This window comes from Malania oleifera, chromosome 10 (assembly GCF_029873635.1).
Source record: "Malania oleifera isolate guangnan ecotype guangnan chromosome 10, ASM2987363v1, whole genome shotgun sequence".
Classification (NCBI taxonomy): Eukaryota; Viridiplantae; Streptophyta; class Magnoliopsida; order Santalales; family Ximeniaceae; genus Malania; species Malania oleifera.
Genome location: NC_080426.1, coordinates 40426907 through 40498995, shown reverse-complemented (window position 1 = coordinate 40498995; position 72089 = coordinate 40426907). Strand labels below are relative to the sequence as shown.

Sequence of the window (72089 nt, the reverse complement as noted above, 5' to 3'; positions counted from 1 at the left end):
TGCTTCTTTTTCTATACAACCATTTTGCTACAGTTGTTTGAGTTCATATTATCAATATTGGTTTCTCTTAGTTTTTGTGTTTCTTCATCTTGGCTACCTATGTCATAGGAGTTTTTCCTTTATCAACTCTTTCCTTGCTTGGTGCTTCTCTTTTCCCATTAATTTTCATAATAGAGCCATACAGAAGTTTCGCTTCTATTCCTTCATTTGGAGCTTCAATCCTTCCTTGAAACTATTGAGATATTCAAAATAATTTTCCTATTGAATTATTCTCAGCTCCTTCTTGCCTTCCACTCAAATTCTCTTCTCATTTTAACTATGCTTGTCTTGCATTTGTATAGATTATTAGTGTTACTATCCTCAATCTTTTCCTTTTCATCAACAAATTGTTTAACCATCCATTTCCCGATAGATCTAGAATCCCTTTTAGCTAACATTGCCCAAAAATCATACAATTATTGCACTTAATTGGTTTCCATGTATATTCAAGATCAATGATAGAGTTTCACCATTTGGAATTCGGAGTCTACAAAATTAGGCAATTATCGATTCGTATCAATTTCCATTTAAATGTTGGGAATAAAGAACAAATTCCCGAAACTTGTGAGAAACAAAATAGAGAAAGAATAATGCCAAAGAAAAAATCAATCACACGCACAAGACAATATTTACGTGGTTCGGCAATTTTGCCTACATCCAAGGAGTTGCAGGGATTTCAATATTATCAAGAAGAAAACATAGAGAGTGCGGCGATACAATACTCTCCCTCTCGCTCTCTCGCAGGTACAACCACACCAACCCTAATCACCCGAAAGCAATCCTTTTTATATGTTGCGCCTAGAGTTTCGTTCCGAATGGGCTCCAAAATTTTCGGCCCAAACCGCAGCTCTCATGGACTAAGCCTTAGGACAGAAATCTCTAATTAAATAGGGGTCGGGTCGTTATCCAAATTAAAACATAACTAGACTCCACAAAAGCCCAACAATAAATTGTACCATGCATATGTCAAATTCTTCATTATCTTCTTTTTAATAGTGTTTAGGTACAATAGCTCCAACTTAGATTAGTTGACGTTTAGTATACAAAAGGTATATATATTACAAAATTTTACCCATTTAGGTATTTATCCAACTTTAAACTACTCAATTTTGTCGATGGATTCCATTGTGAGAGAAATAAAGGGTTTTCTCAATGAGCCAGTGTTTAATTCATTTTCAAGGATTCAATTCTTATCATTCCAATTCTCAATTTTAAGAGAGAATATATAAGTTAGAGGATCTATTGAAATTTTACCATCAACAGTCTATGATTCGAAGTATTGTAGTTCATCATCACTGATTGCTTTCTATTTAACTAAATTCTTCCAGTTCAATGTCATTTGATTTTTATACATTCTATTATTTTGTTGATTACTCAAATTATCCACGGCTGATCTTCTTTTGATATAGCCATAAGTTCATCAAAATTGACACTCATAAAAATTGTGGTTTTATACTATTGACGGGAGATCTTTAACCATTTCATGAATCAAGAAATAATCTCAACTTAGAATTGTACACATCCAAAGATGACTTTTTCGTTTTGTTTTTTCATTTTATTTTTTATTTTTTATTTTTTTGCTAAACTTTTCCTTAGTCTCCTTTCATGCAAATTAAAGATAAAGTTGCCCTCTCACCGCACCCCCAACCCCCTCTATATTTTACCTGTTTTAATTTTGTAAAAATTGTTGTGATATAAACTTCATCTACCCAAATTAGAAATTGTGTCTTCCCCAATGCTTCTAAGCTCCTTTTGAAATTAAACCTAACGTCTTTAATATGAAAATCCCATGCTCCAATATGAATTACGTTGATAAATAAAAATCTTTAATTATCCTAATCAAATATGGGTTCATGGAGTAATTTTATCTTAAAAAGGAAAATAGGAAAAAATATTCAAAAATAAACTAATTTATATTTCTTTGAAAATTAATGTCTTATTTGTGACTTAGAAAACATTAGAAAAAAAATATATTAAGGACTCTACATTTTCATATTTGGTTATCAAGAAAAGTGAGAAAGAAAATAAAAAAAAAAAGACCAAATTGATGAACAAAAAATTAATTTTAATGTATTATTAACATTTGATTTTTCTTAACTTTTAATTATATTAAAACAAACTTTTCATTTGTAAATAATGTTTAATATTAAGGAAAAATGCAATAAGAAAAAAATTTTCTCTTTATCTTTCTTTCCTTTCATTTCTTCAACCAAAAAATCTTTGCTCCAAACGGAATGTAAAGATCCATTTGGAACTTAGAAAATGTTAGGGAAAGAAAAGAAAATATAAATGAATCTTTTTTTTTTTTTGTATTAGAAAAAAAAATTCAGTAATATTTAATATAGAGAGAGAGAAAATATGATGAAAAATGAATTTCTTTCTTATGTTTTCATTTTCTATTAAATATACTAAAAAAAATGAAAGTTTGTTTAATATGACTAAAAATTTTTTAAAAAGTATTAATAATGTATAAAATCAAATTTTTATTTATAGTTTTAATATATTTTTATTTTCTTTTTCTTTTTTGTTGATAATCAAACATAAAAATGAGGATTATTTTCCTTTTTCTTATATTTTTCTGAGTTCCAACAGGTCTAAATAAAACAACATCACGTGTCACATGGCCCAAAAATAAATAAAAAATAAATAAAAAGAGTGAAGCCTTCCTATTTCAGACTATTGCAAGAAAAAAATAGAGACACGTGTCACGACGTCCCGGAACCCAACCCAGAGTGTGGGTTCTCGGCTAGTGAACAGGGGGAAAATGGATGGAATGTGTGTGATTTTGAAAAAGATATTTTAGTGAAAAAGTAATGTGTGATGGAGTCGCCACTAATCTTTTGAAGTGCGGTTAGAACACTTGATTGCTATCCCATTGGGGGTAGAATCGGTCTGCGTTACCAGAGTCGGGCTCGGGAGTACAGTTACGCGAGGGGAAGGTATTAGCACCCCCTACACGCCTGTTCTTTACGAATGGTACCAGATTAATCGAAAATTATCCCAAAATAATTCGAATAAGCCTTTTAAAATTACTCCCTTTCAAAAATCAAAAGTATGAAAATACTATATAGGTATTCTCTTAAAATCGGGGCAAATCAATACTCCAAAGAGTCCATGCCCTTTGTTGCAATCATCAGGAAAGAAAATTGAAAATAGAGTGCAAAATACTCTCCCAGGGGTTTTTGAAATCCGTAGGTTTTTCTAAATAGGAAAATAGTATTCCGGGAGGTTTTAGAAATTTGTTCGGGATGAAAATGATTTTTTGTGCCTAAAATAATATTTTTGTGATTTTTCCTAAGTGTGAAAGTAATTTTGTGATTTTTCCCGAATTTCAAAAATAATACAAATAAAATCAATAGGAATCAAAGTATGAAAATGTTTGTGGGATTTTTGAAAATTTTGTGATTTTTATGAATTTTCTGAATGTCAATAATAAGGAGCAAATGAAATGGAGAAAACTGGCGTGAACCGATTCGAGAGAGGACGACTCGGTCAAACGTTGACTGGTTTGGGGAAAACCAGTTTAAGATTTTGGTCGAGACCATAGTGGATTTTTAGAATTTTTAAACATTTTTTCAAAGTAATTAAATGAAGAAATTAAAACCAAATCCGCAAAAATTAAAAAGAAAAATGAGAAATAAAATGGAAGACTGAACCGGTTTCATACCGATTCAGAAGACCCAACCGGTTCGATGAAGAACCGATCTAAGAAGGGTCAACCTGTTTTAGACCCGGTCAAGGCCAAGTCAACACGCGGTGGCAGAGGGCACACCAGTTAACGTGTGTTTTAGTGTGTGCATGGAGTGTGTGAAAAATGAGTGTGCATGGAATGTGAAACATGTGTGAAAGATGTGGAATATGAAAAATGTGTGCATGTGGGTGCACGGTACGTGTGAGTGGGATGGTAGATCAGTGTGCGTTTATGAGAGTGTGGAGCGTGTTAACTGTGTGCATTTTCGTGTGTGTGGCAGCGTGTAGTGAAACAATGTGTGTTTACGTGTGCGTGGCAGTTTGTGTATTAGCGGGTGTTTTAGTGTGTGTAACGGCATGTGTGTGAGTTAGTGCATGAAACAATGTGTGTGAAACTGTGTGTGTCTAGCAAAGAGTGTTGTGTGTAGTGCAGACCATGAGGTGAGAGTTGTGCGTGCATAAGAAATGTATACGTGAGCAGTGCATGTGAGAGGGTGTCTGAGTGTGTGTTTAGTGTAGCAGAAACCAATTTAAAAGCCACTCCACACAGCAAACAAATCCAGTTCACCATCAGTTATCAAAAAACAACTACCACCATAGCACTGAACCAAGATACCAAACTGCTGCAAACAAATAAACTGAACATGATGATGAAAACGCGCAAGGTGACCCAGTATAAACAAAATTCTATAACAATAAAGGAAATACAATACAAAGGTGGCTGGATGTGTGAATGCGCATGGGTGTTCGGCTCTGAGTGTGTGCAGCAGTATGATATAAGGGCTTTTTAACCGCAAGATTGGATCAAACCAGCAACTAGAACAGCCCTGCTGTGTATACTGCCCAACTTGCGGTCCTTGGCTGGCACCGAAGAAACAAAGGCAAACCCCGAGGACATAGATGCTCAATCAAAACAAGAGACCGGAAGACGGATAGTGAGGACACTGGTAATGGAGCAGAAGCATGGTCATTTCAGTGAAGCAGCCCCAAACTGAACTCAGAACACCGGATCTGTGAAATGTAGACAGAAGTTCGGGAGCCCAGAGAAAGGTATAGAGCAGGGCGAGGGCAGGGGATTCAGAGAGTTTGGGAGAGGGTGAGATGCCGAGGGTGATAGCGAGGTTGGGAGCTGGTTTGAGCAGCGGGGCGAGTGAGACTCGAGAACGAGGGTGGTGAGTTCACAGTGGGGCGGCTGGACATCTTCTGTGGGTGAGCTCGTGGCAAGTCTCCTCAGGTGTGGCTGGACTGTGTGGCCGGAGCTGGTGGAGGGCTGAGGGTGATCTGAGGAGATGGCCGAGGGATTAGAGGCTGCCGGGTGCTGGTGTGCTGGTGATGGTGATCGGAGCGGAGGGTGGTGAGAGTGAGGAGCAGTGCGAGAGAGGTCAGGGGTGTGGCTGTGCTTGCAGCCTGCAGGTGGGAACTGGTGGTGGGAAAGGTTGAGGAGGCTGCGAGGGTGGTGTTGCTGGGGCTCGGGATATGGGAGAGAGGTGCAGAGAGTTGGTGGTGGTTGTGAGGCAGAGGGGAGGTGCTGGAGATGGCCGAGATAAGGGAGTTGGGTGTTGAGTGTGGTGATGGATCTGTGAGAGAACCGAGAGGTGGGAGAGAGAGAAGGAGATGAGGGGAGCTGCTGGTATGGCTGGGGGTGGAACCGAGAGGTGTTGGGAGCTATGGAGGTTTGGGCGAGGATGGCTGCTGTGACTGTGTGTGAATGGGGATGGAGGAAAAGGATGGGTGATGGCCGGAGTTGCTGGTGGTTACTGGTGTTTGGTGGTCGCGATTGGCCATGGGACGGGATGAAGGAAAGGGTTGTGAGCCTCGGCTGGGAACTGCTGATCTGGCAGGTTATGGAGATGGGAGTGGAGCAGAGGATGGTGGTTGCGTGGGAGATGGTGGCTGGTTGCTGGGCAGTGGAGGTAGTGGAGTTGGTGAAGGGAGATAGTGGAGGATATGGAGGCTCGTGAATGAGGGTGGTTTCGGACCAGAGAATACCGTGAACAGTGGAAAAATGCTCCCCCCTTTGCGTGTGCCAGTGCACTGTTCCCCCCTGCCCCCCTTTGCTCTTGTGCTAGAGCCTCTCTTTATAGAGTCTGCAGGTGGACAATGACGCGCATACAGGCACGCGGGGGCCAAGGAAAATATCCCAACAGAAAATATTCCCCCCTTCCCTGCTGCGCTTGATTTGTTGGAACCATTTCTCGAACGTGTCATGCTCTTTTTTGTTTATTTTTTTCTTTTTCTTCGCACCTTTTCACTTAATTTCATATTTAAAATGAGAAATCCAAATTAATAACGCTTAATTCTTGGAAATTGGAAGGACCCGGACTCGGTAATACGACTCGATAAAAAAAAATTAAATGACTCGACTCCTTAAAATTTAATTTTTTTAAAAAAACTCAATTTAAAAATTGAAAAATGCTCAAATTGAAATATTCGATTTTAAAACCAAGAGAAACTTGTTTTTGGAAATAACAGGACTCGGTTTAAACAACGGGACTCAATTAAAGATATCAGGACTAAATCAAAGGTGTCGGGACTCGACTTAAAGACATCGGAACTCGACTAAAAGCACTAGGACTCATATAAAAATGCTGGGGCTCAAATGGAAACACCGATAAAATACTGTGACTCAAACTAAAATACTAGGACTTGGTTTTAAAATACCGAGACTCAATTAAAGACATCAGGACTTAAATAAAAATACTAAACTTTTCAAAAAGGGTCCTCCAATTTCTAGGATTCGAAATCAACTTTAATCACACCAGGTCTTCTCAGAGTAGCCTGGTTAAAATTGGCTTGTCGACAACGTGTACTTTGGGGCAGCAAGGGGGAGGTTAGGAACCGTTAATGACGGTTATCAAAATTTCAAAAAGAAGAAGTACAGAACCAAACTTAATAATTTGTGTTAACGTCTCAAAGTGATCCTTCTGCGAAGAAAACAGAAAGAGGAAAACAAAATTAATAATAGTGATCAGATCGAGAGAGAGAGAGGGAGGGAGAGACGATTGATAGTATAGATCAACAATGCGTGGAATCAAAGTGTCATCCTTCTTGAGAGCCGGATCTTGGACGTTGGATGTGATTGAGCAATTGTTCAGTCGGCCGGCGCTCCGCTCCTACTTGGTCGAGTTTATCTCCACCTTCGTCTTTGTCTTCGCCGGTGTCGGCTCTGCAACTTCCGCCGGTGAGTTTATTCATCATATAAATAATTAATATATAAATAAATAATGCTTGTGCATGAGCCATGCATTGAAATTAGTTATTTGTATATGGATCGAAATGGGGAGGCGAGTTTACATGCTGAATAAGAGGTAATTAAGAGACATATTTATTTATTTATTGACTATGATGAACCATGTGGAGGTTCTGTCACGTCAATTCAATATTAATTATAGTTTTTTTTATGAGCATACATGCCTTAATTAATTGTGCGAGTGATTAGTAAATTACAAACTGTCTTCCTTTTTATTTTCTAATTTTATTTTTTAAAAATTCACTAAAAATTGCATGTAATTAATATATATTCTTTTATCTATTTTATTTACTATATGATTAATTAATCTTTTATAATTTTATTTTCTTCCTATATACTCGTAAGTTAATTTTTTGCGTTCATCACAAAAATAAATAAATTATGGAGATACTTATCATTTAATTATAACGTACTTCAAATATTCATGTGAAAATTATATATATATATATATATATATATGGAGATAATAACTAAACACAACAAAAAAAACTTAAAATTATGCATTTTATATTATTATTTATTTTTTTATTATTTTATTTAAATTTAAAATTTATACTCTTGATAATGGTACAAATTCGGACGGTCTAGTTTCAAGAAGCTTTTTAATTTTATTATGATTGAGTAGGTAAATTGATGGCGTCGGATGCCACGTTAGCCGGAGCATCTCTCGTGGCAATAGCTTTGGCTCATGGATTCGCCCAGGCTGCGGCTGTGTACGTGGCTGGAGACGTCTCTGGCAGCCACATCAATCCAGCTGTCATATTCGGATTTGTCCTCGGAGGCCACATTGGTTTACTTACGGGGGTTTGTTATTGCAGAATTTAGTAGTTTGGATCCACAATGGCATGTGTCCTCCTGATGTTGGTCACAGCAAGGGAAGTAAGCGAAATCATTATTATCTGCTAAATAATACGATGCAACTTACATGACGTATTTATATAATTAATTTTATATATTTATAAAATATATGAATGAATGATCTAATTAAATATAGATACATAACCCAATATAAGGTAATAAATAAAATTATAATATTAAAATTTATTAATAATATAATTAATAAAATAATATTATTAAAATGCACTAAAAATTTGCACCAGCCAGAATAAACACAATAGACTCCATCCAAAATAATCATAGATCACCCCTACTAGTGATTCGGTCGGCCGGCCGGCCAGGCCACGGCACACCAGACCTCCCCCACGATGCAAGTGGAAATCGCCGGTCATATTTTTTCAGATATGAGAACAGTAAAACAGGACCCACTGGGAGTTATTATCAAGGAGCCATCTGATCAAAGCCCCATTTTCCTGTTGACGTGCAGGTAATTCCTCCGCACGGGTTGGATCCGGAAATGACGGGTCTGCGTGGCATGGTTACGGAATGCATTGCCACGTTTGCTCTCGTGTACTGCGAGGGGGAGGTTAGAACCGTTAATGACGGTTATCAAAATTTAAAAAGGAAGAAGTATAAAACCAAACTTAATAATTTGTGTTAACGTCTCAAACTAATCCTTCTGCGAAGAAACAGAAACAGGAAAACAAAATTATTAATAGTGATCAGATCGAGAGAGAAAAGGAGAGACAATTGATAGTATAGATCAACAATGCGTGGAATCAAAGTGTCATCCTTCTTGAGAGCCGGATCTTGGACGTTGGATGTGATTGAGCAAATGTTCAGCCGGCCGACGCTCCGCTCCTACTTGGCCGAGTTTATTTCCACCTTCGTCTTTGTTTTCGCCGGCGTCGGCTCTGCAACTTCCGCTGGTGAGTTTATTCATCATATTAATAATTAATATATAAATAAATAATGCTTGTGCATGAGCCATACATTGAAATTAGTTATTTGTATATGGATCGAAATGGAGAGGCGAGTTTACATGCTGAATAAGAGGTAATTAAGAGACATATTTATTTATTTATTGACTATGATGAACCATGTGGAGGCTCTGTCACGTCAATTCAATATTAATTATAGTTTTTTTATGAGCATACATGCCTTAATTAATTGTGCAGTGATTAGTATATTACAAACTGTCTTCCTTTTTATTTTCTAATTTTATTTTTTTAAAATTTACTAGAAATTGCATGTAATTAATAAATATTCTTTTATCTATTTTATTTACTATATAATTAATTAATCTTTTATAATTTTATTTTCTTCCTATATACTCGTAAGTTCATTTTTTGTGTTCATCACAAAAATAAATTAATTATGGAGATACTTATCATTTAATTATAACATACTTCAAATATTCATGTGAAAATTATACATATATATATATATGGAAATAATAACTAAACACAAAAAAAAAAAAACTTAAAATTATGCATTTTTATATTATTATTCTTTTTTTATTATTTTATTTAAATTTAAAATTCATACTCTCGATAATGGTACAAATTCGGACAGTCTGGTCTCAAGAAGCTTGTTAATTTTATTATTATTGAGTAGGTAAATTGATGGCGTCGGATGCCACGTTAGCCGGAGCATCTCTCGTGGCAATTGCTTTGGCTCATGGGTTCGCCTTGGCCGCGGCTGTGTACGTGGCTGGAGACGTCTCTGGCGGCCACATCAATCCAGCTGTCACATTCGGATTTGTCCTCGGAGGCCACATTGGTTTACTTACGGGGATTTGTTACTGCGGAGCTCAGTTGTTTGGATCCACAATGGCATGTGTCCTCCTAATGTTGGTCACAGCAGGGGAAGTAAGTGAAATCATTATTATCTGCTTAATCATACGATGCAAGTTACACTATCTAATCAAAGCCCCATTTTCCTGCTGACATGCAGGTAATTCCTCTGCACGGGTTGGATCCAGAAATGACGGGTCTGCGTGGCATGGTTACGGAATGTATTGCCACGTTTGCTCTCGTGTACTGTGTATATGGGGTATGGGACCCAAGAAATGGATCTCACAGAAGTATGGGGCCCATTGTGATCGGGTTTATATATGGGGCAAATAGTATAGTGTTGGATCCTTTCATGGGTGGGTCGATGAACCCGGCCCGGTCGTTTGGTCCTGCTATCGTCACGGGTAATTTTAGGGATCACTGGGTGTATTGGGTGGGGCCCCTGATGGGAGGAGGCCTCGCCGGGTTGGTGTATAAAAATTTCATGTCCCTGGCTCACGACCAATCTCCTGCCGATGATGTGGTAGTCTAGGTTGCTTGTATATTTATCTCTTTTCTTTTACTTTAGATTTGCTATGGTCTATGGAATTTCCTAACATGACAAAATAACAATGCCCCTATACCCTATTTCTATGGATGGATGAGGTAATGACTGTTCTGAAATTTTCACATAATTTGATATTATGTGAAAACACCAAAATATATTATTTAATAATATAAAGATATCACACTTGACTCAATTAGGTTAATTACAATTGAAAGTACAAAATTAAACTGTCGCAATGTCTTGAAAGATCTGAAATGGTGATTAATGATATTAATATTGGTTCGATAGAGTCGCCACTAATTTGTTATTTGTTTAGTTGCAGTTAGATTACCTATTTACTACTCATTGATTGACCTTTAAGCTAATCTTAAAATCAATGAATTAGTAGTCTCGATTTGTTTTTAGCAAAATTAAAATTGAAAGTTCAGTTATGTAAAAGTAAGGTATTAACACTCTCTATAGGTCCGTTCTATGAACGAGACCTAATTAATTATAAATTATTCCTAAATAAAAATCGAATGGTTCTTGATTAACTCTTTAATGAAAAAAACTAAATATTAAAATTTTAAAAACAAAATGTAAAATAATGTACGATTTAAAAATATCTAATCAAATCTCCAAGGAGGGGATTTTATGAGATAAATTCTCTCAAAATTGATATAAGTGAGGTATGAAACACCTCTTTATCATTTGTTTTATCATTGGGACACACAAATACAAAAATAAGATATATATATATATATATATATATATATATATATATATATATATACACTAATATAAAATAAATACACAAAATTAAGTAAAAGGAATATAAAAAACATTCTTAGATTTTCAAAAATTTTCATGAATTTTCTGGCATTTTTCAACATTTTTTTTACAATTTTCTAGGATTTTAAAAGAAATTTCCTCTATTTTATTTATTTTTGGTATTTTATTTGTTCATTTTTAATTTGAGTAAAAAATTATTCAAATAATTTTTATTTATTTTTCTATTTTCTATATAATTTTTTCTAAATTTTTCTTATTTTTTACTATTTCTCTCAAATTTAAAAAATTAAAATTTAATTTCTAAATTTAAAAATAAAAGGAGTGGTTTAGGACAAGTCAGGCAAGTTCAACCAATATGAACTGGTTAATGGGTCAATCTAAGTTGACTTTGATCAAATTAATATATATTATTTTTCCCATTTTTTCCCTTTTCTTTTCATTTTTCTTATTTTTTTTCTTCTTCCTACTTTTGTTTCCCAAAATTCTCTCCCAGCTCCCTTTTTTTTTTGCATAACTCTCTCCACCCCTCCTTAAACTCTCCTTCTCTCTCACAACTCTCTCTCTCTCATTCTCTCTATTTCTCTCCCTTTCTTCACCTCGCTCACTCTCTCTCATTTCAATCGTCCTCCTTCGATTTGTTTCTTTTTTATCTCTTTTATTTTTCATTCTCTTTCTTTTTAATCACTTTCTTTTTCAATTTATCCTTTATTTTGCATGTGAAAGCATGGAACTATGAAGGCAGAATATTTTGACTTCTCCTTTGAACCCTTCCAATAAAATCTCTACAAGTATATTTATGCTCTATGTATTTCTTTCTTTTTTTCTTATGTTTCTTTAGGATTATTTTGAAAATTGGCTAGCTATTCTTGTGGGTTTTTCTTAGAGTCCAAACGAGGAGATTAGGGCTTTGGTTAGGGTTAACTTCAAGCTTGAGTTAAGGTTAGGGTTGGGGTTTAGGTTGAGCTAGATTGGGCCAGGTTCAATTGGGCCCGGAGCTGAATAGAGTTGTGGGTCTTAGGTTAGGTTAATCAGGGCATGAGAAGTGGGCTAAATTAACTCAATGTTGACCTCATAGGTCACACCTGATTTTGATAATGACAAACACTCAAGTATTTGATGGCTATTTAATTTATGTGCAGATTTATATTCGCAAATACTTTGATGACACATGAAGTAGAGCATAAAGACCGTGAAGATCATTTTATGTTATAATTCATTATTATTCAATTTGGGTCTGTAGTAGTAATTAAGAAAAAATGTTTGTAATAATCAATGCATCATATGCATGATTATATAGATAAGCTCAAAAATACCTAAACCGACCTTAGGTCACTCATGCATGCATAAAAGAGTACCCTATTAAAATTAAGTTAATCGCCATATGAATAGGGATAACTTTTTAAAGAGAAAATGACTGAAATGCCCAAGGATGGCATGTTTGGTTGACCGAACTCAATTACACTGTGATATTCAGTCGACCAAACCCCTATCGGGTCAACAAGTTGACCGCTTGGTCGACCGACCAGAAGTATATAGGCAACGTCCTGGTCAACCGAACCCCCACATGGGAAATGTCAATCGCTTGGTTGACCGAACCTCCTAGTTCAAAATGACCTAGTCGACCGAACCATGTAGATTTGGAAAATCGCCTTTGAAACCTTAAGTACGATTGACCATCTTTCTAGTTCAAAATTCTCCCGGTCGATTGAACTTAAACACTCAGTCAACCGAACCTTAAATATGGTCGACCGATGCTCTCGGGTTGGTGAAATTTATCGAGGTTAAAAACGCTGTTATTTTTATTAACCTAACTTAAACTTTTTTCTAAAATGACTAATATGTCCTGAACGACTATAATTTTGGGAAATTCTATGTACACCTCATTATTTGCAAAAATTAGTCAATGATTAGTAAACTCAATTAGCAAAAATCCTCTGAAACTCGAAAATTCCTACTCTCATTTTTAAGCATCCTACACTCATTCTTACTCACTTTTATTGCTAAAATCACTTTGTAAGTATGCTTGAGTGTTCTTTCTCACTAGGCTTATACTCTCACTTGTTTGGTGTTGATTGAAATTTCTCATCTTGAGAGTAAGCCCTAAGTGCCACTAGGAGACTTTGTTAATAAGTCTTCCTTAGGAATTACTTCATTGAGCTTTTGGGTTTTGTATTGTCATTGTAATACTCAAGGAGTTCACATTGGATTTTGGTTGCTAAAAATAATTTACAAATCATTTTCAAAATATCTATTGTGCTTATCTTTGAGAAATACATTTTGAGATATTTGCTTGAATGCTGAAAAATCTTTGTTGCTATATCTTTTGATTAATATCATCATTTTGACACAAAGATTAAATAATTCTTACAAATCATTTTTGAATATCTCTTGTGATTTATTATTGAGAGAAATATTTGTTAAGATATTTGAAGTGTGTTTGTGATCTTTGTTGCTGCAACGTGATTGAGACTATTATTTTGACACAACGATCCTATCACTTACACTCTCACGTAGTGATTGCATTATTTGCACAAACCTTTGAGAGTAGATACTTAAACCACATTAAGCTTATCATATCATATCATTCGGTGATGTATTGATTACATTGGTACATAATCTGCTTAGTTGAGAATCATATTGATTGTATGCAAATTTTATTGTGAAATCTGTTGTATTCTAGACGTGGCCTGAGGGGGCGGTAATCTAACCCGGTAAGAATTGTTTATAAAGGTTGAGGTCAACCCTGTGTTAATTGACTTGGTTGTTTAGGTGCCGCTCCACCCGTTAAGTGAGTTTATAGTGGTAATCCTTATGCCAAGGCGGAGACGTAGGCACTTTGCCGAAGCTCGATAACATTTATGGGTGTCATCTCTGTTTACTGTTTTATTGTGCATGCTTAACTAAATTAATTGTGTAGTTTAATTTTCACTGTATATTTATATTGATTTACTTTATCTGCACTAAATTGACCTTATGCTTGCGTAATACTACTGTTAGTGGATTGACCTAGGAGATAAAATTTGAAAATACCAATTCATTCCCTTTTGGGATTACAGTAAAGCTAACACTCAAGCTCAATTGGGCCTAGTTAGGACAAAATAAAAATGGGCTTGGTTTTTATTTAGATTCGGTTGAGCCCAATTGGGCTTAGTTTGGTCTTGAACTTGGTTCCAGGATCTTAGGTTTAATGGGTTTGAGTCAAATGGCCAATGGACCCAAGTCAAGGGTGACCTGAGTCTTGGGGCTTCAAGATAGTTTACTTAGACCTAGGTCAAGTTGACTTAGGTCCCTGGGTCGGACCTAGGGTATGCAGATCTGGGCAATTAGATCTGAATCTGAATACACGTATTTGGGTTTTTAGGGCTAAAATTTTAGATTCACTCGAGTTTGATATCGAAAATTTCACAAAATTTCCATTCAAAATTTTCAAAATTCAATTTGAAGTTTTAATCTTGAAATCACAAATTCCTTTGAATTTTGAATTTTATTGAATCTATTTGACATACCCTTGAATTACTTATGAACAATTTAAACTCGAACTTAAAACAAATCTCACAACAGAGTTTAAGGCAAAGGGTACTTACCTTTTAAGCTTTTTGAAGCTAACTTTGTTGCCTCTATCCTCTGATTTGTCTCTCTCAACCTCTTTGGCCTCTGAATCATGAACGTCGTAGACTCCAATGTATTAGTTTCCAGCTTCTTTTGCCTTCAATTTCTCAGTTCCTACGTTATTCTTTAAATTTCAACCTCTCCACCTCTCAACCTTTTTCCCCTCACTATTTTTTAGTGAGCAATTTTTTTTCCATTTTGTTTCCCCCTCTTTTAACTTTCTGAAGCTCACTACTTATAGGCCTAGAGGAAAACAACCTAATCGATTCTAATTAATCAATTAGTTTAAAATAGATTTATTTATATTTTCTTGTTTTAATTTTGATTTTGATTTGCAATTATTAAATTGTAACTGAAACCTTTTTGTGTGTGCAAGCGTAAGCATAAAGGAGTTGTCCCACCGATTTTTTTGAACCATTTAGCCCATATTTGTCCCCTCCAAACTTATACGTTCTTTGCTTGTTTCATTTTAATTCTTTTGTCCTTGTTTGCTTCCATGGTATTTTTCAATCTTAATTATTTTCCCAAGAATCCATTAGGTATATTTTGCACTAGTTATCCTATATTTGTCCTCTCCAAGCATATACATTCACTACTGAGTTTGAAATTATATGGAATAGGAAAATGCTTGGTACAATGGTTTTTATCCTGTAGAAAACTTTAATAATTTTTTTTGTAGGTTTTAGTGGTTTCTAATCTTGCAAACACCAATGCTGTCATCTTGAAAGAATAGGCTCCTTCAATCCCAAAGAAAAACATAACCTGCCTCACGCGACTCAAATCACAATAGAACATTTAGCCAAATTGCCCAAAGGCTAAATGTTCATGTCGACGATGTGAAAAATGCCATCATATAGGGCAGTCATTCTTCAACTCAATATTCAGACGTTAACCATGCCACTGTCACAACCATTCTTCAATTTTTTTCACAAATGAGTTTCCACTTGTTAATATTTTCCTAGGCTACATGGTGAGTTCAAAGCAATAGTACAACAAAAAGGTGCAGCCATCATCAAAGCTCGAAAACTGCCAAGTGCACTATTTGCTGCTAGTGTTGTTTGATCACATACATGATTTGAGTTTTTGGTACTCCCAAGGTTGAACATCTTTGTCTAAAAGTAGTTGTCATTTTCTATGTACTTTGCACTATTGGTTCCAATATCCTTTAAGCCTTTGTTGTAGGGAACATAGGTAATCAATGAAAGTGTACTCTGATGGGTCTTATGGGATTGAACCTAGCATTGTGTACTCATTTCCTGTTACTGGTGGCAATGGAAAATGGAAAATTGTGCAGGGTAAGCTCTTTGTTTTTGTCCTATATGTTGAGACTAATGAAACCTGAGAAGGTTTTTATTCCTTCTGATTATATAAATGCATGATATATGATTCATAAATTGGTTTATTTGTATGCTAAACTTTCACATTGCAATGGCAGGGCTCAAGATTGATTAGTTTTCAAGGGCAAAGATGGATGCCGCTATGAAAGAGCTTAGTGAAGAAAAAGCATTGGCCTATTCATGCCTCGATTGACAATAAACCAAAGTTTTATAGACAAAAATGAAAAACAAAAGATTATAAAAAAGAATATTGGATTTATAACATTTGTGAGTTTAGGTTGTTGAAATAAAGTGGTGACTTGAAAACTATAAGAAGTAAATTGACTAATATTCATCATCCAAAACTTACAAAATAACATACAACACCAAACTACCTAAAAAAATGTAAATCTCCACAAGCTAATATCCAAAAATTACAAAACCGATCAAATAAGTAACTGAAAAGCTATCTTTTCATTTTTTTTTTCCAAAAAGTATGACAGAATTGTGTCCTAATGTTCCACAAATACAAATAAGAATACATCACGTTCATGCCCAATAACCAAACTTATAAGAAATCCAATCCCAAGAAATAAAAGTACACCTATTAATCTATTAATATTATTTGAAGTCCATGTGTTGAGAACTCATAATCAAAACTTAACATGTTTTGCTAGCATACTAGTCGTCTTTACTAAGTATATTATTCAAAAATATAACATTGAACAAAGTTAACCTAGACAATATGAAGCTTGTACCCATGATTAAAAAAAGGAAAAGAAATGAAAGGGAAAGAATGATAACATGAATCCATGCAAAAAAATTGGCACGATTTGAAAATTTACATCAGAATGTAGACACAACTCTTGTGACTAGTTTTTTTTTTTTTTAGTAAAAGCATGGATAATGTTGTTGGTGGTATAGGGTTCGAATTTTGTTCTTATTTAGTAGTTGGGAATTAATAGAATACTTCTTTGCCCTATTGACAAAGTTAGAAATACTTCATAATATAGTATGCCAACTAAAAATAACATTCAATTATTCAATTATAATAAAAGCATACAAGGGTAGAAATTAAATTTATGTAAAAAAAAACAAATGTTCAACCTACTAAAAGCATACCACGGTCGAAAAATAACGCACAAGAGTGTGGTAACCATTCAAAATAGATGACAAAATTATAGATCAAAAACCATTCAACTGTTAGGTTGAATACACATTTCATGTTAGAGGTCTCAAGTTTGAGGCTTAAGATGGATAAGACTGGGCATGGGAAGAATGTGCATGGGAAGGGTGATTCTATTAAGTAGCCTAGGCCCAATGTGAACCTCTAATTAACAGAAAAAAAAAAAAAAAAAACCATTCAATTGTACAATCAATACCAATTCAAAATAGAAGGAATTTACATAAATTTCAATTTTTGTTGAATTACATTTTATCCAGTATAAATACCTTATTTTGACAGGCTGATTTAAGGCACGTCATACCTTTGGTCTTGCTTGGATTGGTTTACTCATGACAATTGAATTAATTTCAACATAATTTAACAATGTTACAAAAGTAGTTGGACAAAAATAAAATACAAAATTAATTATTTATAAATAAGAATACATTCCAAGCGCATTTCTACTTAGTTACGACATACAAATGGAAGAATTCCCTGTCTAGTGTCCACTTTTCATAATCTAAAATACTCTTATGCAGATTATAAAAGGTAATTATAATATAATGTTGAAAAAAATACTAGGCATAGCAACCAAGAACTAACACAAAAATACATTACATATGTCTAATTCATGACTATACTTTTTTAAAAAATATTTTAATGACAATTTAATATTAACATAAATCTACTTGACCAAATTTTAGCAAACAACTTACAAATTTCCAGCAATTCATGAGACTATTTGGTTAAGCGATACTAAGTGCCTAATTGTAATTACATTCTGGTAAAATTAATTATTATTTTATGCAAACATTTTTATTGATCTGCTTATTACAATTCATATGAATATAAGATTATCACTTAATTGTTTAATTAAAAAATTATTATTTACGTTTCAAATTTAATCATAGAATAGTTAAACTATCTCTCATTTTTTTTTTTTGCGAGAAAATATAATAATTTGGAGGTTAGAAGATGTTTGTTTATGCTTATTGAGTTTTAAATAAACTTGCACAATAATTGATGGTTAAGCATGATATGAAATGGAATGTTTATTGAAATATTGATTTCCATAATATTCACAGATTCCCACTAATCAGTAGAACAGAGATGAAGGAGCCTCGGGCATAAGCTCAGGTGGTTAGAACAAAGTCTTGCAGGCCGCTTGACGGAAAGGTTGAAGGTTCGAGCCCTACCATTTAGAGTGCAGATCCGCGATTTACCCGTGTGTGGAGGGCATCGTGTGTGCAGGTATGTGATTAGTCTCTTTCGTCGTTCCATAAGTTGTGTACCCCAAACTCCAAGGAGTGTCTGCGGGTGGTGATAGGGAGGGATGGGAGGAAACCGATGTAATCCAAAAAAAAAAAAACAAAAAGAAAAGAAAAGATTAATTGAAGCGATTCAACAACTGATTTGTAGGGTTTTGGAACTCGGGAAGGGTTGGGGCTTTCTTCATAGAACGTTCTCTCGGCGGTGGTTTCTTCAGTTCAGTGGCATTTGGATGCTGCTAGTCGCGTGTGCTGATTTTCAGGTGACGTTTCCTTATCAATTATGATCTGTTCAGAATTTACTGAGATTTGGAAGGTGGGTCTGGGGTCACTTGCTCCACACTCAGAGATTGTAGAGTCATGACAGAATTGTAAGCCTTGCCGTTTCTCTTCTCTTTTTCTGTTGTTTGAAGCTCATTTTTAAATCTGTTAGTCATGGATTATGAAAGGCCCTTCTATGATTAGTCTTATTTTTTCAGATGCTAGTTGTGCATTTTGTTACTTTTTTGGTGTGTTAATATGCCATTTGTAAATCTTTTAGGGACTAATTTTTTGATTTCAAATCTAGAAATGATTGTTGATAACTGAGGTTTGGTGTATCATGTATTTACATTGGTTATTTGTTTATTTTTGGCAGGGAAGTCTATGCAGTATCAATTGTGGGGCCTTTTCCAACTGCTGTGACCAATCTGTTGGATCTTACTAGGCTGTAAGATATCTCAATTCTTATCATCATATGAGCTCAGCAGTGTAGCAAATTTCCATGCTAGAATATGTGATAATGTGAACATTTGTGGGAAGTAACTTCTGCTTTCAAAATTTTGGTTTTTTAAACGATAGAAAAGAAATGAAAGCACAGTTAACTCAATGGTGTATGCTTAAATGCACAAAAAAAAGTTAGTGGCATCTCCTTTCCTTCTTTGCATAAGTTTATGTTTTGTTGTGTCACTGCTGCTGTATTAATAACTTGTTTGTTAATGACTTTTGGTTGGTTTTTGTCCTGCATCCATCACAGTAAAATTAATACTGAATTTATGCTATGAAAGTAAGTTTTCTAACTTTGATCCATTGTTAGGTGGGAGTCATCTGTTCAATTTGTAGATACAGCCTCTCTACTTGGGGCAAGGCTTGTCTTTGTTTGGCACTCCCTAGTCACCACTTTTGTAAGAGCCTTATGCCCTAGGCTGCTTTATCATTGTTACTGTTATTTTTCTGAATCTGATGCTGTGACTGGGATGCATGGGTATGAATGTTTTTAGTTTTGATAATTTTTTGGGTCACTCTAAATTGTCATGTAGATTTCATTAATGTATGTTGTGGGACAGTTGTATAGGGGTATAAGCTTTTATAAAATGACTCTCTGTTGTTCATGGAGCTGAACAACTCAAGGATCATGATTTTGTATATGGTCATGTATAATGCTTTTTTAAGTTTATATGATAGCTACATTTTCAGATATCTATGAGGATATGCATTACTCATTCATTGTGTTTTGTCATATTTTGAAGTCCGTTGTGCAAGTAGAGGTCATTTTCCCATTAATTAGAAGCTGTTTCATAGTACAAAGTATTGTTTCTGGTTGTTTGCCAACATCCATATTCTTCATATAGTGAAAATATTAAGTTGGCACATATGATTGATGACAAGTTAAAGAAATGTTTGTTTTGGGTTGCACTTTTACGCGGCTAAGCTTTGCTACTATTTCTGAATTTGAATGATGGTTTTCGATGCTGATATTTAAAGTATTTAAACTTTGCAACATAGGGTAAGGTGAAGAATGGTCGAATGACACAACCTACTAATGTTAATTTTCCACTATCTTGTTTTCTTGCTTCAAATCTAAGAGTAGCAATGAACACTTGCTGGTAATTGGAAGGTACAAATTGCTCTTGTCAAGCTTGCTTCGTCTCATCCCCATGTTGTGATCTCATCGAATCTCCTTCTTCTAAAGATCTTTTGTTGTTTAATTAACCACATCTGAGCAATTCACTTCAATCTCAATTCAACCAAATATAACTTTCAGACTTTATTTGTGTCATACAATTGAAAATAGTTCTCCAAAGAATGCACCCAATCATCAAATTCATTAGAAGAACCATGACCAGACCAATAAAATTTTAGACTTCAAAATTAATTCCCTTATGCATATGATCATTACACACAAAATATATGGAGCAACAACAGCCATGCCACTTTCTTGTTTGGTAGGAAATCAATGAGCCTCTTACCTGAGGCTGAAACTTTAGTCGTTATACTCATAGTAGTCAGAGGCGCGAGGCGAGCCGAGGCGCAAAGGGTCTTTGAAGCCGAGGCGCGAGGCGAAGGCGCGCGCCTCACGAAGGTGAGGCGCACAATTATTAAAATGGTGTAAAATATCTATTTGGGGTAATTTATATATGAACATATGAATATCTAGTTATATTAGAATTTAAAATGTCAAAACATTCAATAAAAAAATTGGAAATTTAATAAAATTGCCAAGACAAAGCCCAAAAGCCTCAATAATTCAACATAGTTCAACATCAAAAGAAAAGAGTACAATAAAAGATTTCAAAATATAAAATCTAAAAATCCTCCTCAATCATCACTCATCACTCATCATCAACTAGGTCGGTGAAGATATCATCATCTTCCTCTTCATCATTAGAACTGTTTTCTCCAACATCTTTTTCCTCTTCCGTCTCCTCTACACTATCCACTTGGATTTCATCCTCATCTACAAGTTCCAACATTGTGGTCCGACCCCTAGCAGTGGTTGCACTACTAGATGAAGCCCTTCCTCTTCCTTTAGACGATGATGGCATATTTGTACTTATTCTTGATCTAGTGTGATGCGGGGGGTTATTTAGTCCAGCGGCTCTAGCAACAGAATCCCAAGTCAAATTATCATCTTCAAACACAAGTTCATCATCCTCATCAGAATCACCATCCATCCTACCAATCAACCACTCATTACTATCATCAATGTCCTTCAGGAGGATGGGATCAATGGTGTCACGTTTGTCGTATCGACGCCTCAAAGTTCGATTATATTTCACAAATACCAAATCATTCAAGCGTTGCTGGGACAGCCTATTTCTCCTTTTGCTATGAAGCTGCAAAAAGTTTAAAGTAATATGGTTAATAATGATTCTAAAAAGCAGTAGATTGGTAGTTCTTGTTCTTTAATAATTAATCCATGATATACTAATGGCTTACATGTTGGAATATGCTCCAATTTCTTTCGCAGCCGGTAGCACTACACGTGAGGCTAAGAATTTTCACAGCAAACTTTTGCAAGTTTGGAGTTGTTGATCCATATGCCATCCACCATTGCGCTGTTATAAAATAAATTTTAAATGAATACCTACTAGGTAAATAGCAAAAATAATTTTCAAAAATGAAGAGGTAGTACAAATGCCACTTTACCTGGTGCTTTTGTCGTCTTCCAGTCTTCTTTGGAATTAGTTTGGCAGTTGTCATAGATACTTGTCGCTGCCATAGATAGAATACATGGAAGATGATATCCATATTTTCAAAAAACACAGAGAAGCTTCTTCCATAAATTACAACCTAACTTAAGACATCAAGAAATATCTAAGAACATACAGTTAATCAAAATCTTCTACACCTAATTCCCAAAATCTGTCAAGTTTCAAGTGTGTGTGCCTTGAGCGCATGTATAGCTCAAATCCTAGCGATTTAATCTTTGGATGATTGGATCAAGTAGTTAATTTATTACTTCCGTCTGCCAAGTGGAAACATTACAGCTTGCAGCAACTGGATTAATTTAATGGTCATGGTTCTCCTAGTGAATTTGATGATTAAATGCAACCTTGTCTACAAAGCAAGTTCTGTCGTCGCATAAATAGTCCGCGAGTGTAATTGACAAGTAGTACCATTAGCCTAAACATTCCGTATCCTTTGCGGCCGCAAATAGTTCTAATTCCTTCGCTATTGGAATTATGACTCCCGCTCCGTAAACTTTGCTCACTGCCTCTCGTCTCAAACTGTGGTATAGGCGGGGTTTCCTGCTAGGATCTCTTGCTCTAACATTTCTCAAAAAGAGGTTTAGCGCTGTATGGCGCTCTTGAATTTCATTTTGAAGTTGCCCCATTTTGGCACCCCACTTATTTAACTATTGCTGATCTCAGTTAGTTATGCGTACTGTATACACTCATCTTGTGTGCAATAGGGCAGCCGAGAAGCTTCTTGCTGTGCTGTCTGGTGCCCACCAAAGCACAGACTCTACTCACCCACTACTGGACTATTCTACGGGCCGGTGAGACTATTCCACTACAGATTGATGGACTTACTTATTTGCTGATTGATTCAGATTGGAGAACTGTTTTCAATCGTATGACGCAGATAAGGTCCAAAAGTTATATTTGGTTGAATTGAAAGTGAAGTGAATTTCTTAGATGTGGTTAATTAAACAACAAAAGATCTTTAGAAGAAGGAGATCAATGAGATCACAACATGGGGATGAGATGAAGCAAGCTTGACAAGAGCAATTTGTACCTTCCAATTACCAGCAAGCGTTCATTGCTACTCTTAGATTTGAGCGTTCATTGCTACTCTTAGATTTGAGCGTTCATTGCTACTCTTAGATTTGAAGCAAGAAGACAAGATAGAGGCAAATTAACATTAGTAGGTTTTGTCATTCGACCATTCTGTGCTGAAGTAGAATGGCAGAAGGATGTCATGATTGCTTTTGTATAGAAAAGGGTTGAAGCCGGCTATTGCCTGCAAGCAGGTTGCCACTAGATGAGGATATGCTGTGTAATCCTCCTAGAGCTGCATCAGCCCTTCGGTTTGAGGAGACTACGAGTGAGCTGGCCAACTTGGTAGAGGAGTTTAGATTGCTACCCCTTGGAAGAATGACAACCTACTAATGTTAATTTGCCACTATCTTGGCTTCTTGCTTCAAATCTAAGAGTAGCAATGAACACTTGCTGGTAATTGGAAGGCACAAATTGCTCTTGTCAAGCTTGCTTCGTCTCCTCCCCATGTTGTGATCTCATTGAATCTACTTCTAAAGATCTTTTGTTGTTTAATTAACAGAATCTGAGCATTTCACTTCAATCTCAGTTCAACCAAATATAACTTTCGGACCTTATTTGTCTTATACATTTGAAAGTAGTTCTCCAAAGAATGCACCCATTCGTCAAATTCCACGAGCATTAAAATTTTAGACTTCGAAATTAATTCCCTCATGCATATGATCATTGCACCTTCACATAACTCAAAATATATGGAGCTACAGCCATGCTACTTTCTTGTTTGGTAGGAAATCAATGAGCCTCTTACCTGAGGCTGAAACTTTAGTTGTTATACTATTCAAACCATTAGTAATAGTCTCTAAAGTATCCCCATGTTTTGTACCCTGTCAGACATCGACTCCAGCTATTCATGCAAAAGCACAAACTTGATTCCCATTTTCTCAAGAACTATCTTCAATTTCACCTTTATTGTAGAGTATCCCTTGGTAGTTAAACAAACTCTCATAAACTGCTTACAAATTGCAGAAATATGGTCTATTGTGATGATTTCAGAACTGATGGAAACCTCAAAAATCAAAATGTGTGCTAAAATAAAAAAATCAAAGTGTGTACTAAACTCAAACAATCAACTCTCTCTCAAACAACTTGACAAATTGGCAGGCAAAAAGTTCAGAATATTGTGGCTGGAAGCAAATGTCTCAGTTCTGAAAATAGGGGGAAAATCTCCCACATCTGCATTACCAGTGTGTGACTGGATCGATGAAACATGGAATGAAGGTAGATCCGAGTTGGTGATTGCAGTGGTGCTGGTGTCCTTAGAAAATAATAGTAAAGTAGGGATTTTGGAGGGCTGATGGTTGAGGAATCCTTTGCTGGCGCATGAGACCATATGTGTGGTCGGATGGTAATTGGATGGCAATGAAATTTGGGGATGGGCTTGTTGGCAATATCTGTTCCCAATGGCAGTGGTAGTGCGACTGTATTTTTTTTTTTGGTTACTTTCTGGCAATGAACGTTGTTGGTGATATACAAAGTAATTATAGACTGGAGGAAGGAGAGAGGAGGAGAAAGAAGTGGAAAGCAAGAAGATGAAAGATGGAGAAGAGAAGTTGCTTCAAGGATTCTGAAAAATTGCTGGAATTTAATAGAAATCATAGGAAGAAGAATGAGGGAGAGGCGAAAATGGAGTATTGAAAGTAGAAGAATGGATTTGTGGTTGGGCTCTGGCATCCATCTGATACCAAGTTTTTTTTCAAGTGAGCATGTGCTTCCCCCACCCCCCCAAAAATTTTATTCCCTCTTCCTTCTCTCTTCTTCTTTTTCCGTTCCTTCTCCTTTTGCCGTCTTCCCCTCCCCTCTTAATTTCTCTCTTGATTTTCACAAAAACTAACTCTTGCATGGCTTTGACACCCTATTTATAAGAAAGCCTAAATTACAAGAAATGACACATTAACCCGTAAAGACACATAAAATTACAAATGAACCCATAAAAGACACATATATTACAAACAAACCCCCAAATACACATAAGCTTACTACAATTAAACGAAACACATTCGGGTTAGAACCCTACAATCCCTTGACCCTATTCTTTGAAATTGCTGACAACTTTTGGCCAATTGAGTTGTGTAATTACTTGCTTCTGATCCTACGGCAGGATCTTAACGTCTTATTTATTTATATGAGGTATGTTAGGTTTCGTAATCATTAGTAGGTTATCCAATTACTAGAATCTCTCATATGCTTTGTTTTCTTTTTCCCTTTTCTCTCTATGTTCTTCAACAATATTAAAAAAAAGGGGCTTTGTTGCTTTAATCTATCTTGCATGTACTATATAGTTACAAATTTTATCTATACGAACCTGTCTTGTTCCTCGTCCAAGCTCCCCTAATTTTTAATTTTTAAAAATTCTTTTCAATAAATATATTTTCTTTTTCTATAAAAAAGGAAAAGAAGTCTATATAAAGTAAATAGTTGAGGATGTTGAAACATGACTCACCTTTGTGCATTGAGTAGATTATGTTTGTGTTTTGGGTCACTATTTGGTGTGATACATTGCTTTCAAACATTGTACTGACATATCTTATTTAACATTGTCATACTTGTAATATTTGAGATTGATGTAAAATTTATGAATATTGAATAACAAGAAAAAATAAATACAATGGGAACTACACTTTATGACTTATCTATTGACAGTCTTACATGTTTACACTAGAGTACTACTAAACCTGGAGTAAACACTATAAAGTTGTGACCCTCAAGAGTGAGTCTTACTATAAGTCCACATTTATCTGAGAGATGAATGCTATTGAATAATTTCTATAATGGCTTCCTAGAACATGGCCCATGTCATCTTAATATAGCTATGTGGTACTCCTGTCCTGCCAAATACAGAAAAACATTTGACCAAACCCCCAATCCCCATTGATGCAGAATCTGGACAATAGGTGGATTATAGTTTGGGGCCAATTCAGAAGAATTAGATTGCAGAATTACCAGATCCTGACCCCAAAAAATCTGATAATTAATTAGGATTATGTTTATGCAGGGGATTTCTTAGGGGCAGGGATTTATTTTTGTAATTTTATTTGAAATTATGATGTATTTCCAAGAGGGGGGTGAATTGGGTAATTAAAAATTTATTTACGGAATTTTAATTTACCTTAGCCCATTATTTATTTTAAACTTTCACAATCACACAATCAGGATATCTTAGCAGTGACCATACTATACCAATCGGGAATCCTAGATGTGAATATGAAAATAAATATAAAATCTGAATTTACAATACAAAATCAAGCTTTGATTAATTCAGTTTAGCACTATATTAGAATCTGAATTTCAGTTAAAATCAATGATATTTTCTGATACAATTTCAGTAATGGAAGTTGGTTTATCTTAGCATATATGCTTCAATAGTATGATTAATCACCAACCCTTTCACCTCAGCTTATTCACTTAAAGATTCAGAAATTTAAGCTATTCTGAATTTTTTAACCCAACAACATAACCAGCAAACAATAAGTATTCTTGATTTAATCAAAATCGATTTCCAATCATTCACCAAATTCCCAATATTTAGCAAGTATCAATATTCAACAAGTTCTCAAGGAATATAAAATCATGCATGCAGATTATATCTTGCAGAAATTAAAAAGTTTAAGGGAAGAAGAGCTGAACACCAGATTTTTTACAAGGTTCGGCCAACAGCCTACATCCTTGCCTCTCAAGCAACCCGCTTTGAGGATTTCCTTTCCACTTCATTACCAGGTGAAGCAATCCTCTCTCCGTTCAAGGTGAAGCCGCCTCTCTAATGAGAACAACCCTCTCGTTAGGCAACAATTCAAATACCCTGAATCCTCAAAAACAAAAACAAGAAACAATTTTGTTCATACAATGGAATACTCTCAGTTAGAGCAGATTTGTACAAGTTAGAATCAATAAATTCCAATGAAAACAATCTAGAAGTTGAAGCTCAAGATTATATCACCATTATTTTGATTATTGAGTGAGAAATTTAAGAGATTGAATCAGAATTTCGTGTAAAAATTCAGCAAGAACACAGCAGCACTTTGAGGAAAACTTTCAGCAGTATAACTCAAAAATTATAATTCGTATGTGTGTTGTATGTTTTCATAATTTGCGAAAATATAAAGTATGTATAGTGCAAAAAGGTTTCTTACCATTTTCCCCAAGTTTTCTCTGAGTTTGAAAACCAAATAATCAACTTTGGAAACAATATCTGTGCTGTTAAAAGTTTAAAACATAGACATCAGTCGACTTGTCACGAGGGGTCAGTCGTCTGAACTCTTTTAAAAATAGTGCATTCTGAAAGTCAGAACTGGGTTAGTCGACTAGTCCTGATAGATCAGTAGCTTAGTCCTGATAGGTCAGTCGCCTGTTCCTATTCTGTTTGCTCATTTACGAAGTCTAGCACATTAGTCGCCTGATGATGAAACATCAGTCGCCTGACCAACTGTCCACTTTTTGTTTATTCAAAGTTTGGTTCCAAAACTTAACTTGTATCTTGGAAAACTTATTTGAGACTTTATAAAAATATTTTCCATGATTAAAAATAGGTCTCTAAGTCCACAATATATCCTAAGAGCTTCAATCAACAATATAGAAATTTGAAGTACTTACATAAGACTAACAATATGAATCTATCTAAGTTCCTAAGTCTTCATGCGATGAAGCTTCTAATATCCTTTTGAACTTTAAGCAAATCTTTAATAACCTTCATGTCCCTTATGACTTGAAGCTTTATATCTATCATGACTCATAGTTTTAAGTGTAAATGTCATTCAAGCTCTTCAAGCGTATTCACTTGATTTCATACAAACACTTAAGCCCTGAAACTCAACTTAAACAACCATATTAAGTAACCTTGATTTGTTATCTTCAAAACTAGATTAAGCCTTGTTAGGCCAACAATTTCCTCCTTTTTGATGATGACATATAAGGAGCAAAAATGAGAAGGCCTTAATAAGGCTCCCCCTGACAATAAGCATATCCTTAACAAGTCATAACATGAATTAAAGAAATTCAAAAACTCATATAAAAAGTACAAAGAAAAAAAAGCATTCAGCAATGCCAACATATATCATGCTCTAATATTTTCAGCAATCTCAGCATATATCATGCTGTAATGAGTATAACTCTCCCTGAATATATATTCAATATCAATATCATACTCATTTGCTATGTTATGCTACAATCATAATATCATGCTCAATTTGCTAATACATAACCAATCATAATATCATTTGCTCATTTTCCTATAATACATCTCCCCCACTTAGTGGGACTAAGGCTTGGTTTTGTTGTTGTTGTTTATCTCCCCCTTTTGACATCAATCAAAAAGGATATAGCAAGAAAAAGATCATGCAAATCCATTGAGGACCATAAGATCAGCATTCAGTTCACAAGAATATGGCCCATGTTTCAGCATGCAATTCTCAAAGCACACATCCATCAACTTCCATTCCAGGTATCCATCATTCAACATGCAAAAGTTATTCAATATAAGCCGAAATAGCATGCAAAATAACATATCCAAAATAAACATGAAAGAAAGAAGTAGCAAAAAAAATAAAAAGCAGTATCAAGAGCTTTAGCAGCTCAAATATTACAACCCAAAGTTGTTCAATGAGATGAGAAATTAAATAGAGCTAATCTTCATCTCCACCATCTGATTCCGTTCCTTCTTCATCATCATCACTTGAGTTTGTGTTCATAGGAGCCTTCCCTCGTGATGAAGAAGATCCTGCCTTGTAGCTCTCAAGGCGTCCAAGCCACTAATCAAAACCAGTGAGGCTTGATTGAATGGAGCTGAAATTAGTGCACATTTCACCATGGAAATCACTTAGTTGCGTATGCATGTTCTGTTGATAAGTTGCAAACCATGAGTGGGTATCATTTGCTGGTGGTGCAACTTGCTGGGGTTTAGGAGCTTGTTGAGGTTCTCCATGTGGCCGTCTACCCTTTGGCAACCAACCATGACCTTCATATTTAACGTAACCCATTTGCTTAACCGTAGAAGATGAAAAAATATCATAGTGGGTTCGTTTGATAAAGAGGGTGGATGGGGTTGTCATGCCTAGGTTTAAAATTCCTCCATATGGAAGAATTTCCCTTCTAGCCTCTTCTCTCAAAAGCATCCATTTTTACATTAGCTGGGTAGATCAAGCTTCTTACCTTTTAACAGACACCACATCACAAAACAATCAAGGTAGGAGATATGGTCATTCGACCCTACCCTAGGCAATATGTTATAAGTGATGAGTTTGTGTAATATTTGGGCTTGCAGGTTTAATTGACGATACAAGGGAGGATGGCTAAAATATATGGGTTCCTCTATCATAATCATTGGTAGGAACTCCTCAGGGGTAAAATCTTGAGCCATTATCCAAGATGATCCAATCTGTGGATGTTCAAATTCTCCCTCTTGGATTCTTAGTCTAATAGCTAAGGTTTGAGGAGTAAGGGCAAAAGATTTGTTCATGACCTGAGTGGAGGTCAAGGTTTCTCCCTTCACCATATTAGCTTAGAACAGTTTAACAAGATTTAGGTAGTTTCCTTTTGCTTGATAGGTAATAAAACATTCCCATCCTAAGGTATTGAACAAAGGCAAAATATCAGGAATATCTTCTTTAAAGAATTCAACATCTAACACCTTACCGAATATGGGTTCGGTAGCTCGAATATGTTCCTGATAGATTTGTTTGGGGTGAGGTGTCATCAACCATCTCTCAACATCTTGAGAGTCATCTTTGCCGGAGGTGGAGCCTCGTTGTGCCGCTTGCTTTGTTCTTGGCATGATTTTGGGGAAAATAAATGGTCAAATCATTTAAAAGGAGATAAGAATGAAAGATAGAGAAGTATTTCGAAGATTAATCGGAAGAATTTTTGTGGGGGAACTCTTGGAAATGAAGGAGGGTGCTTAGGGAGAGTGGAGAAAACAGGGTCAGTAGATTGAGGTTCTTGAAATTAGGGTTTTATGAATAGAAAGTATATATACTGCTGCGGGTCAGTCGACTACCCTCGAAGAGTCAGCCGCCTGACCTGTGTATTTTTTGGAAATTTCACAAGTCAGTAATGAGTCAGTTGACTGCACTCAAGGAGTCAGTCGCCTGATGAGCCTAAACCTGAAATACTCGTAAGTCAATGTAAGTTCAGTCGACTGATGGTAAGATGTCAGTCGCCTGTCCTTCAGGAATTTGATTTACATGTTCATTTAACTCGACCAGTCATTTTAATTGACTTCTCCTTCTCAAATCACCTCTCTATTGTGCAATAAGCCTAATTCTTGTCGTATAGAGATGAATCTATCCTCTGAAAGAGGTTTTGTGAAAATGTCAGTCCATTGTTCATTTGTATTTACGAATTCAAGGATGATATCTTCCTTTTGCACATGATCTCTAAGGAAATGATGTTGAATGTCAATGTACTTAGTCCTAGAGTGCGAAATGGATTTTTGGAAATATTTATAGCGCTTGTGTTATCACATTTAATCGGTATAGCTGAATTTTCCAAATTGAAATCCTTGAGTTGTTGCTTCATGTATAGAGTTTGTGCACAACAACTACCTGCTGCTGCGTATTCAGCCTCAGCAGTAGATAATGCCACGAAGTTCTGTCTATTGGAAAACCAAGATACCAAAGATCGTCCTAAGAAGTGGCAAGTACCACTCTTACTTTTACGGTCTATTTTGCATCCGGCATAATCTGCATCCGAATATCTAATCATCTCAAGGGTTGTATCTTTAGGATACCATAGATCTAAGTCAGTAGTACCTATCAAATATGTTAGCTTTGGTGTATTCCCAAGAGGGGGGGTGAATTGGGTATTTAAAAAATTTGTCCCCAGGTTAACCAATCTAGCAGCAACATTACACAAGCTTAGGGTCTTTCTATTTAATTACAAACCCAATCAACACATGTACTACATATAATGAATCAAGCAAACAACATACATGTGCTGAAAAATAAAAGTGCGGAAAATAAATTTGCAGAAATATAAAGAACACACACGATATGTTATCGGGGTTCGGCTAACTGTGTCTACATCCCTGCCTCTAGCTCGCAAGCCCGAGGATTCCACTAAAGCTCACTTAACGGGTGGAGCGGCATTGATTACAACTAAGTCAATTAGCACAGGGCCGACCTCAACTTTTACAAATTCTCCTTGCGGGGCGGAGAAGGCCCTAACAATCCTTATGGGTTGGATTACCGTCCCCTCAGGCCACGCCTGGAATACAACAGTATTTTTCACAACATAACTGGTACAATGATTATGCTTCTCAAGTCAAGCAGATATGTACCCAATATAATATATCACATGCACATCAATAGTATAGGTAATGTAAGTTCAGTGATGTGAGTATATGTGCAAATAACACTCAACAAGATATGATCACAATAATGTTCAAGAGTGTTCTGAGCAAGCTTTATCTTTGAAACACGTTAAATGAAATCTCAATAGCAAATCAGGGTTTCAAAGATGTTAATCAAATATTCAAACTTAACTCAAAATATTTTCCTTTAATGTAATGAGCACAAGAGTAGTTTGAAAATATTTTAACTTGTAGAAAAATATTTTGCACAACAAAATCAAAGCTACAGGAATTTTGCAATGACAATGCAAAGATCCCTAAGCTTGTTAGTTTATCCCAATACAAGATTTATAATATTGAAATCTGTGGGATAAACTTAACTAAACTCCCCAAAAATGAATCACACAATCAAACAAGAATAGTAGGAGTATTAGTAGAATCTAGTAATCACAAGCACACTCAATAAGTGCTCACAATGTCATAATGTATCAAGGGAATAAGTGTTTGAGAGTATTTTGGGCAAAATAAGATTTTGAGATAGAGAGGATTTTTGCTAATGATTTTGGCTAATCTCATCTTTAATCTTCACAAATGAGCTCATATTTATAGACAAGGTAAAAAATATAACCGTTTGGGACCTATTGGGTATTCTTAGAAAAGTCTAAAAACACTTAATTAACCCATTTTAACCCTTATTTACCTTGGGTAAAATAAATTTAACCCGAGAAGGTTCGAGTGGTTGAACCGAGGTTCGGTCGCTCAAACAGACTCATTTTTAAAAATTCTTTAAAATAGTTCAGCAGCCAGAGTCTTGGTTCGGTAGCCCGAACAAAAGTCAGTAGCATTTGTTCGTAAGTTCGGGTGCCCGGTCCTAGGTTTGGTAGCCCGAACGCAGGTGTTCGGTCACCTGGGGCTTATTTTGAACTAAATTCCTCGGTAGCCCGAGTTGGTGATGGGTCCCTTTCAGAGGGTTCAGGCGCCCGTGGAAGATATGCACAAAAATGGTTTGGTTGTCCAAGGAGTTTTGAACTCCTGGGGTTCGGTCACCCGAGCTCTTTCAAATTTCCCTATATTATTCAATTTTATTCATTTTTAACACTCCTCAATTTTGTATGATATATGTGTATGAGTGTTAGGACCTAGAGTTATACTAGGGTCTTACTGAGCTTACCATATATCCTATATGCATGACATGCAGAGATTATTACAGACAGATATAAGTTATTACAGACCCAAATAATATAAAGTACAACAAGAAATAATTTTCAGGGTCTTCAGGTTTTACTTCGTATGCCATCAATTGATTTGCTAATATAAACTTGCACACAAACTTGAAAGCTATCAAATACTAGAGTATTTGTCATTATCAAAACCGAGTGTGACCTATAAGGTCAACATTCTCCTCCTTTTTGATGATGACAAATACACCATGCAAAAAGTGGGTATAGCCTTGAAAGGCTCCCCCTGACTATATGCATAATGTTAATGTTAAAGATTTATCAATGCAAACAATTTTTACTACCCAATTTTTGCCTCTCATCTCCATCTCCCCCTTTTGGCAACAGCAAAAAGGGTTATGAAATAAATAGCCATAGGCATTAGGTATGATGCATTAATATACAAGATAAGTTTGGGAAATTTTAGAAATTTTGGCAGCATGCCATTTGAAAATAGGACATTTTCCCAAAAATACCTGTATAGAAATAACCTGTGTGGAGTTTTAAAATTAACAGTTTATTCACAACTACTTAACCCAAATAGTCCAGTATGATCAAGACATAAAACATAAAGATAATTATCAATTAAGCAATATATATGAAAAACATTCATTTCAAATCACAACCAAATTCATAAAGTCTGAAGCAATGATAGCTTTAGCAATTAAGCACACAAACTATATAACTAGTCATTTAAAGATTTAAATGACATGAAAACAGAATTAGACTATAAATATGCACAAACCATGACAATTGAAACATATCATAAGATCCGTGAAAGATTTGAGTTTAAAACATACGACATATGATACCAAATAGAAGGTTTGAGCAAAAAACAATCTAACTAGTTTGCATGCATTTTCATGTAAAGTTACTGAACTAGTTATGCGACTTTAAAACTATATATAATAATAAGGCAAGAGAGGAGAAAAGAATTTAGTTTTGAAATTAGTTCTTGTCATAAAATATTACCATAAATATATATGTATATACATATAAATATATATCCCCCTTATGATGTTTGCAAAAATAGCGTTGGGGGTTGCTTGCCAAAAAAAATTTAAAGATTATGCAAGCAAGCAACATTTTTTTGGCTTGTTAATTAAGCACACAAACTGAAATATAACTAGAAAACTACAACCATGATGATCCTAAAGATTTAACAATCATATGCAAGATCATATGGCAAATCAAGTGATTGTTGCAATAACAACATATTTCAAATTTATGATTTGCTATAAGAATAACACATATAAGCACATGCCACACTATATTTAAAACATATCTAAGCTAAAAGTGGTGAGCATAATAGGGTAGATATTTAAATTTAGATTCTCCCCTTATCAATTTGAACCGTAGTTTAGAGGAAATAAATTACTTATGCTTTGCAAGGGATTGATTTCATTGAATATGCCAAAGTATAAATGAGCACACAAACCATTCTTCAACAACTATACTGGATATTTATTAACAATATTTATCTCTAATCAGTACAGTCATCCCTATAGACAACAAGTGCATCGGAAATGGATATTAAGGCATTCTAAGCAATTCATGACCCAAGAACATTTCATATCAAATCATAGAACTTTAAGTGCAGAATACAATGTTCAAGGATACTAGAAGAGCCTCAATATTTTAAAAAGTGAAGTGATGCATTTGAGTCTTTTATGTTCTTTCTATAGGGATGGAGCTGAGTTCCTCTAAATATTCTTGATGATTATGCAGTGATGAAATTTAATTATCTATTTGAGTTTTCACTCATCCTTTCAAAAATATTTTAACATTAATTTTATCATAATCATCTATGTACAAAATTTTACTTTTGGGAAAATTCTTGTCGAAATTTCGACAACATGCCGTCTGTAAATCGGACATTTTCCCATAAAACCTGTACCTGATAGGTTCAAGTAAGCAATTTATATTTCAGTTCAAGGTACACGAGAACCTATATCTACTACCAGCATGCAATTCTCATTAACTGCATCCGCCATGTTGGAGGCATTCTAGACTAGACATGCATTCCAGTAGTATAATCAACACAAGATATTCAATATAGCTCAATAGAAGTTCATGCTAGGAAAAGACATAAACTATCCATTAAAGACATTTTAATTATTTATGGAATCATGGATAGTGCGGCAATGCTGTACACATATACGCATAAAGGCATAAGCGATATAAGAATATGAGAGCATTCAAATTTATATATATGAAGAATAAAAGCTCCCTTGAGTCATGCACTTAACTCATTTTATGTCTTTTTCATTTTTTAATTACTTAGCCAAGTATTTAGATTTTTTGTGATTCAATCTTGGCTAAACATGCTTAGGCTTTAGAGGACCAAAGATTCACATGCAATACTTCTTCAGGGTCATGAGCCAATGTATGCCTCTTTACTTATGAATTTCCATATATGATAGAGGCCCAAGTTCAAATGGCTTTTCTTTCTTAACATTCATGCATAGGTTTCTTTAGTTATTGCATTTTCATATACGTTGAAATCTATGGCCATCATATTAGCCATTTAACTTATTTCTAAGGCTATGAAGCTCTAAAGGATATGACTTAATGTTTTGAGAGCTATGCGTGTGAAGTAGATTAAATACTCTTAAAGATTATAATTTCTGTTAAGTTCGAAGAGTATTCAATATAAGTGGACATGATTCAAGATATTTTCATGAAAGGGGATATGTCCAACCGCTTAGGCAAAGAGCATTTATGAGTATTTGAATTTTCTTGAACAATGCTCTTCGGAGAATGGAAAGTATCCTATAAATATAATTACAATCTAAAGCAAGGATACAAATAGATATGTGAAACCTTACCGAATATTATCATGGTTTGGTAAGGATTTCTTATGAAGGGGATATTTGAATCAAGATTAGAGGATTTAAATATTAACCTCAAAGGGAATAATTTGATTTATCAGCAAATACGAATCCCCTAGTGGATGTCTCTAATTTTGATTATGAGAGGGATGTCTTATTATTAGCACAAGATAGATATGAAATTTATTATCATTGCTTATACCTAGAGTGATGACCAGGCTTTGACTAATGAGATCAGGGTTAAAGATATATAGAATAGGATGGATCCCTAAAGCTCATTTCTGTGCAATGGACAACAGTATGCTTAAACTTGTGATTTTCATGTTAGCATGGGTTAAGCATTTTGAATTAAATACCAGACATAAATGCCATGTCCATTTGGAAATGGATAAAGATTCTTAGTATAACAAGATAGTGCTTAGTGAGTGCGTATACTAAGATTTTCATTTTAAGCAACAACCACTTGCCAAACCTATAGTCATCACAATCCCCTAAACTTAAACCTAGGATCTAAGGAAACATTAAATAATTAAGTAATATTAATTTAAATCCATTTTTCCTTCGGACCTACGGGGTTTGGTTTCATGATTATCCATTTCGTTTCCTTTTCTAAGCCTCTGGCACTTCTGAGTAAACAGTTAAACCATACATGCCACATAGTTTTGCAAAATAAGCAGGTTATTTAATCTATTTTTACTCAATGAGGCATGACAATGAGATTTGTAAGATGAACCCTTTTCAAAAGATTTATTTCTTTCAGCTTCTAAGGGTTTATTTGAACTATACTTCTTAGATTTGAAAATCATTTCAGAATAATTGTCAATTTTTCTTTCTAAGGAGATGATTGTCAAGACCTTCTTAATCTTTTTCTTCTCAAGGATAGCATGATATTCCTTTCAATTTTTCTATTTGTTGAGCTATCCTTTTATTTTCATTTTTGAATGATACCTTCTTCTTATTCACCCTAACTAGAAACTTATTAATTTTCAATAACAAATTTTCCAGTTTTTCACATGAAGACATGCTTTCATTTATTAAATTATTAATTCAGTACATGATTCATCAAAAGAATTAATACAATAATTTTCACATGAATCATTGCATGCAGCAACAACAACAGTATTTTCACAAGGAATACCAGATGATTCATCATACAATATATTGCAATATTTTTCACAAGAATCATCACGTGCATTAATAACAAGATTATCACAATATTCAATAGATGATTCAGCACATGTAGCAACACAACATTCAACACATGAATCATCAAACGAGCTAGAGTGAGAATCATATATCTCATGTTCTGTTGATGCACTATCCCTATCACTTACAACTCCCTGATCATTTGAACATGATATCTTTGGAGTGATGGTTTCCTTTTCCTGGGTCTCTTTATATCTCTTTTCCAGCTCAACCCAGATCTCCAGTGCATTAATACATGCCATAATCTCATGAAGAATATTAGTATTTACAGCACAGTACAGTAAATCAATGACATATGAATTTGCATGCATAAAATTAATATCATTTTCTACTGGCATACAAATTCCCTTTTCAATCATCTGTCAGGCCCTCCAATTTATAGATTTTACAAATATGCTCATTCTAATTTTCCAGTGGGTGTAGTTTACACCACAAAACAATGGAGGACTGGAAGGTGACTGTCCCTCATTGAATGGGAATACACCAATATGAGTCATCTCGATCTTTTAGCAAAAACGTTTAAGTCAATGTCATGAGGTTCTAATACCAATTGTTAGCTTTGGTGTATTCCCAAGAGGGGGGGGGGGGTGAGTTGGGTATTTAAAAAATTTGTCCCTAGGTTATCCAATCTAGTAGTAGCATTACACAAGCCTAGGGTCTTTTTATTTAATTATAAACTCAATCAACACATGTACTATATATAATGAATCAAACATACAACATACATGTGTTGAAAAATAAAAGTGCAGAAAATAAATTTGCGGAAATATAAAGAACATGCACGATATGTTATCGGGGTTCGTCCAACTATGCCTACGTTCCCGCCTCTAGCTCGCAAGTTTGAGGATTCCACTAAAGCTCATTTAACGGGTGGAGCGGCACCGATTACAAGCAGGTCAATTAGCATAAGGTTGACCTCAATCTTTACAAATTTTCCTTGGGGGGGCGGAGAAGGCCCTAACAATCCTTACGGGCTGGATTACCGCCCCCTCAGGCCACGCCTGGAATACAACAGTATTTTTCACAACATAACTGGTACAGTGATTATGCTTCTCAAGTAAAACAGATATGTACCCGATATAATCTATCACATGCCCATCAACAGTATAGGTAATGTAAGCTCAGTGATGTGAATATATGTGCAAATAACACTAAACAAGATATGATTACAATAATGTTCAAGAGTGTTCTAAGCAAGCTGTGTCTTTTAAACACGCTAAATGAAATCTCAATAGCAAATCAGGGTTTCAAAAATGTTAATAAAATTTTTAAACTTAACTCAAAATATTTTCCTTTAATGTAATGAGCACAAGAGTAGTTTGAAAATATTTTAGTTTGTTGAAAAATATTTTACACAACAAAATCAAAGTTATAGGAATCTTTCAATAACAATGCAAATATCCCTAAGCTTGTTAGTTTATCCTAACACAAGATTTATAATATTGAAATCTGTGAGATAAACTTAACTAAATTCCCCAAAAATGAATCACACAATCAAACAAGAATAATGGGAGTATTAGTAGAATCTAGTAATCACAAGCACACTCAATAAGCTCTCACAATATCAGAATGTATCAAAGGAATAAGTATTTAAGAGTATTTTGAGCAAAATGAGATTTTGAGATAGAGAGGATTTTTGCTAATGATTTTGGCTAATCTCATCTTAATCTTTATAAATGAACCCATATTTATAGACAAGGTAAAAAATATAACCGTTTGGGACCTATTGGGTATTCTTAGAAAAGTCTAAAAACACTTAAGAGTAATTAACTCATTTTAACCCTTATTTACCTCGGGTAAAATAAATTTAACTCGAGAAGGTTCGGGACTCATTTTTAAAAATTCTTTAAAATAGTTTAGCAGCCGGAGTCCTGGTTCGGTAGCCTGAACAAAAATCAATAGCATATTTTCGTAAGTTGGGGTGCCCGGTCCTGGGTTCGGTAGCCCAAACGCAGGTGTTTGGTCACCTGGGGCTTATTTTGAACTAAATTCCTCGGTAGCCCGAGGTGGTGAGGGGTCCCTTTCAGAGGGTTCGGGCTCCCGTGGAAGATATGCAAAAAAATGGTTTGGTCGCTCGAGGAGTTTTGAACTCCTGGGGTTCGGTCACCCGAGCTCTCTCAAATTTCTCTAATTATTCAATTTTATTCATTTTTAACACTCCTCAATTTTGTATGATATATGTGCATAAGTGTTGGGACCTAGAGTCATATTAGGGTCTTACTGAGCTTACCATATATCCTATATCATGACATGCAGAGATTATCACAGACCGATATAAATTATTACAGACCCAAATAATATAAATTACAACAAGAAATAATCTTCAGGATCTTCAGGTTTTACTTCGTGTGCCATCAATTGATTTGCTAATATAAACCTGCACACAAACTTGAAAGCTATCAAATATTAGAGTATTTGTCATTATCAAAACGGGGTGTGACCTATAAGGTCAACAAAATACCTCAAGATCCTCTTGACAACTATTTGGTGAGATCCTTTAGGTGTTGCTTGTAAACGAGCGCACATGCCGACGCTGAACATGATGTCAGGTCTACTAGCCGTCAAATAAAGCAGGCTACCTACATTGCCTCGGTAATATTTCATATCTACCGGCTTTCCTTGCTCATCTTTGTCAAGACTAATAGAAGTGCTCATTGGAGTCCCCAATGGCTTGCCACCTTCTATATCGAATTTCTTGAGCAGGTCTCTTATATACTTAGATTGATTTATAAATGTGCCATTCTTAGCTTGTTTGATCTGGAGACCAAGGAAATATGTCAACTCACCCATCATGCTCATCTCAAACTCGTTTTGCATGCATTTAGCAAAGTTTTTGCATAAATCCTCATTTGTAGCATCAAAGATAATGTCATCAACATAGATTTGTATGATGAGCATATCATTATTTTTAGACTGTATAAACAGGGTGCTATCTATTTTCCCTCTAGAAAAACCATTTTCTAACAAGCCATTTAACCGTTCATACCAAGCTTTAGGAGCTTGTTTTTAATCCATATAGGGCTTTCGTTAGTCTAAATACATGATTAGGAAAATGAATGTCCTCAAATCCTAGTGGTTGTGCTATACTTCTTCATTTATAAATCCATTCAAAAATGCACTCTTCACATCCATTTGATAGAGTTTGAAGTCTTTATGAGATGCGTAAGCTAGTAGCATTCTAATTGCTTCCATTCTAGTTACGGGAGCAAAGGTTCCATCGTAATCTATTCCTTCTTCCTGATTGTAACATTGAGCTACCAATCTAACCTTGTTACGGACTACAATGCCGCTCTCATCCTTCTTATTCCTAAACACCCATTTAGTGCCGATAATCGAGTGATTAGTGGGTCTAGGAACTAACTTCCACATTTTATTTCTTTCAAATTGATTTAACTCTTCTTGCATGACTACTATTCATGAATCATCTTTTAATGCTTCGTTTATGTTCTCGGGTTCCTCTTGAGATAGGAACGCACAATGATTGCACAAATTTTTTTTAACAATGATCTAGTGGACACTCCTCGTGAGGCTTCACCTATAATTTGGTCTTTCGGGTGATTCCTTGGGAACTTCCACTCCTTAGGCAATTTAGACTGATCGTGAGAGTCATTATTTAAAGGTGTACTGATTTCATTACTCTCGTCCTTTATTTCTTGAATTGCTAGGTCTTAGAAAAGGTCTAAACCTTTTCTAACTTCAACTTCCTCAACATTTGTAGGTTTGGAAGAAAATGGATTAGCCTCATCAAATGCTACATGAACTGATTCTACAACTGAAAGGGTCATGCTACATGAACTGATTCTACAACTGAAAGGGTCCTTTTGTTGTAGACTCTAAAGACTTTGCTATTTATAGCATATCCTAGGAAGATTCCTTCATCTGACTTAGCATCAAATTTTCTTGGGCCCTCTTTATCATTTAAGACAAAGCACTTACATCCAAATACATGGAAGGAAGATATATATATATATGGTTTTCTATATATATATATATATATAAATATATATATATATATATATGGTTTTCTACCCTTCCAAAGTTCATATAGGGTCTTCTCTAGGCTGGTCCTAAGAGAAACTTTGTTCATTACATAACACGCGGTGTTCACCGCTTCAGCCCAAAATTATTTAGGTAGGTTATGCTCATTAAGCATGATCCTAGCCATTTCCTAAAGTGACCTATTCTTCCTTTCAACAACTCCATTTTGTTGAGGTGTACGAGGTGCTGAGAAGTTGTGAGATATTCCATGTTCATTACAAAAGTCTTCAACGTCTTTATTTTTGAATTCTCTACTCTCACTTCTAAAGTTTAGAATGCTGTACCCCTTTTCATTTTGAAGCTTCTTGCATAAGTTGATCATCTTACACACTTCATCCTTGGAGGATAAGAAAAGTACCCACGTATACCTGGAGTAGTCATCAATAATGACGAATGCATATTGCTTTCCTCCTAGGCTTTGTGTTTTGGTGGGGCCAAATAGGTCTAGATGAATGAGTTCTAATGGCCTACTAGTGGAGATGTGCTTCTTCTTTTTAAAGCTTGCCTTGGTTTGCTTCCCAAGTTGACAAACATCACACACCTTGTCCTTTACAAACTTGGTGCTAGGTAGACTTTTGATTAAGTTTTTTTTAGCTAATTTGGACAATAGGTCCATACTAGCATGTCCTAATCTTCTATGCCACAACCAACTAGCTTCATTCAAGGCTGTGAAACATTTAACTTCTTGAGATATCAGGTTTTCAAAATTTATGCAATATACGTTGTCAACCCTATTAGCAATAAACAAGGTGTCATGCTTCTCTCTATGTTCAACTATGTATTTGTCTTGTTTGAATGTTACATTGAAACCTTTATCACCCAATTGACTAATATGTTTTAACCCTTCTACTAATAAAACATCATCAATTACCAAGGAGGGTTCCTTGCCGACTTTACCGATGCCGATAATTCTACCTTTAGCATTGTCTCCGAAGGTGTCATGTCCACCATCCTTTAGCGTCAATGAGTTAAACTTGGACTCGTCTCCGGTCATATGCATTGAGCATGCACTATCCAAGTACCATTTGTCTTTTGATTGGGGTGGACTTAAAACGTACTTACAAGAAGGGATTGAAGATGTTTCTTTTGGTACCCAAACCTCCTCAGGTCTTTTTGAGTTTTGTTTTAGTTTCAGTTTTGACTCTCCACACCTTTTTGATTTTAACATTCTTTCTTTTGTATGGACATTCAACTTTATGTGTCCCTTTTCCTTACATAAGAAGCACGTAATGTGTTCATATGCATTTGTTGAGGATGTGCTTGCATAATGTTTCCAAGCTTTTAGAAAATACCCCATGTAGAGGTTCTTTTTCTTCTTGTTATCAACTCCATTAAATCCTATTCCTTCTTTATCCAAGGACATTCTTTGTGATCCAACAAGTTTATCAAAATTTTCTTTTCCTCTAGTGAAGTTGTAGATGATTTTAGCTTGATCTTCAATTTTACTTTCAAGACTACGCATTTTTGAGTCTTTCATATTTTTATCATTCACTTGCAACTTTACTAGTTCTTGAGCTATTTGGTTGATTTTGCTAATGAGTTCATCAATAATTGAGTCTTCTTATTTTTCATCTGATTTTGATGACTCTAGTTGGTTCCTTAATGTTTCATTTTGTTTTCTTAGTATGATGTTTTTCTTGGATACTTTAATGAACCTTTTATGCAATGAGAATAGTTCGGCTTGAATTTCTCTATATGAAGGCATACTCTCACATGAGTCACTACATGATTCATCACTAGATTCTTTAGGTGAGCTAGAATAAGAATTTACTTCGTCGTCTCTCACCATGAAGCAAAGATTTGTTACGTCTTGATCACTTGATTCACTTTCTGAGTCACTTGAGCTAGAGTCGTCCCAAGTAGTTGCTTTCATTGCTTTCTTTTTCTTCTTCTTGGCATCTTTCTTGAGTTGTGGACAATTAGACTTAATGTCCTACTTTCTTACAATTGTAGCAAGTTGGGGGTTCATTCTTTGTTTCTTTCTTGCTTGTTTTGCCCTTGTCAGTTTTTGACCCTCTGAAATTTCGAGCAAATCTCTTATTCTTTTTGAAGAATTTTCCTAGTTGTCTAGTGAATAAGGCTATATCATCATCATCTAATTTATTGTCCTCTTCCTCACTTGAGCTCTCCTTTGCAGCTTTAAGAGCCACTGACTTCTTTTATTTACTACCTTTGGTAGTTCTTTCATTTATCGCCATCTCATACGTGTGAAGCGATCCTATCAATTCATCTAGGGAAGTGTTTTTCAGATTTCTGCCTTCAGTTGTGGCAGTGGCCTTAGGTTCCCAAACGGGATGAAGTCCTCTAAGGATTTTCCTAATCATCTCATAGGTAGAGTAGTTCTTAGCTAGTGCATTTAGAGAATTAATTATGTGGGTGAACTTAGTATACATACTAGTGATAGCCTCCTCAGGGTTCATCCTAAAGGCCTCATACTCGCTGGTAAGCATGTCAATCCCACTATTCCTCACATCAACCATACCTTCATAAGTAACTTCAATCTTATCCCAAATTTCTTTAGTTGATTTACATCCCATGATTCTATTAAACTCGTTGGCATCTAAGGCACAATATAGTGCATTCATTGCACTTGAATTTATCTGCAGCATCTTCATATCATTGTCATTCAATTCTTTTTCTTCCTTAGGGATTTCCTTATTGTCAACACTTTTAGTGGGAATAAGGTCATCATGTGTGACTACTGTCCAGACCTTCCAATCCATGGTTTGTAAGAATATCCTCATTCGTTGTTTCCAAAAGGTTTAGTTCACACCGTAGAAGATAGGAGGTCTGGATGAAGATTGGCCTTCGCCAAAAGGGGATACACTAAGTGTGCCGTAGGGATCTTTATTTAGCTCCTAGTTAAAATTTACTACAACCTAGCGCTCAGATACCAATTGAAATTAGGATGTATTCCCAAGAGGGAGGTGAATTGAGTAATTAAAAAATTATTTGCGGAATTTTAATTTACCTTAGCCCTTATTTATTTTAAACTTTCACAATCACACAATCAGGATATCTAAGTAGCGACCGTACTATACCAATCGGGAATCTTAGATATGAATATGAAAATAAATATAAAATCTGAATTTACAATGCAAAATCAAGCGTTGATTAATTCAGTTGAGCAATATATTAGAATCTGAATTTCAGTTAAAATCAATGATATTTTCAGATACAATTTCAGTAATGGAAGTTGGTTTATCTTAGCATATATGCTTCAGTAGTATGATTAATCACCAACCCTTTTACCTTAGCTTATCACTTAAAGACTCAGAAATTTAAGCTATTCCGAATTTTTTAATCTAACAACATAACCAGCAAACAATAAGTATTCTTGATTTAATCAAAATCAATTTCCAATCATTCCACAAATTTCCAATATTTAGCAAGTATCAATATTCAGCATGTTCTCAAGGAATATAAAATCATGCATGCAGATTATATCTTGCAGAAATTAAATATTTTAAGGGAAGAAGAGCTGAACACCAGATTTTTTACAAGGTTCGGTCAGCAGCCTATGTCCTTGCCTCAAACAACCCGCTTTGAGGATTTCCTTTCCACTTCGTTACTAGGTGAAGCAATCCTCTCTCCGTTTAAGGTGAAGCTGCCTCTCTAACAAGAACAACCCTCTCGTTAGGCAATGATTCAAATACCCTGAATCATCAAAAACAAAAACAAGAAACCATTTTGTTCGTACAATGGAATACTCTCAGCTAGAGCAGATTTGTACAAGTTAGAATCAATATACTTCAATGAAAACAATATAGAAGTTGAAGCTCAAGATTGTATCACCAGTATTCTGATTATTGAGTGAGAACTTTAAGAGATTGAATCAGAATTTCGTGTAAAAATTCAGCAAGAACACAGCAGCACTTTGAGGAAAACTTTCAGCAGTATAACTCAAAATTATAATTCGTATGTGTGTTGTATGTTTTCATAATTTGCGAAAATATAAAGTATATATAGTGCAAAAAGGTTTCTTACCGTTTTCCCCAAGTTTTATCTGAGTTTGGAAATCAAATAATCAATTTTGGAAACAATATCAGCGCTGTTAAAAGTTTAAAACATAGATATCAGTCAGCTGGACACGAGGGGTCAGTCACTTGAGCTCTTTTAAAAATAGTGCATTCTGAAAGTCAGAACTGGGCCAATCGCCTGTTCCTATTCTGTTTGCTCATTTGCAAAGTCAGTACCACATTAGTCGCCCGATGATGAAACATCAGTCGCCTGACCACTTGGCCACTTTTTGTTGTTCAAAGTTTGGTTCCAAAACAAAACTTGTATCTTGGAAAACTTATTTGAGACTTTATAAAAATATTTTCCATGATTAAAAATATGTCTCTGAGTCCACGATATATCCTAAGAGCTTCAATCAATAATATTGAAATTTGAAGTACTTACATGATACTTTAACAATATGAATCTATCTAAGTTCCTAAGTCTTCGTGCGATGAAGCTTCTAATATTCTTTTGAACTTTAAGCAAATCTTCAATAACCTTCATGTCCCTTATGACTTGAAGCTTTATATCTATTATGACTCATAGTTTTAAGTGTAAATGTCATTCAAGCTCTTCAAGTGTATTCAATTGATTTCATACGAACACTTAGGCCCTGAAACTCAACTTAAACAACCATGTTAAGTAACCTTGATTTGTTATCATCAAAACGAGATTAAGCCTTGTTAGGCCAACATTATTTATTTTAGTTTTTCTATATATAAATATGTGTGTGTTTGTTTGTGTGTGTGTGCGTGTGTGTGTGTATTGGTAGGTTGTATTGTTGTAGGAGACTAGGAATTTTCCCAATCCCCCCCCCCCCCCCACTTTCCTTCTGTTTCTGCACAACCTAGCCGTCTTGTTTGGGTCCTTCTCTTTAAACTAAACAGGCCCACTTCTTTATTTGCATGCCCAATAAAAAATAACGATAAAAAACCCAGTTCATTTTCTTACATTGCACTATTGCAGAAGCAGGGCTTTATCTTTTCTGCATACCAACTTCATTAACACAACACTCTGACATCTTCAAGTAAGCTTTCCCCTCCTGGCACACCAGCAGGCTTACCACATCAACATATTGCTCCTGACAAGAAACTGCCCCTGAATCAACTTTCCTGACCTGGATCCAAGTTCCAATTTTTCTTTTGTTCATCTTTTGACTTTCTGATCTAAAGACAGAACTTGAAATTTGTACCTTCTAGAAAATTTGATTCACTTTCTGTAAAGCTTTCATACGCTTCTTCACAATAATTCTTCTCTGATCTCAGCTTATTAAAAGAAAAAAAAAAAACAGCTAAAAAAATAGCAACATGGTGATGAATTATTGGAGGAAAAGTGAATGCCTTTTGCCATACTTTGGGTTCACTATCAAGCCTTTTCACACCTTTCTTAGGTCTGGAGAAAATGTTTGCAAAATCATCTTTGGTGGAGGTGCCTTACGGCATTAAAAAAAAAAAAAATTTGTTTGAGGCTCAATTCTGAACTTTACTGCAGCCTCATATCTTTGGTTGATAACACCTTCTTACTTTTCTATGAGTGATGTTTTGTTCCTATCCGAAGGGGCAACTATTGTTTGGCATGATATCGTTCCCATGAGTATTGGCAATATGCTCTTTGGCTATCCTTGGTTGGATGATTTGAGTGAGACTTGAGGCCAAGAGAATGCATGTATTTCACTATAATGGTAAGTAGATTATGTTGAACTTGTTGTACCAACCAAGAAAAAGAATCTGGAAATATTGACTATGCCAAAATTACCCAATTGAAAACCCTACGAGCAAGTGCATGCATGTGTTGACAATCGAAAGTCTTGAGAGCATTCCTATTTTTGAGTTTTTCATTCCCCATGTTTCTCCTGATACTGATTCTCAATGAAGCTCCTTTATTTCTTTGGTTTTATTTTATTTAATTTTTTGCGTCACTTGAGCAGAGTCTTTGAAAAAGTCCAAGTTCATTGCTTGTCTTTAACCTCCAACATATCAAAATTTGGGGGGTTTTTTATTTTTAATTTTTGGAGAAAATTTGATGCATGACCGAATTTGGATGGTAGGTGGACCCTTGTTGGAGGCTGATTTAGAAGAATTGGATTAAAGAATTGTCAGATCCTGATCCCAAAAGATTTAGGTGTAATTTATTAGAATTATGTTTATGAAGGGGGTTTGTTTTAACTTATGTGTCTTAGTTTTTTTTTTTTTTTTTTTTAATATAAAAATTTAATGAGGGGTTTATTTGTCTTGTTATTTATTTGGTTTTCCTGTGTGTGTGTGTATTTAGTAGGTTGTATTGTTGTAGTGAGTTTTTCAGTGAATTTGAAAATTGGAAGTTAACATGTGTTCACCCTTATCTTATTCCTTCTGTCTTCTCTTTTTGCTTTCTTTCCTCTTTGATGCTACATCACCTATCTGTTGGATGTTTGGGGTGGGGTGGGGGGGGGGGGGTATCGCTTCTAATCAAATCGTAAAAAACAGTAATCTTTTGATGTAAATTCCATTTTTTTAATCCTGGTGCTCTCTGTTAATATAATTTTCCATTCTTTATGATTGCTTCATCAATAATAATTACATAAAATTTGATCTTTTTGATTTTAATAATGTGTTTTCAGGTGGGAGATCCTTTTTAGGGTTCAAAATGGATGAGGGAATGAAGCAATTTCAAAAAAGCTTAATTGAACTTGAAATTGAAGCAGAAAACCTCCTTTTGGCTCGTAATCAGGTGAATCAAATGCTGGTCTGTCTGCATTTTTTCTCTATTATTGTTTTTGAACACTCCAGCGCACATATATTCACAACTATGCATGTATGTAAATACATGTAATGGTGAGCATTCAGTCAAATTTGGATTTGGGTGGCCATAGAGTGAAATTGAACCAAGTCAACTGCATTCATCATTCTGAAAACATTGAAAGAAGAATGGCTGTTTTCATGTATATCAGTAGTTTACCTGAGATTTGGTGAAATTCAGTCTCAATTAGGTCGATCAAAAAAATAATTGCCTATAGTCTTGTAAATTCAGAATGTTACACGAACTGGGTCTAATTTTGAAACTATGGCTGTTAATTAGTTTTTTCATGGCACAGAGTGGGTGGGGGAGGCGGCAGTTTTTTTTTAAAAAAAAAAATCTCTGAATTGGAAATAAATAATTGGAAATTCAGTCATAGATAATTAGAAATTTGGGAAAAAAATTGTAATTTAAGTTGGATGCTGTAGTTGTAAGTTCTGCATTTTTTGATGAAAATTGCAGTTTTAGTATTTGTTTAGATGCCAGAAAATTGGGACAAATAATTGAAAATTGATTCAATATTTGGATGAAAAAAAATCATTTATACAATACTTGATTGTGAATTTCGAAAATCTAACCACAATAGGGTTGACAATTAATTTGTGAAATTAATCACGTTTCCATGAAATACCAATAGATCATTTGTTGATATTCTTATTGAAATGTGGTGATGGAAATGCAGCTAGTTGAAAATGATAGGGTGAGGAATGGGAACCGGGAAGCACTTACTGCATTGAGGAAGAAAGCTCGGACAACAAAAACGAGTGTACCTACACCTTTTGAGTCATTAATGAAGGAAATTGAGGGCACTGAATCAAGGCCTTTGGTTAAGGAGGTGTGTACAACCTGTGGCAATCATGACTCGAAGGAAAACACTTGGATGATGTTCCCTGGAACTGATGTCTTTGCTAGGATTCCATTTCATGCTGCACATACCATTTTAGACAAAGGTTTGTTCTTGTATCTTCTATTTTAAAATGATTGTGTTTAGATGGACTCAAAATATTACATGAAGAGCTTATATTTACCAAAAGCAAACATACATTTATATTCTTACTGGGAAGCATTGATACCAACATGGGTTATAGACATGGTATCGACACGGCGAGACGACAATTTTGAAAAATGAGTTCATGGCACAGTGTGGATACATAATTATTAATATAATTACATATTCATTTTACAAACTACAGTCTACATTTATATTAGGGAATATTGGTCTAACAACAAAAAAAGAACTCAAGAAACATAGGACAAAATGAAGTACTGTCATTCGTCAACTATAAAAATTCAACCAGAGGGGCAGTCAGACAGAGTACAAGAGCCATCAGTGCTGCTTATCTGCCATATTATTTTTTTTGAAGAACAATTTTTAGTAATAATACGCTGCTTCAAGTGATGGCTGATGGTGGACGATGGGCATAATTCATCAAGAAATGGAAAAAAACTAGCAAATTAACCGAGAGAGCGAATTGTTTTGGGGGGGGGGGGGGGGGTTTGTGGAGGAGAAGAAAGAGGTTGAAAACTTGGAATGATGGACTTACCATGGGCATAATTCATCAAGAAATGAAAAAAAACTAGCAAATTAACCGAAAGAGCGAATTGTTTTTGGGGGGGGGGGGGGGGGTGGAGGAGAAGAAAGAGGTTGAAAACTTGGAATGATGGACTTACCAGTTGCATTGGTTGAGTTCGAAACTCGAACTAAAGAAGCAAGGAAGCTAATGATCTTCCTTGGGTAAGTTGCAACCCCTCTTTGTCATTGCTTTGGCGGAGTAAAGATTTTTTCTTGGTTGGGAGGTTTGACGGTGCTCTACAAGGTTGGCACAAGGCACTAGGGCTCCAAAACCCGTGCACACCAATGTTGAAGAACCTCTTGACTCCTTCAATCTCTCAACTTTTTTTATTTTGGGTTTTGTTAATAGAATTAAAGGGGGCAACAAATCGCATATTTTTGCTACAAGGAGTGTCATGGTTGTGTCCTTGCTATGTTGCGAAGTCATCGTTGGGGAGTGTCTTAGCTGTGTTAATAATTATAATAAATTTACTTAATTTTAAACACGTGTTATTGCTTCCTAGTATTCATATGCATACTTAAGTTTTAGTCCCTTGGAGCTCCTCTTTATATGTTAATTTATTCCATGGTTTTAAACCCGAATTGGACTCATCAGTCCGACTTGGTTAGATGGGAACCAACCATAATACTTGTCTAAGCATCGCCTATAAGCTAAAAATTCATCAAACTAGAGTCAACCTAGCCAAAATTGGGTAACTCGGCTTGACTCTGACACACACAATGGACATGCTAGGTTGATCAAACCTCTTTGTCAAACTTCTTACTTGAAAAGCCTTGAATTATGAGGCTAGGTATTCAAACATGCGGTGACAGTAATAACTGTAAAGGAATTACTACAGCAATTACAACTATTTTTGTGATAACTATTGTGGAACTAAACTTATGAGTTATACAATGAAACTGTGGGAAAGCGTAATTGAACAAAGAATAAGATTAAAAATGAGGCTTTCAAAAAACCAATTTGATTTTATGCCTGAGAGACCGACAATAGAAGCTATTTATCTTTGAAGAAAAAAAAGGGCAGCCCGGTGCACAAAGCTCTCGCTTATGCGGGGTCCGAGAAAGGGGCGGACCACAATGGATCTATAGTACGCAGCCTTACGTTGCATTTTTGCAAGAGGCTATTTCCACACCTCGAACCCGTGACCTCCAGGTCACACGGCAACAACCTTACCGTTGCACCTGAGAAAAGAAGAGGGACTTGCATATGATTCTTATTGCCCTAGGGAAAGCCTATGATAGAGTACCAAGGAAAGTTTTGTGGAAGATTTTACAGAAGAGGGGAGTATGCAGTAGATATATTGATGCCATTAAGGATATTATGATAGAGTAACGATGTTAGGATTGCAGAAGAGTTTAAGGAATTTCCAATCACGATAGGTTCACGTCAAGGTTCTATTTTGAGCCCATGTATTTTTGCTTTAGTGATTGATGAATCAACTGATAATATCCAAAACGAGATCCCTTGGTGTATGTTGTTTGCAGGTGATATTGTTTTAATTGATGAAAGTAGGAGTCAAGTAAAATCTAAGTTAGAAGTTAGATCTATGGAGAACAACTTTACACTCTAGAGGTTTTAGGATAAATAGAAATAAGATAGAATAGATGAAATGTAATTTCAATCACGTAAGGAGTAATATTGTGGATAAGATCAAACTTAATAATCGAGAAATTAATAACACTAGTAGATTTCTATTTCTTGGATCTATTATGCAAGCGGAATGAAAAATTGAAGAGGATGTAATACATAGAGTTAATGTAGGTTGGCTAAAATGAATCAGTGTTTGGGCGTGCCTACTGCTTGTTGAATACCCTTAAAAATAAAAGTAAAGTTTTATAGGATGGCTATTATAACTATCATGCTTTGTGGATTAGAATGTTAGGCAACTAAAAAATAAAATAAAAAGTAAAAGATTCTGAAATGCAAATGCTAAGGTGAATGAGTGGTATAACACTAAAAGGATAAATTAAGGAATGGACAGATTTGCAATAAGTTAGGCATAACACTTGTGGAAGATAAGAGAGGGGTGACTTAGATGGTTTGGGCTGTCGAAGCCCTGGCAAGTAGTGCATCAATGAGGAGGAATGAGCTAGTTATTGTTACTGTTATTAGAAGAGGTAGGGTTAGACCTAAAATAACTTTGCATGAGATAGTAAAGAAGGATTTAATAGCTCTTAAGCTAGCAGAGGAAAAAGCCCTCAATCGTTTGAATTGGCGGAAAAGGATTCATGCAACCGACCTCACCTGGTGGGACTTAAGGCTTCTTCTTGTTGTTGTATACATTACATGTATAGATATTCATGAACTTGTTGGGATTTATCAAACGCTCAATTCTTTCTCTAACTTAATACAACCTCTCTTTCGCTATATTTTAATAAATTTTAAGAATATTTGAGAAATAATAGGAAAAGAGGCTTAAAAATGGTCCTAATGTGTTGATATTAATTGGTTTTGGTTATGATTTGTTAATAGGTGACTATTAACAGGTTTTCATGTAAACATATATACACATACATATATGCATAAATAAGTAGCATAGCCAGTTTGACCATTGATCCGATCCATTGGTCCAACCAAACCAGTGAATTTTCTGGCTTGCTCGCATGTCTAAGTTTTAAAACCATGCTTAATTCAACATGAGTTGTGACTTGTGAAAGAACTTACTTCAAGTTGTTGGATTTCGTGTAATCCTGATTTCTTTTGGGTCAGTTTGGCCCATTGGGATATATATATATATATATATATATATATATATATATATATTTTTTTTAAACCCTTAGTTTTGGTGGACTCACCATTATATTGAGGCTAAATATCCATTTTTGTTGTTTGTGCGTCATTCATTTTCTATCTGATTTCGTGATGGTAGACTACTCGTACCTTGTCTATCTGATTTCTTGATGGTAGATTGCTCATACCTTGTCTATTAAGTGATGCAGATCAAGCTCAGCTTGACTAAGAGGCAAAGAAACTACAAAGAAAAATTGAAGAGGATGTAATACATTGAGTTAATGTAGGTTGGCTAAAATGAAGTAGTGTTTGGGCGTGCCTACTGCTTGTTGAATACCTTTAAAAATAAAAGTAAAGTTTTATAGGATGGCTATTATAACTATCATGCTTTGTGGATTAGAATGTTAGGCAACTAAAAAATAAAATAAAATGTAAAAGATTCTGAAATGCAAATGCTAAGGTGAATGAGTGGTATAAAAGGATAAATTAAGGAATGGAAAGATTTGCAATAAGTTAGGCAGAACACCTGTAGAAGATAAGAGAGGGGTGACTTAGACCCTGGCAAGTAGTGCATCAATAAGGAGGAATGAGCTAGTTATTGTTACTGTTATTAGAAGAGGTAGGGTCAGACCTAAAATAACTTGGAATGAGACAGTAAAGAAGGATTTAATAGCTCATAAGCTAGCCGAGGAAAAAGCCCTCAATCGTGTGAATTGGCGGAGAAGGATTCATGCAAGCGACCTCACCGAGTGGGACTTAGGGCTTGTTGTTGTTGTTGTATACATTACATGTATAGATATTCATGAACTTGTTGGGATTTATCAAACGCTCAATTCTTTCTCTATCTAACTTTTTAACTTAATACAATCTCTCTTTCGCTATATTTTAATAAATTTTAAGAATATTTGAGAAATAATAGGAAAAGAGGCTTAAAAGTGGTCCTAATGTGTTGATATTAATTGGTTTAGGTTATAATTTGTTAATAGGTGACTATTGACAGGTTTTCATGTAAACATATATACACATACATATATACATACATAAATAAGTAGCATAGCCAGTTTGACCATTGATCCGATCCATTGGTCCAACCAAAACAGTGAATTTTCTGGCTTGCTCGCATGTCTGAGTTTTAAAACCATGCTTAATTCAACATGAGTTGTGACTTGTGAAAGAACTTACTTCAAGTTGTTGGATTTCGTGTAATCCTGATTTCTTTTGGGTTAGTTTGGCCCATTGGGATATATATATATATATGTATATATATTTTCTGTTTAAACCCTTAGTTTTGGTGGACTCACCATAATATTGAGGCTAAATATCCATTTTTGTTTTTGTGCATCATTCATTTTCTATCTGATTTCGTGATGGTAGACTACTCGTACCTTGTCTATCTGATTTCTTGATGGTAGATTGCTCATACCTTGTCTATTAAGTGATGCAGATCAAGCTCAGCTTGACTACAAGGCAAAGAAACTACAAAGCTATGTAAAGGAAAAGTCCCTCTTGATCTCAGAAAAAGGTGCCCTTACTGACAGGATCAATCCAGGTTTACTCAGATCTCTGGTGACTCTCTCAGACAATGCAAAGTAAGTCAAAAGTTATTTGTGTTGCAGACCCTTAGCTGCCGATACGCTCTGTAGAACTTCCATACCAAAGGAAGTTATGCATGAGGAAGTAGGAGTTGGCCTCTGCAATATTTATAATATTCTTTATATATCTCTTGGATTTCAAGCCATAAGCTGCCTGTTGGTTTTCAAACCTGAATGTAGTTTACCTAACGGTTCTTATGGAGCAGGAATTATATTTGAGAGTTGAAATAGGCAGAAGGAGAAATGAACATTGACATTTTGGAGTTTCATGGAGGAATTCTGTTATAGGGGACTTCGAACATCACATTAAAAGAAAATATTGTTTAAAACAAATTTATTCAAATGTGTTGGAATATTTTCATTTGCATCTATTTTCTGAATGCCTGAATTGCATTTCAAGAGGGGCTTCTTCTGATAACTGTGGGGGATTCTATTGGCAGTACTTCTTGAATGCCCAAAAGTTTGGGGTGTTTGGGTCATCTATTTTGTTAGTTTTCTTATTGCAGTCTAAATATTTTAGCTTTTTGGTTAAGAAGCTGATTGTTTCTAACTTGAAAATTTATTTTGAAGACCCAAAAGATCTTATAATTTTTAGAAATTTATTTTTGATGTTATATCTGTTTCTACCTTCATAATTTTAAGCCCTCTGTAGTCTGAGAAAACACTTTAGTTTAACAAATTTCTGTTACTATTTTTCTACAATTTAATTAAAAAATTAATTTGTTATTGATACATCTTGCCCTTTTTTTTTTTTGACTATTTTAAAATTCAATATTTCATGTTTTGGATACAAAAGTAAGATATGTAGCATAAGCCTCATTCATGGACATAACATGTGTTGCTTCATCCTTTCATTAACATTGATTGCAAACGCTTGTGCATGTGCACATGCATGTAGTACTTGTGCCAACACTTATGTGGGCTCAAATTGATTGATTTTTGTCTGCAACCTTAAAATAATTGCTTTTTGTTTACTTCTTCTCAACTCTCTAACAAAGTGTCGCAGAAGATTTGGGGACCATTTATTTACGTACTCATGATACATGTTACTTTTATTGTTTTCATCTGGATGCTCGTCGTCTTGTAAAAATAAAAAAAATAAAAATGATGTGAATAATCCCTGCAGAAAATGTGGCCTCTTCCTACACTCCGTCTTTTTTCTGTCTTGATTGTTACAAGTTTGAGCTAGACAAAACGAATTTGGATTCTGGGTTGACAAGCTCATGTATGTCATTGTCTGCACACGGTTTGCATGCCCTAGCATCTGTCATTTAGAGGGCTTGCCTGAACTTGGCAGTGTTCCGCACCACACAAAATGTAAATCGTTATGTGATTTGTCTTCACATTTATGGATTTTCAGATCTTCTAGAACTAATATTGCTTTCAAGCTTATTGTACTTCTCCTCAATTGGCTGGCAATTAATGACATATTCTAACTGCATAGGATGTTGTGATTGTAAATTCCTTTTTTATCTGTTGTTTCCTATTTCAGGTGAGAGTGGGTTGCTTAACTTTCCCCACTGAAGACTGGCCAAGCAAAGCAAGTTTTGATTAATCAATCTCATGTGGCATCTGCTTTTATAAAGATTGGAGCATTGAGATGAAGTTAGAAGTTCATTTTTGGTAAATTGCAGTGCCTGATAATGTGGATCCCCACTGACCGACTGGCTTAGGTGCTTGCCTTTTTACTTATTTTTTTTTTTTGGGGTTCCATCTCTCTTCCTCACTCACCCTTTTTACATATATTTTTTAAAAAAGTATTTCAAATGTATATGTAAAATATTGGTGACGGATTTCTCATCTCTCACTAGTTGAAGGCTAGTGAAGACTGCAAGGCATCTTTAGTCTACCGCTCTGAAACCAAAAAGTTCCCATTTATGTAGTGTAATGGACTAATGCTAAGGGAGGAAGGTTGATTCTAGGCCTGCACTTGTAATTTGTGGGTGCAAACTATCTTTTGGGCTTCCATGACCGCAAATGGAGAAGCAACTTTGTTTTTGATAGCATGGAATTTATGTTTTAAGACTTGAAATTGTATGAATTTAGGCAAAAATGTAATACTTGACTGATACCATTTTGAATTTCAGATTTCAATTTTATGCAAGCAATTCAGGGTTAATAACATGTGTCATCTTGGGTTTGGGGAATCAAGTCAATTGACTCGTCAAACTACCCATTGATCGTGGTTGACTGGCCCAAGCACAGTGCCCACCCTACCTATTTACCCCAACCCAAACCTACTAAACCTTGCACTCAGCCTAGCCCAGGGTCCAACCTAGCCTAGTTCAGTCCAAACCCAAATCTTTGAAACCAATCACGATCTAACTTGCCCTTAGTCCAACTTAAAGCCCAACTTGCTTTAGCCCAAAACCCTACCTCAACTTGAAAAGGATTCGAGCCTAGTCCAACCTAGGATTAGGCAAACCCAACCAGAGTTAACACCCAGATCCAACTTAAATCCGTGTCCTTCGTTTGGCTTGTGACAAAATTTGAGAAAGCGTCAGAAATTTAAGAAAACAAAAAAGAAAAAGGAACAAAGAAAGAAATTAGAGAACAGAGAGATATTAGAGAAGGAAAATAGTGTTCTGCTTTTACCTCTAAAATGACACTAGGGTTTGGCAAATGAGGATAAGAGCTTGAAGCTCTCTACCCTCGAGTCTTCGCTTGACCTACAAAAAAGGGATCATTGAGACAAATTGAGTGAGGTTGAGGAAGATTAGAGAGAGGTTGAGAGAGACTGAAGATCTTAGAGAAAGAGAGATTTGAGTGTTTGCTTGCATGCTTGCTCCATTGATTGTTTTGTGAAAGTTCATGGGAAAAGGGTTTTCGCTACGTATTTGCGAATAATAATAATAATAATTATAATTTTTTTTAAAAAAAATAAATGGTTTCAAAATTTGAGCAATAAAACTATACGAGGATCGCTATATAGTTGGGTTACAAAGTTTTTTTGTTATGATGAACTGAATTAGAATAGATAAATTAATGAGATGTTAAAAGTTCATTTGTTTTGTAGGTTAAGGAGTTAGAGTTTCGCTATGTTATTTATAATTCATGTTTTATGCAATTAAAATATCAGATTGGAGAATTTTATGGTGGGGTTCCTTAACCTATTTATTTGGGTTAAAGTTGGCTGATGCTTGCTCCTCAGCGGTTCAAACTTTAGACATCTTGTGCAGGCGCAAAAACCAAAAATTAAAAAGGGAAGATTTAATTAGTTTCAAATTGAGGCGTTTAATTTGAATTTTCATGAATTTAGATAAAATAAAATATAAAATTTTATTGAGTTTTGTCTAAATACTTAACAAATCCCTATTCAAAACTTGAAATCCATACTTCCAAACACAGTGTTAGTATTCGGGAGTATCAATTTTGGGTTTTGGTTTAAATTTCTATGAATTTGAAAGAAATTAAATAAAATTTATATTATATTTTATCCAAATTCATGAAAAATATAAATATCCAATGTCTGAATACTATGCCATCAAATGTTCGATTAGGTCCTCATCTTGCGACTCATAAATAACAAATCAAATGTGAAATAGAACTGTTCTCTTAGCAATCCAATCTAGTACTATTCGACATATAATCTTTAGCTTGACGTATCTACTTAGTCATATCAAAATCATTTCAATTCACCGTGATGTAATTTTTCATAGAGCATATGATATAATACTAATTAAAAGAACATAATGTGTTGGGCCGGGGGTAGGGAACCCAAGGACAGTGTCTTATCAATTTTCTTCCCTAATCAAACTTAAAGGGGGATGGGGAGATGTTGACAAGGCAAAGAGAATTGCTTTATGTAATGCAAGACATTTCTAGGCATGTTCTACTTTTCTTGTTAAATTTCATTTTCAAGTTGAAAATGAAGTGGCATTGCTTAATTAGCTCAAAGAGCTTATAAACAAATGTCATTAATTAATTTTTACCCTTATAAGTGCATATATATATATATATAACCTTTCTTCCTCTTTTAAAAATAGGACTATTATTTATTTGTTGTTGAAATTTAAGTAGCCAAGTAGGCCAAAGTATTAAGAGTATAATTAAAAGCTTAAAATTATGTGCTTTTAAAATTATTAGTAAATATAACACGTGCATTATGTGAGTTTAATTATAGGTGGATATCTTGAATAATATGCTTAGATAATTTCAAATATAATTTAAATATTTTTTTTAAAATTGATAATTTATTGTCAACATAATTAAGTTTATACGTTAAAGAATAAACATTTTAAAATTTATATTTTATTTATAGCTATAAATTAAATATAGACACGGATATGATATTTGGATGTGATATAAAATAAATGTGATGACATAGAAAATCTTAAAAATATAAGAGATTATATAGTTTTGGGACACATTTAAGTTATCTTACATCGTATCTAAATATTATATATAATAATTTTTAAAATATTATTCTATACTCTATACAAAGAAATTTAGGACAAAAGACATTGACCTACCTTGAGGTTTGACAAAAGGACAAAGACCTCCCTTGAAATTTTCAAAATCCTATATACTTTTCTTAATATTTTATTTTTCAAACACTTATACAATTATACTCCTAATTAAATAAATTTTTTTAATTATTTTTTTGGGGTCAAATATAAGGAAAAATTTGTGTCTTTTTGATAAATCTCAAGTGAGGTTCTTATCTTTTTATCAAATTTTAGGAGAAGTTTATGTCTTTTACCTAAAACCTAATATATTAGTTTTGGTTCTTCATTTGTTTTTGGTAAAAAATCTTAATATATGACATTTTTCAATAAGAATGAAGATAAGCTTATTGTAATTTTTTGAAAAACTCAAAATTGTAGCATTCTTCTTTTATATTTATGAACTTAATTCATGAATAAGAATAAAATGCAACTCATGTTGTGGGTAAAATACGATAGTTAAACCTGCATTCCAATCAGTTCTAGAACACTTTCATCTTCTCAAAGGTTAGCATTTTCTGCTAGTTGTTTATAAATAACAGAATTATGACAGCTGATAACCTGCAAAAAAGAGGTTGGAGGTTGGCCTCAATGTGCGTTCTTTGCTGTCGAAAGTCGAACTATTTTCATAAATTGACCTTCGACCGCGATCACCTAAAAAGAATCAAATGAGAATGGTTTGGAGGATCTGAAGTGTACCCTAACCTCAAGGATTCAAACTTTTGAAGTTTGCTTAAAAAATTCGAACTGTCGAGGGACAATTGATATATTACGAAATTAATACTCATAAAGTGAAAAAGAGTTACGAATCCATCATAAAAACACCTCTATATAACCGGCGTGAAAACTTTAATACATATACATTCATGAGAGAGAACTGTTACAAGACTACAATCAAAACCTCCATATAAATGTTCATAAAACTTTATAACCTCCATAAGCGCAATAATGCGGTCATCAATGCCGGATCAATGGAGGGTCAACCTCCACCACTGTAAAAATGGACTTGGAGAAGAGGTAAAACATCTCACTCATATTCACTTTTTCTACTATTGTAATTCAAAGCCTCTTACTTAGGCATCAGAGTGATTTCCTAGAACACACTCCGGGTTTTCCAAGTCATTCTCATTTGATTGTTTTAAGGTGGTCGTGGTCGAAGGTCAATTTATGAAAACAGTTTGATTTTTGGCAGCAACATAATTAATAATATTATTTCTATCATAATTTAATATGATAGTAATATATTATAAATATACATTAATTATAAGCTTATATTAATTAAATAATAATCTCATATTATTTTTAATAAAAAAAATTTAAATTTTAGTTCTAAATAATTAAAATAATTATTAATGAAACTTTTAATTAAAAAATATTAATATTTTAAATTTAAATATGTTTAAAAATAATCATATAGCACCCTGTAATAAAAAAGTAAGTACCCAAATATCACTTATTTCAAATACAACCAAACATCACTTATAAGTTTCAACACTTTTTCAATTTAACACTTATTATCAACATTTATTAGATTTAGAGTTCTTTTGAAAATCACTTCTACACAAGTGGTTCTAAACGATCTCTTATATATATATATATTTAAAAAAGTCGCTCATAGCAACATCTCTACTATTAAGTATTAATTAAGAGAAGTTATTTTAATTAATTTTTATTTTAATAATTTTTTCAAAAACATCCTTAATTTATAAATTACCTTATAATTATAATATTTTACAAATTACGAACATACAAGTAATTTAATAAATTTTTAATATTTTTAGCTTCAACTATCTTTTCAACTACCTCATTATCCCCTAAAAATAAAAAAATTCTAAAAAATTAATACATATTTAAAATTTAAACAAATAATTTTAACTATCTATTATCCCTCATCATTACAAATTCCATATAGTTGAATGTAAATCAAGTTTAATTTTAATCATATTTTTATAATATTATTTGATTTAAACATAAAATTGAATTTTTTAATTTGCATAAGTTTTATAAATGTATTAGTTTTTATTCCTAGTTTTTCATTTTCGTTTTTGGTTTTCATTTTTCTAATTTTTAACAATGATACTAAATGACCCGTGAGCTTATGACTATTATGCTAAAGATTTCAAATTCAAATTTTGTAAAATGATGAAAAAGAAATTATGTGTAATTTTTTTTTTATAATATTATTTTGAAGAAAAACTTAAAATTAGGAATCAATCCAACTGAATTTTGACAAGTACACATTGTATATAAAGTATTGTGGGACTGGCTACAATGTACACCTATTAGATTACAGCAGGCACACTGTGACACCAACCAAAAATTGTGGGCCGTCGATCTAAAACGTTGGGCTGTCGTATAAACCGTCCACGTTGCAGGCCCAAAATTAAAGCTGTGCATGAGCTGTACCTTATCCAACATTTTATTTAATTTTTATTTATTTTAAAAGGAGAAGAAAAAATCCAGAAAGGAATTGGAGGTTTGTTGAAAAGTCTATTCCTTTTTATTTTTCTCTCTCATCATTTATTCTTGACCGCTCTGACTAAGTAGACATTCCGTACATATGAGTCAACGTCCGTGTCAGCCTTTTCACCACATGTAGCCTCCCCAGCCACTCCTCTGACCACCCTCTCTCTCCTCCACCCACCTCCGCGACTCCCTCCAATCCTCCTACTCGCTCCGCCCAGCTTACGCGTCTCGCACCAGCTTTGCGGTAGCCGATCGCGGCCCCCAGATAACATGTGCCTCCAGGGAGTAGCAAGTACCGGGATTGTCGGTAGCGGGTGAGAGTGGGGTTTAGAATTTCGTATGCGAACGAAAAAAAAAACTACTTGCAGCACCGAATAATACGTCGTACCTTACAGATACTATCAGTATCAGCCCCTACCCTGTCGTATTGCTGGGTTTTATTTTTATGCCCTTGGCTTTCCTTTTATTTACACAACTACCCCCAAAATTTATTTTCTTTTCTATTACCAGTTTTTGAGAGGGTGAATTTTATACCTTAAATTTAGATTTGTATGAATTCGGATAAGTTCTAATATAATTTTATATTACACTTTAGTCTAATCCAATACAAATTCAAATTCAATACTTTTTTGATAGATTTTATTATACTGTTTAATATTGTGTATACTAGGTTATTTTGGACATGCACAGATCAAGACTGCTTAACCACTTATAGTTACTGTAACTGCTATCCTAATATTTCTTATGTTAGAACATACTCACGAGATACATGGTCAACAATTTTTTTTTTTTTTGTTAATAGGTTTCACTAGCTAATTAAGTAAAGATTGAAAAAAAAAAGAATAGAGTAATAATCACTTAGTTACACATGTAACATAAATTAATTGATTATTTGTTAACAGATTGATATAGCTGAATTTGTAGATTCGATGTGATTAATGACTTATTAGATGGTTGCTTTTGATCAAACTCAATCTAATTGGTGAGCATTTTTTTTTACTAACTCACTTCTTTTTGTTGAACCAAAATGAGTGGACCTAGATCATAGTTGGGAGCAAGAACAAATTTTGTGATAATAATTTTGATAAAAATTACCGTATTTATATAAGTAAAAGTTTGCAAAGCCTCGATAATAATTAAAACTTTATGTTTATATAGTAGTAATGATTTTTGCATTCATGACTAGTTTTCAAACTGTATTACTTACAAGGGATGACTCTCAAATTAGATTAATCTTGTGCACAAGTACGTAGCTGACCTCATATATAATGAGACATAGAAGTTGGTTAGTGTATTATGTTGTTGACACATTATATTATCAAAGATATATGCCATCATTCACCGTTCATAAAAGTGGGTATGTAAATTATTACTAACAATAACAATTGTCATTATTATTTTTAAATTTTTTTTTAATTACTGTGTCATTCTCTCTCTCTCTCTCTCTCTCTAGAACCTTGTTACGATGATTTACATGTCGGTGTTCATAATTAACAATCACTATAAGCTATTATTTATTTTATAGGGGAGGAACTTTGATGCTTTTGCATTTTCCATGTTGCCTAGCTTAGCTAGCAAGCAAACAAAGTAATGACCAAAGTTACAAAACTAAAAACAAAGACCAAAGCATATATAGATGCTTTTGCTGTTGTTTGGGAAACTAAATTGAAAAAAATGGAACATAATTAAGAGAGATTTTGTTGGGGGGTGTAAAGTACAAAAGCAAAGGAGAGAAGATGGTCAAAGAAAGGATCTGGGTAGAACCAAGAAGACCACCAAGGTCTTCACTTGCCAGCCAATATCTCATAATTAATGTCTTCATTCATTCTTGAAGTCAATGGGAATATTATTATATAAATATTAATTATCTGCCATCTTAGTCACCACATACATATATATATACAAACTCTTACCTCGTAAATATACTAATTAATGGTCACATGTTTCGTTTTTAATGAGTAAGTAATAGAAAAATGGAAAGAATTATGGTGATCACGTGCATCCATTTCTTTAGTTTTTCAATCCCCCATGCATGCAAAAATTAAAAAGCCTTAATCAAGGCAAGATCTTTTTTTTTAGAACTAATCATTAATATGTACGTAATCATTTTATTTATTATTTATCATGTAGTTTGATATTAATGTGATTTCTTATACATCTCATGTACATGTAGAGTTATAATCAACCTCAATTATTATCATATATAATTTCATCATCATCATTATTCTCACTATTACTATTATCATTATGAATTATATAGGATATCCCAATCAATTAATAGAAAATACATACATAACCGATATAATATAAAGGAATATAGAAAGTTGTTTCTTGTACAACTTGAAAGGAAGGAGGACACATGCACAAGTGAAGGTGCACATTACTTGCCTAACTTATGGCACATCACCCGTAATCGGGACTAAGCTAGTTTGCTGATGGTTAGCTCCACTAACAAATAACCATGCAATAACAAATTAACTCTATCTTTATTTATAGATATAGTCTTCCTAGAGAATATGATGGTCATCTCAACCCTTTAAATGAATCCCCTACTACTTCAAGCATCAAATGGCTCTTCTCGGGCCTTTCTACCATCACCCCATTTCCTTTAATTTATTTTGAAAGTGCTTAATTTTTTTGTAATATATATCTTATACCTTCTTTTATATTGGAATTTGTGCTAATAGATTAGTGTCATTTTGCAAGAATCATGGATGAGAAATACTAAGTTGCTCTCATTCTTATCACAATGGTGAAAGTGAATCAACTCCCTAAGGTGATAATTCTTTCATCTTGTGAACCCTTTGTAGTTGTAGGCAACATAGGAAAAGATCGATTAGAGCCTTAGCCAAAAGTGTAAATACTCATCTTGAGAAAAAAGTTGTCTCCACCGTGGAGGTTAGAGTGAGAGTATACTTCAAACTTATTCCTTCTCCATCACCCTATGATGGAAATTGAAATGCTAAGGGACACGCTAGCTCTACTTTCTCCTTGGACCACCTACTTAATTAGTACCCTAGAAAAGAGCCAACGACTGATCTTGAGCTCAAAATGAGAACATTTAAAGTAAGAAAGACTAGCAAGCATGTCTTTGGAGCAAAAAGTTAATCACCTCCAAGTGGACTATCATTCACCAAGAAAATCATTGGGAAATATTTATTGATGAGCTTTATATATAATGCTCATATATATTCCCTCTTCCGCCCTCCCCCCTTGTTTTTTCTACTTCCCTTCTTTCTTTCGAAGTTCAAATCCTTTTGCCAACTATTGATACTCATTTTTTGTTCAAATAATAATAATAACCTAGTTGGAGAAATTAAAGTTAAAAAAAATAAAGAAAGAGAAAATAAAAAATTTCACAAAGTGATTAATCAACCACTTATGAGTGGTTGACTGGTCCTCCTTCCCACCCTTTTCCTTCAAGAAGTTGCCACCAACCTAATGGGTGATTGACTAGCTCCTCGAGGGCAGCCGACTGAACCCTTGAAGGTGGTCGATCGACCCCTTGAAGGTAGTCGACTGATTCAACTAATTTTTGAATTTTAAATTCTTTCTTTTGATTGGTAGGTTGTCTCAATTGTGTCCTTTGGCAATGATGTAGACAAAGACTTTAGTTGCCTCACAATGAAACATTAGTGATCACCTTGGTGATCTACAGACTATCGAATAAAGCAAGTTCTCATAGACTGTTGACTTTGGTGTAATCCCAAGAGGAGGGGGGGGGGGGGGGATGAATTGGGTATTTAAAAAATTTCCTTTCTAGGTCAACTAACCAACAATAGCATAACACAACCTAGGGTCGTCTAAGCATTCCCCAATAACACAAATGAACTACTGAGCAAATATTTAACCTAATAAACCAATCTCAGTATTATCAATCATTCAATGCATATTAGTAAAACTATCAGAGCAATAAATAATAACATACAGGTGCATAAAATAGTGAGATGGCTAAAACTGGGGCAGGGGAGGTTGAAACTAAATTTGGATGGAAGCAGTTTGGGGAACCCAGGGCCGGCAGATGGTGGTGGCATCGTTTGAGACCATACAAGTTCTTTTGTGTTTGGTTTTTCAAAATATTTTGGTTCTTGTTCAAATAATGAAGCTGAATTGAGAGCTGTGTTAGAGGGAATAAAAATTTGCAAATATTTGGGTCATACTAGTATTGATATTGAATGTGATTCGAAAGATTGTTATAAATTAGATAAGAACAAGTAGGTGCTCCTTGTGGTATTTATGGGATTTTTGGGAGCCGTTGATTGGTTTATTGGAGGGAGTATACTTTTCGATAAAACATTGGTATAAAGAAGGAAATAAAGTGGCAGATGCCTTGGCTTGTCAAGGTGCTAGGGGGAGGAATAAGTTGTTTACAAATAGTAGTCAACTCCCTAGAGTTATCAATGAGTTATATAAATTGGAGAAGATGGGTACGACTTATATGAGGTATGTTTAGCAGATTTCTTGTTAGTTTTGGTCTATGCTTTATGTTATTTATCTTTTTTTTGTTTTGTTACGTGATATTTGTTTTGTAGGTCCTTGTTTTGTTTTGATTTGATTGGTTTTGTAATCTTATTTTGGCTAGATGTTTGTGTTGTTATTTGGGAGGCCTTTAAAGGTTTGTCTTTTGGTTCTCCCTTTAAATATTTTGTAACCACGGTATTCCTCCGTCAAAAGTAAGAGTTTATCAATAAATAAATGGAGGTCCCGCCCTTCTTTAAAAAAAAAAAAAAAATATAGGTGCAAAAAATATATTGCGGAAAAATAAAAGGTATACCAAATATGTTATCAGGGTTCAACCAATACTACCTACGTCCCCACCTTAAGCTCATAAGTAATAGGATTTCACTATGGCTCACTTAACAGGTGGAGCGACACCTAATACAACACCTTACAGGATGGTGCACCTAATTCTTCTAATCGGGTCTGAACCAGTTCGGGACTTTTCATAGGACAAGTCTTTCTCTTCCGACCACACGTCAGGAATACAACCAATAAAATATTTGTGTATAAATAAATTGCTTCTAAAACAAGCTGATGTATACACCAATAAGCTCAATATGCACTCACGTATGATATGAAAATAAGTTTAATGTGAGTATGGGGATTTTCTTATAAAATAACCTTTGTATAAAGATGTTTATGATAAGTGCTCAGAGATTTTAACCCAAATAAGAAATCCCTTCAAAAATAATTTTTCTAAATAAAGTGCTAGAGAATCTAGGGTTTATGGTTTAAAAATATGTTTGCGAGTACAAGCAAGTGAGCCTTTGAATCTTGCAATGGATATGCAAGATTTACAAGTAAGAAATAGTTTTTCTCCAAAGATGTTTATCAATGACAATATAAGGAGAAAACTTAGGATTTACTCTCAAGATAATGATTTTAAAAAGAATGAGATATGAGAGGATAAGCAATATGATTTGGAAAAAATAAAATGCCCAAGATAAAAGAATGCTCTCTTGAAAATGATTTTTTCGAATTAATAACAAAGAAAGGATGAAAAACTAGCTTAGGAAGATGAAAATATGATGTAAAAATTTCAGAGAATTTTCTAACTAATCATCTTACTAATTTTGAGTTATGAAGGGGTATATATAGATTTGGGTGAAAATATGACCGTTGGGGATACAGAGGAGATTATTAAATTTGTTTTAAACTAATTTAATCTTAATAACCCCATGTTACCGGAGTTAAAATATAGCAACCCGAGAGTTTTGATAAATTATATTTTAAGTTTGGTCAACTATATTTATAAGTTCGGTCGACCGAACCACTTTTGAACTACAAAATATAGTTGGCTGAATCAGGACGATTTTGGAACCCTTTGAGGTTCGTTCGGCTATATCTGAGTTTGGTATGCTATTTATCCAATTCAATCGACTCAATCAAAAATGAACTTGGAAGTTTGGTCGGCTGAACCGTTGGGTGTCAGACACGAGCGAGTTCGGTCGACTGAGGAAGACATGTTAAAAAAGATATAGTTGACCGAACCTAAGTCAACAAGTTGACTATTGGTCAGTTCGGTCGACCATGGTGTTTATAATGCACTGCATTCGGTCGAATGAAACTCGTTTACACTTAAAATTTTTGTCTTGATTTTGAGTGTTGTTACATGCAAGGACCTAAGGTCAGTCTATGACCTAAACTTTTAAATTAAGCCCAAAAAACCGGCATCGGCCAACCCTGTGGGGCTTACAAGAAATGTGGTCAACTAATAATCATGATCATGCTAGCTATGTCTAATATTGAGTTTCACATGCTACTTGTTATAAGTCAATCAAACAAGTGTTGAAGAAATAAGAGGCTTGACCTATCTATTGCATCTAGCTTGATAATATAATGTTAAAAGTAGTGCTATATCAAAGTACTGAGAAAACAAAGATACATGTGTCCTGGATCGAGACTAACTCCACTAAGATTAACCTAATCATAGTGTATTTTTGTAATGACATCCTATTGACAAATTAAAATGAATCCAAAACGATCATTTATTTGGTACTCATTGTGGTATGTTCTTAACAGCATAACTTGTAATGCATTGTCCTTTATTTGTTGTATCACCCTAGCTAAATGAGACCCATCATTTAATTCATTGGAGAACTCGACAAAATATAACCTTGTTATTACTATTTGAAAAATATTATGACATTCACACGAACACACACACAGAGAGAGAGAGAGAGAGAGAGAGAGAGAGAGAGAGAGAGAGAGAGAGAGAGAGAGAGAGAGAGAGAGAGAGAGAGAGAGAGGAGAGAGAGAGAGGAGAGAGAGAGAGAGAGAGATTAGGTTTTGTTTGAAATATAAAAAAGGTTTAAGATTCATAAAAATCCCTTAACTTGATTAAGATCATAAAAATCCACTGTCTTTTTTCCTTTTATAAATCGACCTAGTAAATTTAATATGAATACATCTAATAACAAAGAATCCAAATATATCAACTTAAGTTATTATATCACAAAATTTTACAAATCAACCTAGTAAATTTAATATGAATACATATAGTAACAAAGAATCCAAATATATCAAGTTAAATTATTTTATCACTTAGTTAATTTTATCATATTTTTATAATAATCAATAGTCTAATTTTATAATAGTAATTTTTTAGATAACTTTTTTGATGGACTTACAAATTTTGTCTTCAATAAAGAATTATTATTATTTTTTTAAAAAATTCATGTATTTTCTAAGAAAATTGAAGGGATTGTTATAATATTATACTCTGCAAGATTACTTAGCAACTAAAAACTCCTAAGATTATTTTTTCCTTTTTGTGCAATAAATCTTTAAAAAAATTGTTCTCAATTTGATGGTTTATGCACACGTGTACAAAAAAAAATCAATTAAGAAAATTATTTTCTATATTTAAGGATTTCAATATAAACAATTATGAAATACATTTTAGAAAACACTTTCATTTATTGAAAACCTAAATATTTGAGCATAGGATTTTTCTTTTTACTTTCTTTTTGCCATATTTTTTAAAGAAAAATTCATGAAATGTAAATTAATATTATTTATATATTTAGAGGAATAGTTCTTGCATTCAACATTTCATATTTCAATTATTTATAAACACACCAACAATTTCAAATCTCACTTTAATGATAGTCAATTTGATGCTAAACAAAATGAACTAATGTAATATATTTAAATTTAATTGTACAAAATGCGTTTGAAAAAAGATTATTGCAACCTTCAAGCTACATACAAATTTTCATATTAGTCTATATAATAAGATGATGTATACGTATAAATTTTTCTTAATCTTTTCTATGTCAATAAAGAAAAAACAGCTATTTTTTAATTAAGGTTATTTTTTTAAATAGTACAATGCAGAACACAAATTAATAACTAATCTTTATTTATTTAATTAAACTTATCATATATTGTAAGAGCATATTGTGAAAGAAACTATTTCATTTAAAGTTTTTAAAAATTACATTTTTAACATAGAATTTAATCTTGAAAAATATTATATTTAAAAAAAATAATTAATAGCAATTAGATATAACTTTGGGTTAACTTAGTAGCTTCATACATGCAATGGACTTTTTTGAATCCAAATTAGTGAAGTGAATTACCAAGTGAAAAAAAATCATTGGTTTTTTTTTTTTTTTACATGCATGGAGTTAGAGTGATTTGTTATTGTACCCAAAAAAAAAAAAAAAAAAAAAAATTTAACGGGTTTTTATAACTTTAATGCAAAATAATTAATTAAAATTATTTATAATTCGAGAGTATGATCAATATATGTAATATAAATAAACATTTTAATGTAATTTTTTTATTTAGTCTATTGGAGGTCCTCATTAGAGTTAGACTGCGAAACGGAAGATAGTCTATCTTCCATTTCGTACCCTTTCTATCCTTCACAAAAAAAAAGAAAAAAAAAAATCGAATTTGAGACATATAGTATAAAAGTTTTAAACTTCAACCACTCCGGTGTTTCAAGAGTATAATCAAAATCGTATAATTATACGTTTTAACACAATAATTTCTTGTTACAGGTAGGATATAGTCAATGTAATTTTTAGTTGGTTTATTGAAAGTTCACATCAAGCTTGAACCATATAATTAGAAATGACCCGTATCCTCTTTTTAATCTTTACCATTCACAAGATTCGAATTCAAGACACATAACAATTAAAAAGTTGGAGTTGTTGGGAAGGAAGAAGCATATATTAAAAAGCAATTTCCCACTTGCCAATTGTCTCTCCACCGACTACTTAAAATGCATATCACTTAGTGTGGAAAATAAATCAGCAAATGCCAAATTTGTCCTCATTCACCCCAACCCATTTGATCACATGCACCCCATTTTTTGCTAGGTTACAATAAGAATAGAACAAATGGAGAAGGATATAGTGGTCAACGAAATTTGGTCGGTTGTTGGCACAAACTTTTTCACATTGTACTGTGGTGTTTGCTTTGGTGGAGGGTTGTTTGATCCATCAACTCAAAGGCACTCTATGGTGGTAAGACCAAAGACACACCACCTCCAAGGAACCAACCCACATAAGGAAAGTAGGAAAATTATGTTTCAAGGAAGTTTACTTTACCCTTAACCAATGCACAAACTACTCCCCCCCTTTATTGCCATGCATTTTTCACCCATTTGAAAGACAACATGTATAATGTGACAAAGATTTTTGTATGCTAGTTCCAATAATATTGCGTATGTACCTTAATTTTTGTAATTATGTTCTTCACCATAAGATATAGCTAGGTTCCCAATGAGGGTCATCCACAAATTTTAGTTTTGTTGTTATTTGATTGAATGTTGGTAATTTAATTATTATTTTTGGATAAATATTAACTTGTCTGTTAGTGTTGCATTTTTTCAGCTTAGGACATTTAATTTTATGGGTAAAAAAAGTTAGTCTCATGTGGTGAGTTTGGAAAATTAAGTTATTAGAATGCATCTAGTGACTAATAAACATTTCATGTAAAATTTGACCCCATCCCATTTAATTAGTAGGGCTCTATATGCACATATTTGTTGTAGAACATTATGAATTAATGGAAACTCAAAAAGAGATATCAGCAAAGTCTGAGCAACATTTTATATATCATCATGAGCAAAGTTTAGATTATATTCACCCTCAAAGTTGAAACCAGTAAAGTTAGAACGAGTTCTTATATAACATCATGGGCAAATGGTAGAATTGCACAACAACATGAGCCAAGGGCAGAAGCAAGGGGCTAATTGTTAATGGGAGCAATCTACCCTCAGAATCATTAAATCCCCTTTTATATAATAATTTAAGATGTTTTCTAACATTGTGATTCTTGAGAATTGTTGTACTTTGTAATATAAGTTTATTTATTTATTTATTTATTTTGAAATATAGGATTCTCATAGACATTCCATTTAGAAGCATATAATTGATAGATGTTGGCCTAACTGAGTTTTTCAATCTTATTTTTATGATAACAAATGAAAGATGTTTTAACATGTGTTGTTGAGTGACTTTATTTCAAGTCTAAGTAAAAGGACACTCATGGTTAATCATGGAAGTAAGCTGAAAATCAAAGTCAATCAAGTGAAAGTTTCTTAGTATATTGAAGTAATAAATGAAAAATGAAGAGTTTAAAGGCTAAGCGAGACTTGAAGTAAAGACTGAACCTCAAGAGGCTGCAAGACTTAGTAATTAAGGAGATCATGCTTAGAAGAATGTTTGTAAGTACTTCAAATTCATTACTATCTAGATATGTGAAGCTCCTTAAGATACAAAGACTTAGAGACCAGCACTTAAAAATCCTTGAAAATGTTTTTTAAAAGTTGTATTTGAGTTTTTCAAGTAAACTAGATTTTAAAAATCACAAATAAAAATATTTGAAAAGAGAGGACTGCCTAGCTGACTGACCATTTTGAACGTGGTTTAGTCAGTCGACTGACTCAAGTTATCTTTTGAAAACCTGTCCAGCCGACTGACCTTTCTAATCAGTCAACCGACTAACATCCTTGCCTGCTTAGCCGACTGACCATTTTGAACGTGGTTCAGTCAGCCGACTGATATTTTCTTGAAATAATTTTTTGGCAGACCGAATGTCCTCAGTTACCTGTCCAGCCAACTGACCAATACAAATGTTGACCTAGTCGAGTGAGTCAGCCGACCGACTCTACAGAGATTTTGAATTTTGAACTATACGGGAAGTTTTTCAAAATTAATTCTATGATTTAATATTTTTTTAAAAATTACCTAAATACTCAATGTCAACTTGTTAAATGAGAAAACTTTTCTTTAAGAAGTTTATAAATACCTCTCTTGCTCAATGAAAACATACGCTCAAGCAATACACAATTTCTATGTTAAAACTCTCCTAAAACTAATACTTGCTCACACTTTTGCTGGGGGAAAACTCTACAAAATTATTGGATGATTAAAAAGCTTTGGTTCTGATTTGTAACTAAAATTTCTATATCAATAAGAAAGAACCATTGGTGACTTCTAAACCTTGAGCTTCATATTTTCTATTTAGTTTTAGTTTTGAAGTACGATTAGTGATTTAACTTGTATAACTTGCTTTGTGTTTGAGAGTGTTTTTGTACGCAGATATCTGTTCCTTTCTACTAGATCTTTGACGGTCCAACGTATAGTTGGATCGTTGCACCAAACATAGGTTGTTTCTTGGAGAGGATTCTCTTCCTGAAAAAGAGGTTGGTTATTTTAAAGGTTTTTTGTTCCACTCGGAAAGAACAAGGTATAGTGGAATCCTTAGGTGGTTGACCTAAGGAGAGGACATAGGCTGGGGTAAGTCGAACCTTGTAAAAATACTGTGTCACTCTCTTCTCTTATTCTCTTTAAATTCCAGCAACAATATAATCTACGTGGATGTGTTAATCTTACAAACAACCTTGGATATTAAATAAACCCAAGATAAAAATTGATTGGGTTGATCATCATTGATTGCGGAAACCGAAAAGGAGTATGTTGGTTAATCAACTCCTAAATTCTTTTAACTAAGAGTTTATTTAAAATCTGAGTTATTGAAAAAAGTGATTGGATGTTATTTTAATTTTTAGTTCAAAGACCAACTACAGGTGTTAACTTTGGTGTATTCCCAAGAGGGGGGGGGGGTGAATTGGAATTTTAAAACTTATTTTTAGGTTAAACCAGATGTTAGCAGAATATCACAACCCAGGGTCAGTCTATGCAATCCCAAATGTGCAAATTAATATAATATGCGAAAATTTAAGCCATACACATCATTCACAATAAAAAATACGCGTGCAGTAAATAAATTGTAGAAATGTAAAGAACACGCACGATATGTTATCAGGGTTCGGCTAACTGTGCCTATGTCCCTGCCTCTAGCTCGCAAGCCCGAAGATTCCACTAATGGCTCACTTAACGGGTGGAGCAACACCTAATACAACCAGGTCAATTAGCACAGGGTTGACCTCAACCTTTACAAACTCTCCTTGCGGGGTGGAGAAGACCCTAGGTCAAATTCACAGGGCTGACCCCAACCTGATTCTTCTGGGTTAGATCAAACCCCCTCAAGCCAGGCTTGGAAATACAACAGTATTTTTCACAATCAAGTGGTACAGTGATTATGCTTTCATGTAAAGTAGATATGTACCCAAATACGTGTAATA

At 34.2% G+C, this 72089-nt stretch overlaps 3 protein-coding genes and 1 pseudogene across 6 annotated transcripts; all 4 read left to right on the top strand.

Moving 5' to 3' along the window:
* The first annotated feature begins 6750 nt into the window (after window positions 1-6750).
* On the top strand, window positions 6751-8477 carry LOC131166635 (aquaporin TIP2-1-like). The gene is made up of 3 exons (XM_058125217.1): window positions 6751-6910; window positions 7605-7783; window positions 8304-8477. The coding sequence occupies exons 1-3, from the start codon at window positions 6751-6753 to the stop codon at window positions 8475-8477; spliced, it is 513 nt and encodes a 170-aa protein (XP_057981200.1).
* A 108-nt stretch (window positions 8478-8585) lies between these two features.
* Window positions 8586-10144, top strand: LOC131166634 (aquaporin TIP2-1-like). The gene is made up of 3 exons (XM_058125216.1): window positions 8586-8745; window positions 9434-9687; window positions 9773-10144. The coding sequence occupies exons 1-3, from the start codon at window positions 8586-8588 to the stop codon at window positions 10142-10144; spliced, it is 786 nt and encodes a 261-aa protein (XP_057981199.1).
* Window positions 10145-10248: 104 nt separating this feature from the next.
* Window positions 10249-16069, top strand: LOC131166633 (malate dehydrogenase, cytoplasmic-like; annotated as a pseudogene).
* A 1936-nt stretch (window positions 16070-18005) lies between these two features.
* LOC131166291 (uncharacterized) lies at window positions 18006-55153 on the top strand. 4 transcript variants are annotated; one of them, XM_058124699.1, is made up of 8 exons: window positions 18006-18271; window positions 18440-18551; window positions 18926-18997; window positions 19364-19451; window positions 47001-47110; window positions 47859-48126; window positions 52925-53069; window positions 54565-55153. In XM_058124699.1, exons 5-8 carry the CDS (start codon window positions 47027-47029, stop codon window positions 54566-54568), a joined length of 501 nt encoding a protein of 166 aa, XP_057980682.1. In that variant the 5' UTR covers window positions 18006-18271; window positions 18440-18551; window positions 18926-18997; window positions 19364-19451; window positions 47001-47026; the 3' UTR covers window positions 54569-55153. The 4 variants fall into 4 exon arrangements, with proteins under 4 accessions (XP_057980682.1, XP_057980684.1, XP_057980685.1 ...); XM_058124701.1 differs by having other exon boundaries at window positions 18022-18271; window positions 18440-18659; XM_058124702.1 differs by lacking the exon at window positions 19364-19451 and having other exon boundaries at window positions 18050-18271; window positions 18440-18659.
* Window positions 55154-72089: the final 16936 nt, after the last annotated feature.

Bases quoted from the DNA above. Each gene is read 5' to 3' on its own strand.
- LOC131166635 (XM_058125217.1), top strand. From the start codon at position 6,751: ATGCGTGGAATCAAAGTGTCATCCTTCTTGAGAGCCGGATCTTGGACG. The intron at 6,911-7,604 runs GTGAGTTTATTC...ATGATTGAGTAG, and splicing joins CGGCTCTGCAACTTCCGCCG to GTAAATTGATGGCGTCGGAT. The intron at 7,784-8,303 runs GTTTGTTATTGC...GTTGACGTGCAG, and splicing joins ACATTGGTTTACTTACGGGG to GTAATTCCTCCGCACGGGTT.
- LOC131166634 (XM_058125216.1), top strand. From the start codon at position 8,586: ATGCGTGGAATCAAAGTGTCATCCTTCTTGAGAGCCGGATCTTGGACG. The intron at 8,746-9,433 runs GTGAGTTTATTC...ATTATTGAGTAG, and splicing joins CGGCTCTGCAACTTCCGCTG to GTAAATTGATGGCGTCGGAT. The intron at 9,688-9,772 runs GTAAGTGAAATC...GCTGACATGCAG, and splicing joins TGTTGGTCACAGCAGGGGAA to GTAATTCCTCTGCACGGGTT.
- LOC131166291 (XM_058124699.1), top strand. From the start codon at position 47,027: ATGGATGAGGGAATGAAGCAATTTCAAAAAAGCTTAATTGAACTTGAA. The intron at 47,111-47,858 runs GTGAATCAAATG...ATGGAAATGCAG, and splicing joins TCCTTTTGGCTCGTAATCAG to CTAGTTGAAAATGATAGGGT. The intron at 48,127-52,924 runs GTTTGTTCTTGT...TAAGTGATGCAG, and splicing joins ACATACCATTTTAGACAAAG to ATCAAGCTCAGCTTGACTAC.